The sequence below is a fragment of the Castor canadensis genome, chromosome 7, assembly GCF_047511655.1.
Source record: "Castor canadensis chromosome 7, mCasCan1.hap1v2, whole genome shotgun sequence".
NCBI lineage: Eukaryota > Metazoa > Chordata > Mammalia > Rodentia > Castoridae > Castor > Castor canadensis.
The window spans coordinates 35,024,319-35,096,407 of NC_133392.1; the positions used below are offsets into that span (position 1 = coordinate 35,024,319).

The following is a 72,089-nucleotide window of genomic DNA, read 5'->3' on the forward strand; positions in this document are numbered from 1 at the left end:
ACAGAAACCTTAAAACAACAGAGGTTAAAATGAGAAAGGGGATCAGGAACCAGTGTAAAGATCAGTAAGAGATGAATCAACATGAATTGTAACACATGTGTGCACAAAAGCAATGCTTGGAATATTTCTGTATAGCTATCCTTAACTCAACTATCTAAAACACTTTGTCTTCCTTATTATGCTTATGTCTTTTCTTCAACAAAATTAGAGGTAAGGGCAGAACAAGTTCTGCCTGGAAGTGAGACGGGGAGGTGGGAGGAGTAAGGGGGGGAGAAATGACCCAAACAATGTATGCACATGTGAATAAATGAATAATTAAGAAAAAATGCAGACAGGAAACCGGTGTGCATTTTACCACATTAGTAAAATGTAAAAAGAGTCTACTGTGATAGGACTCTTAGAAGCTAGTCTCCTCTGTTTCTTCTGGTTAGTGCATCCATCACTTCATTCTTTGTCTCCATTTTCACAGGACATGGTATTAATGATAGTACTGGACACTAAAGGTGGTCCCAGAAAAAAGATTACTGACAAGATAAAGGGAGAAATGACAGGAAAGGAAACGATTTCCTGTAGAGTGCGGCTGTGGACAGCTGCATCAATAAAACTCCCTATCACTTAATCCTATGATCACCCATTCTCTAAATCAACTGCTGTGTTTGAGGGTCCAAAAGTACCTTCTGCATTCACTTATCGTGGTGCTGCTTAAAGCACTGCAACAGGCAAGTATTCTGATATTCAATTTCTTTCTGGTGTCTTAACTGACCTGCCACAAGGAAGTGTAGATAGGTTTACTAAATTAAATTTGTTACATTTACAAGCTGGATAGTACAGTTGAAAGAAAATAACTTAAATTATATTCACTTAATACAACTTGACAGAAAAATTATAATATAATCAGGATGAAAAGGCAGTAAAACTTAAGCAATTCACATTAAAATTAATTTTAGCTGAAAATAAAAAATATACCAAAACATTAGCATGAAAAGGAAATCCAGAATATAATATTTGGTACTTTACCAAATATTAATTGGTATCTCAAAGTTACAACTAGCTGACCACACAAAGAAGATGAGAGAGTGTGAGAAGACAATACAAACAGATACTCATCAGACAATATTTCACAGATAATTTTATGTGGCCAGTATCTTTTGATATCTAGAATATAACATGACAATTATGAAGGAGAAAAATATATTGACTAAGTCTTTTATGAATTTAAATGAGAAGACAAGACCTATGTGTAGGACAAATCCAAATGTGTTTATATTCTTTTGACAAGTATACTAAATGAAGAACACTCAGCAATATATCTAAATCATACTCACAGATACAGAGATTAAATTTGATAAAATTGTATGCACACCCGTATCCATAATACAAATAAAAATAAGAAAGCAGAGCAAACTTCCCTAAGTTGATATAGAATAACTGCCAAAATCTAATTAAATAATCATTTTCAACAGTGAAATATTAAACCATCATTCCTTCCTGCAGATCAGAAATGAAACAAGGATGCCTCTATCACCATTTCTGTTCAATATTACTGTGGAAATCCTAGGGAGTACAATTATACAAGAATGAGAAATTAAGAACATAAGAACTACAAATTGAGAAATAAAATATTAATCCAGAAAGCAGAATAATACACCTTGCAATTCCAAGTGAATCCACCAATGATTTATTATCAATGACTTGTAATTCACTAAAGTCACTAGGCAGAAGTTCATCAGCATGATAAATGAAATTTTTCCATATTTCAAGAATAAATAATAGCGAAGGCATTATAAAGTTATATATTATTAACATTTCATAAATTTCATGAATTATAGAATATTCATTATTCAGTCTTGTGGTTTGAATATGAAATGATCCCACAAGGTTATGTGATGATGGTTTGTTCTCAATTCAATGTTCAAAGGTGGGGCATTGGAGGAATAATTGAGTCATGAGGGTTCTGACTTTATCAGTATACTAAACCATTGACTGAATCATAATTTAATGGAATTATGGGAAGTGGTGGAAACCAGGAGGAAGGGCCTAGTGAGAGGAAGCAGATCAATGAGCGCAAGGGTTTGAAGGTTATATGTTCTGTAAGACCTGTCATCTGCCTCTCTTCCATGTTTTGTCCACCAAACTATGAGGTAAAGTACTTTGCTCCACCACAGTCTCCCTGTCATGATGTACTACCTCATGCTGTGAAGGTCCAGAAGCAACAGAGCCAAGTAACCAAGGATTGGAACCTCATGAAATGAGCTATAAGAAATCTTTCCAACATTAATTAAATTGTCTCAGGTATTTTGTTATACTGATGAAAGTGACTAACACAACTAGGAAAAAAACTAAAAACATATAAGCCATTACAATGAAAACAAAATATTTTTGACAAAATAAAAGACAGTCCAAGTCATACAGATCAAAAACACATCCATAAACTCAAGAATCAACGTGTCAAAATATCAGTTATTTTCCAATATTATCTAGAGATTTACTCTGACTTCAAAAGATACTCTGGAATTGTCTTTTGGGAAATTGGCTAGCTAAAATTTTAGTATTTGTTTAGAAATGTAAGCATCTATAATTAGTCAGAATAATATTAAAGAGGATGTACAAATTTGGAAGAACTAAATTGTCAGATACCAAGCCTGTTATAAAGTTTATAGCTCTAAACTGAAAATAGCACAATGCCCATTACACAGACATATGTAAGATTCTTGTGCTTGGATTGGTAGATAGATGAAACCATAGTGTGAATTGGGAGACTAGGAAGCCACTAAGGTATAGCATAGAAGGAAGAAAGTTAACTCGTGAATGATGTAATTTCTTAATTTCATGTCACAGGTCACAGAATGGGGAAGACTACCACGGACAAGATCAATGTGTCTTTGGATGTCATGCAACACAACATCTATACAGGGCATGTGGCTCCTGACCTGCATGCAAGGATCCAGTTGAATCTACCAATCACAAGTCGAATCTCTGGACTTTAGATGCTAAGACAAGAAAAAGAAATGATGGAAAAGGAGAAAAGTGGCACATTTGTCACAGCAATTCAGTGCTACATGAAATATGATGGAGTTATACCAACAATAAAATATATTTATAAATTACATGACTAGAAGTATATTTGGATATCTGAGGAGAATCAACATAAAATATGTACATATCACTCTTATAAACTAGGCATTATGATATATTAGCACATAATTATAAATTAGAATACATCATACCTATAAATAAAACTAAATATTCACAATAAACAAAATAATTAAGTCAATAAAATAGAGTAATTGAAGGCTAAATATTGGAACAAAATCTTAAATGAATGTCAAAACAATGCATGAGATTTAAAAATAAATTATAGAATGTTTATAAATATAAATATATGTATGTATATGTGTATGTTTTTGTGAGCAATTTGCAACGTTGTTCCCATCATATTCTCACATCCCAAAGATGTCCCTGAATAGTTCATTCACAACCTTTGAAATTTGTATTTATGTATCTAGATAACTCTGTTCCTATTTTTGGACAAATTAGAGTGAGTTTTTGATATGAGAGAAGAAAATTTTTATCTATCTTCTAGTACATAGTACATAAATGCACACATAGAAAGATGTACACATGAACAGAAACACATACATGCTTCACTTCACTACATTTATAGACAATATTGTGGTAAAATTTTATTATAGCAATATTGATTGATCCATTATTTATATCAGTCTATCTTCTTAATATTATTGTCTGGTAAAAATCTTGTGTTTATGTTTCATTGTTGTTACATTTCTGGACTTACCCTATTTCTCGAAATCAATTCATAATTCTTCATTCCTAATATTAGAACTTTTTCCAAATGCTCAGGCAGATATTTGAAACTCCCAGTAATAAATGCCCAAGTATTTGGAAACGTCACATTCTTGATTGCTTCCCTTGTGTTCTTGGTTCACCATTCTGAAGTGTTCCAAGCCTGGTGTCCAGCAGCCTCCCTGACACTCTTACACTCCCCAAAGGAGATATCTCCTGGAGCCCATGACTTCTGCTAACTTGATTTCAGAGATTTGCATATAAAATGGGGAAAGGGGGCATAAAATTTTTGAAAACTGTTCAAGATTGGAAATGCACCTTTGCAAGATATTCACTACTCTTGCCAACTTTGGTGTTATTCTGAATCATGGTCCTTCTTACATAGCATGGCATATTTCTCTGAAAATTACTATGATTATTTGTTTAATCTTGATCATCTGAAATTCTGTGACCCTCTGTTGCTGGTGGATGATTGTACTATAGTCATTCTTTAAGACAATTGGAGGGACTTTTCTATTAAATTAAATATAGAGGGCTTTAGCCCATAGTTCATTACTCTATGGAGGATATATATGTCTCCTGAATTTCAAGAAGAAAGATGGAGTACAGAGCTTGGAATCTCTGCATTAAAGGATTGGACCTTTGCCAAACCTTCTGTTTCATCCCTACACCTTACTTCAATTTTTTTTTCACTGCTGAGTTTCTTGAGAAGAGAGAATCTCAAGCTCACTTTCAAAGTGAGCTTCTCTTTACTGCAGGTGAAAAATTGGTCACATGATGAATACAGGTACGCAGGTAATCCATGCAGGGAAAGTCTCTCTTTTCAACCTCATGTGGTTTCCACACTTACAGGGAAATAATTCAGTTTTCTTCTTTCACAAAATTCCATCCTGTTATGTTTACATTATAATATAATCCTTGCTGCTTAGTTAAGTTTCACCCTTTTATTTCTTTTCCACTGCCTCCAGACTACAGTTTCTGGCACAGAATGTCAAAGAGTGACACCTCTGCAAGCAAATCATAGGTAGGAAAATAGTGGCATTTTCCCAATATGTTCCTGAAGTTCACTTTGCTCATCATTAGTGGTCATACCTGTGACATCTGGATGCTTCCTCAGGAACAGGAGAGCATATCTCAGTGTTGTGCTTGTTGTCTCTGTCCCAGCAGCAAATAAATCACAGGCATTGACTAACATGTTTTCATAGTAAACACCAACTGGACCTCACTTGTGAACAACCTTATAAACCTCAGATGTTCCAACATATACATGCAGGGCTAAGTGCCTAGAATATGTCAGTAGTTAAACCACAGAAATAAAAGACAGTCATCCACCACTCACATACACACTCAATCACACCACAGAGATGAACACACAAACCATTCAGGTAAGCTAGTTGCTTTCAGTCCTGAGTGTTATTTCTCTGGCCATCTCAGATTGTGGGAAGCTGACTGTGCTACACATACCAGCCAATCAAAAAGATGCCTGACGACATGCCTGGCAGGTGAAGGACAAAGCCCTGCTGTCTAGCCTAGCAAGTCCCTTTCCTTAGACAGGCAGGAAGTAAACCATTCAGTTTGTGGAAAAGAACACATTCAAACTCATTGGAGAAACCTTATAACCAAATGAGCTGAATCTAAAGCCTTCAACCAGACAAAAACCAGTATGTTAAAAGATCTAAGAGAATGTACCCACACCAGCTCAGAGGGAAAACTTGCAGACATTTCCACTGGGTACTGGGCACATCATTGCTGTGGAGGCCAACCTCTCCACTTATCAATCACAAGAGCTGGGAGTTAGCAGGCTAACCTAAAGCACAGTGTCTGAGCCTCCAACCCAAAACAAACAGTCATTGAACTCTCAGATTGGAGAAAAGTATAGGCACTGTTAACAAGTTAGTACAACAGAGTGCTTTCTAACATGCTAGCTACGTTGGGAGAACACACAACTGACCCACAGCAGTTACCTCAAACACCTGGAGATCCCACACCTCAATCAAGAGCCTACTTCCTGTCAACAGGGAGTGTGTAATAAAGATAATACAAGATATGAAAGGGGAATTAGGTAAGGATATGGAAAATCTAAAAATAAAAAGTCCAGATGGAAGCTCCGGAAATAAAAACTCCTTAAGTCAAAGAAAAAAATGCAGTTGAAAACCACTCCACCAGAGTAGTACAAGTGGAAGACAGAATTTCAGGACTTCAGGACAAGTTAATAAAATAGAAAAAACATGTGAATTCATACAGAAAAGAATGCAGAAATTTGAAAATGATATGCAAGAACTCTGTGACTTCATTAAAAGACCATATGTACATGGCAATGTCACAATAAACCTTCCTGTTTAACTATCTTTAAAAATGTCATTTTGTTCACACAAATGGAGAATAGGAAGGCAAAATGCATCCTGTCTAGGTTGTTGGTAAGAGTAGGAGTTGGGAGAACAGAAGGAAAGTGTGTATTATGTTGAGTATAGTGGAAATATGTACACATATATGTCAATTGAAAATGTGACCTTTTGAAACTATTTCAACAATTGGGGGAGAGGATATAAAGGAGAATTATGGAGGGGGTGAATTCAACTATGATATACCATAAGAACTTTTACAAATGTCACATTGTAACCAAGTAAAACAATAACAAAAAGATTAAAAAAAAATTTGATAGGAATATAGAAAAATAAATAAAAAATGACAAAAACAAAGAAAAGTGTAACACACTGAAGAAGGAGAAGAGGTGGAATCCAAAGGAAAAGAAATATATTCTGTAAAATAGCAGCAGAAAAATTCCCAAATTTCAAGAAAGTGATGACTATCCAGATAGAGAAGTCATCTTGGACAGCAAAAGACATGACAAAAATAGAAGTGCTCCACAACATATTATAGTCAAGACATTAATGACAGAGGAAAATGCAAGAATATTGAAAATGGCAAGCAAGAAATATCAGTACACTAGTAATGCTAAACCCATCAGAATAATGGCAGACTTCACAACAAACATCTTAAAAAGAAAGAAGGGCATGGAATGAGGAATTTCAAACATTGAAAGAAAATGATTTCAAACATAGTTTACTCTACCCAGCAAAACTATCATTCCTAATGGAAGGAGAAGTAAAAATTTGAAATAAACAGAAAATCAAACTGTATATTACTATACAGCCAGCACTCAAGAAGACACTCAAAGGAATCTTGCAAACAGAGGATAAAGTTAAACATAGCCATGAAAGCATGGGAATAATGAAATCTCAGAAGATGAACAGATAAACTACTGTATAGTAGCCAAAAAATTCACACACACACTCAAAGGAAAAAAATGGCATGAATTTTCACATACCTGTCAATATTAACAATAAATTTTAATGACTTCAACTTCCCTGTCAAAACACAGATTGGCAAGCTGAACTGAATAGTAGCCCAAAAAATTTCTTGTTTACAAAAATGTATCTCACCAACAAAATCAAACATTGGCTTATGGTGAAAGAGTACAAAAAGATTTTCCAAACAAATAGTCCTTATATACTTATATGGGGTGGTACAGTAGACTTCAAATCTAAATTAGTCAGGAGAAACAAAGAAGGGCAATTCCTACAAATAAAAGGAAGAATACCTCAAGAGGAAATAACAATTGTTAACCTATATTGCCCAATGTTGGCTCACCCAACTTAAATAAAAAAACACTACTGTATTTAAACGCATAGATAGAGTACAAAACAGCGATAGTGGGAGACTTCAATATTCCACTGTCACCAATAGTTTCATCATCCAGACAAAATAACTGCACCACCAAAAATAAACTTCAGAATTAAATGACACCATCAACCAGATGGACTTAACAGAAATCTACAGAGTATTTCATCCGGGAGCAGCACAATATACCTACTTTGCAGCAGCTCATGTAGTTCAAAATATATCATACTTTAAGACACCAAGCACCCCCTGCATAATGCCTGAACCAACAGAATAAAGATCGAATTCAACAATAAAAGAAACAGAAAAAATGTTCAATCACATGGACACTGAATAATATGACACAAGACCAGTGAGTCATTGAAGAAATAAAGGAGGATGTCAAAATGTTCTTGGAAACTCATGAAAATGAATATGCAACCTATGAGAACCTATAGAATACATAACTATGAGTACTTACATTAAAATTACTGAGAGATCTCAAATGCATGTCCTAATGTTGCATCTCAAACTCCTAGAAAAATAAGAACAAGCTAAAAGGAAAAGCAGCAGGAGAGAGATATTAATAATAATGATCCAAAAAATGAAATTTAGACAAAACTTATACTGTCTACAAGAATACAAAAAGTTGACTCTTTGAAAAAAATACATGAGATTGATAAACTTTTACTGAATCTAAATAAAAGGAAGAGGAAAAAGACACAAATTCATAAAACTAGAGGAGAAAAAGAGGCTATCACAATGAATTGCAATAAAATCCAGAAGATCATTAAGAAATGTTTCAAAACCTATACTTAAATGAATTGGAAAATCTTAACAAATGGAAAAATTTCTAGATACATATAACTAGCAAAATTGAAGCAAGTGAAAATAATCCACCTAAACAGATCTATAGCAGGTAACATAACTGAAGAAACAATAGTCTCCTAAAAAAAGAGAAGTCCAGGACCTGATGGATTCATTGCTGAATTATTCCAGACCTTTAAAGGAGACCTAATACCACACTCTTCAAACTTTTCCAAGAAAAGTAAAAGGAACACTACCAAACTCATTTTCTGAAGCCAGTGTTAAACTCATCACCAAACCAAACAAGGACACAAAAACAACAAAAATATTTAGATTAATATCTTTAGGCCAATATATGTTCACAGACTCAAATATTCCCAATTAAAAACTAGCACATTGATTTTAACAACCTATCAAAAAGATCATGCACCATGATCTAGTAGGTGTCATTCCACGGTTGCAGGGATGCTTCAAAATATGCAATTCAATAATGTAATACAGCACTTAAACAGAAGCAAGACAAAAATCACATGATCATCTCAATTCATACAGTAAAAGCGTTTGACAAAATTCTACATCCTTTCTTGATTAAAGCTCTGATGAAACTAGGAATAGAAGTAACTTACTGCAACATTATTAAAGTGTATATGTGACAAACCTATAGTCAACTTTATAGTAAATGGGGAAAAACTGAAACCATTTCCTGTCAAGTCAAGAATTAGAAAAGGGTCCCCACTCTCTCTAGTCATATTCAAAATAATTTTGGAATTCTGAGACAGAACAATAAGACAGGTGGAAGGAATTCAAAAGAGGGAAGAAGTAAAATTAGCCCTATATGCAGATGATATAATCATATACCTAAAATACCCTATAAAATCTACCAATAAACTCATAGATATCATAAACATTTTCAGCAAGGAACAGATACAAAACCATTATAAAACATCACTAGCTTTCCATTATATAAGCAGTGGATAGATGGATAAAGATTCAGGAAAATTATCTCCTTTATTGCAATCTCAAGAAAATCTGTAAAAATAAATTTAACAAAGGAAGTGCTAAACTTTTAACAAAAACTAAAAATTACTAAAGAAAAATTCAAGAAGGCATCAGAGTATGGAAATTCTCCCATGCTCATGGATCAGGAGGATTAATATCATGAAAATGGCCATATTACCAAAGCAAACTGTATGTTCAATGCAATTCCCATAAAAATTCCAATGACATTCCTTACTGTGATTGAAGGAGCAACCCTAAAGTTCATATGGAAGTACAGAACACTTCAAATAAATGAGGTAATACTGAAGAAAAAGATCAAGCTGGAGGTATCACAGTACCTGCCTTCAAACCATTTTAAAGAGCTATAGCAATAAAAACAGCATGGTACTGGCACAAAAATATGTACCAAGACCAATGGAACAGAATAGAGGACCTAGACAGAAATCCATGCATGTACAGCTCCCTGATTTTTGAAAAAGAAGTCCAAAACATACAAAGGAGAAAAGATAGCCTCTTCAACAAATAATGCTGGCATATCTGGATATTTCCATGAAGATGTGTGAAACTACACAGCAAAGGAAATGGTCTCCACACAGAAGAGGCACCCCAGAAAAGAGAAGTAAAACCTTGTGTTTTCAAATAATTTTTAACTGCGTGATAGTAGTTTTTAAATCTGGACACTTCATGTCCGGATTCCACAGACAAAACTAGATACACATTAGATAAGAATATAAATATAAAAAAATCAAAATGCCACTCTTTATACCACTTTACTAAAAGAACCTAATCTATGTTTCTAGTTTTTGATTGACAGATAAAATGTGCACATATTTATAAGCTACAATGTGAAGTTTGGTTTACTTAAACATTGGGTAGTAATCATCTCAGAGTAATTATCCAATTTATCACTATAAAGTTTTATTATTTGCCCATGACAAACACATTCAAAACCCTCTCTCCTAACGGCTTTCATCATCTAAGGCCATACTACCATGAATGCACCCAATCTCGTCCATGTAACTGTTTTCATGTATATAATGCATTACTGTTAATTATGTTCAAACTGCTGAATCATATAGAATACCAGAACTTAGTTCTGTCTAATCATAATATTGTATTCATGAACCAGATTTTCCCTGTCCCCTTTTCCCACTTTTATATTTCACTTATGAAAGAAAGCACAGGTCATCCTGTGCTTGCCTTTCTTTGACTGACCTATACCACTTAATGTCTTCTAGGCCCATACATGTTATTAAAATGACAGAATTTGTTACTTTTATAGCTAAAGAGTTTTGCATTGTGAATATATGACATAATTTCTGTACACATTTGTCCTTTGATGAAGAGTCAGGTTGACTCCACATTCTTACTATCATGGACAATATTGCAATGGACATGGTCTACTGCTGTATTTCAACATAGGGATTTCATTTCCATATGAGATATAGCCAGCTGTAAGATGAGTAGAACATAAGTTGCATTTTTAATTTTTTGAGGAACTTCCATACTGTTTTTTATAATGCCTATACTAATTTATACTCCTACCAACAATTATAAGATTACTCTTTCTCAGAGATCGAGGACGACTACAGAAGATGGAAAGCTCTCCCATGCTCATGGATTGGAAGAATCAACATGGTAAAAATGGGTATATTACCAAAAGCAATCTATATGTTTAATACAATTCCCATCAAAACCCAATGACTTTCATCACAGAGATTGAAACATCTATCCTGAAGTTCATTTGGAAACACAAGAGAGCACGAATAGCCAAGGCAATACTCAGCAAAAAAAAGCAATGCTGGAGGTATCACAATACCCGAATTCTAACTATATTACAAAGCAATAGCAATAAAAACAGCATGGTACTGGCACAAAAACAGACAAGAAGACCAGTGGAACAGAATAGAGGAACCAGATATAAATCCACACAACTATACCCACCTTATTTTTGACAAAGGGGCCAAAAATATATGATGGAGAAAAGACAGCCTCTTCAACAAATGCTGCTGAGAAAAGTGGTTATCCAACTACAAGAAACAAAAACTAGATCTGTGTCTATCACCCTACACTAGTATCAACTCAAAATGGATCAAGGACATTAATATTAGACCAGAAACTCTCAAGTTAGTACAGGAAGGAGCAGGAAACTCTCTAGAAGTAATAGGTATAGGCAAGGACTTCATCAATAGACCCCAACAGCCCAGCAACTAAGGGAAAGGATGGACAAATGGGACTTCATAAAATTAAACAGCTTCTGCACAACAAAAGAAATGGTCTCTAAACTAAAGAGACCACCCACAGAGTGGTAGAAAATAGTTGCTAGCTATACATCAGACAAAGGACTGATAACCAGAATATACAGAGAACTTAAGAAACTAAATTCTCCCAAAACCAATGAACCAATTAAGAAATGGGCAATTGAACTACAAAGAACTTTCTCAAAAGAAGAAATTCAAATGGCAGAAAAACAAATGAAAAATTACTCACCATTTCTAGCTATGAAGAATATGCAAATCAAAACCACACTGTGATTCCACTTCAACCCTGTTAGAATAGCCATCATCAAAAACACCACCAACAACATGTGTTAGCAAGGATATGGGGGAAAAGGAACCCCAGTACATTGCTGGTGCAAATGCAAGCTGGTGCAACCACTCTGGAAAAAAATTTGGAGACTTTAAAATATCTAAACATAAATCTGCCATATGATCCAGCAATCCTACCCCTGGGGATATACCCAAAGGAATGTGACACAGGTTACTCTAAAGGTACCTGCACACCTATGTTTATTGCAGCACTATTCACAAGAGCCAAGTTATGGAAACAATCACGATGCCCCACTACTGATGAATGGATCAAGAAAATATGGTATTTATACACAATGGAATTTTACTCAGCCATGAAGAAAATGAAGTCTTATCATTTGCAAGTAAATGGATAGAACTAGAGAACATCTTTCTGAGCAAGGTTAGCCAGACTCAGAAGACCAAAAATCATATGTTCTCCCTCATATATGGTCTTTAGATCTAGGGCAAATACAGTAATGTTGTAGGACTTGGGTTACAAGACAAGGGGAGAACATGTACGGGAGGTACAGGGTTAGATTGAAAACCCAAAACATGAAAGTGTTTGATGCCCCCACTCCAGAGGAATCAATACAGAAACCTTAAAGTGACAGAGGTCAACATGAGAAGGGGATCAGGAACCAGTGTAAAGATCAGTTAGAGATGAATCAACCTGGGTTGTAACACATTTCTAAATGAAAGCAATGCTAGGAATCTCTCTGTATAGCTGTCCTTATCTCAACTAACAAAAGTGCCATGTCTTTCTTATTATTGCTTATTTCTACTCTATGGAACTGGAGGAAAGTGCAGAATAGATTCTGCTTGGAAGGGAGGGGGCACAGGGGTGAGGGTGGGGGCAGTAGTAGGAGGGAGAAATGAGCCATGAATGTATACACATGTGAATAAATGAACAATACAAAACAAAGTAAAATAAAAAGAAATTGCCAGCACCTTTTAGCACCATGGCTGATGATTCAAATGGACGTCAGTTTGCAAAAAAAAAAAAAAAAAGATTACTCTTTCTCAATAATTTCATCAGCATTTGTTATTTTTTAGCATTTTGATAATAACAATTCCAGCTAGGGTGACATGATACATCATGGTGTTTTCATCGGCATTTCCTGATCATTAATTATATTGAGCAATTTTATATATGTGGTAGCCATTAGTCTTGTTTTGATGAATGTCTGGTCAGATACTTAACTCGTTATTCAATACAGTCCTTTTGCTTATTGCTATCAAGTTTTTAGTTAGTTATATAATCTAGATATAAACCCCTAGTCGTGTATGCCTTGCAAATACTTTCTTTCGTTAGTACATTGTCTACTCATTTTGTAAAGTGTTTCCTTTGCTGTGCAGGTTTTAAGTTTCATGTGTTCCCATTTGTCAATTTTAGTTTGGGTTTCTTTGCATTTGAGGTCATCCAACAAAAAAATCTGATGCATTTTCCACTTATTTAGCTTTTTCCTTTGTTTTTCTTTCTGAGATGAGGGCTCTGTATGAAGCCTCAGTTGGCCTTTAGCTCATGATCCTTCAGTCCCTGCCTCACAGATGCTGGGATTTCAAGCATGCAACGCAATCACCAATTCTTCTGTTTTTTCTGTCAGTAGTTTCATAGGCTTTGGTCCTACATTTATGTTGACAATCCATTCTGTGTTGGCATTTCTAACTGGTAAGAGATACATGTCTAGTTTCATTCATTTGTATGTAGATACTCAATTTTTCTCACAGTGAATGTATTCATAATCCTCTCTTCCAACTATATTCACATATACAATGTTTTACTATTTATTATGATTATGCTGGTGTGGTATAGAGATTCAGAACTTATTCCTTCTATCAAACAATAAAAGGTTATCGTATCTACTGACCGATCTCTCCCTACCCTGACCTCTTTCCAGTCTCTGAAAATCACTCTCAACTTTTGTAAGAACAAAATTTTTATATTCTACTTATGAATAAGTTCATGCTGTGCTTTCCTTTCTGTTTGTGACTTATTCCACTCCATATAATATCCTCTAGATCCACCCACGTTGTTGAAAATGACAGAATTTCATGCTTAATGGCTAGACAATATGTTAATGTCTAGATAACATTCCACTGTGTATGTTCTCATTAAAGTTCTCTTTTTGTGTGCATTTATTCATATGTGCATACATTATTTGGATCATTTCTCCACCCTGGCTCCCTCCCTCACCTTACCCCACTCCTCCCCTCAGTTTCAGGCAGGTCCCATTCTGCCCTTGTCACTGATTTGTTGAAGAAAAGACATAAGCATAATAAGGAAGACAAAGTGTTTTTGCTAGTTGAGTTAAGGATTAAGCTCCTCTCTACCTTGCTCTTTGAGTTCCCTTTTGAAATCCTCTTTTGGTGCCTACTTAAGGTCCTCATTATGTTCACTGGACATACTTATGATCATTCCACTGTGGTTTTCAACTAGGTATTTATTTCTCTCATTTTCCACCAAGTCATCTATTGAATTACTGTTCTTCTTTTGAGGGATGGTATTCCCCTCTTCCCATGTTTCTATTTTTTGCCATGCTCCTGTGTTACTGGTTGGCTACTTGGTGGTTTTATTCACCTGTTATTTTTCATGTGACTTAATTACTATGCTTTGACTGTCTTATTCCTTAGCTAGGTTATGGTGCTATTTCTGTTCCTGACCTGGAGGTATAATTTAGCAGTAATAAATTCACAGATTCAAAACCAGACCAGTTTTTTACATAATATACAGTGAACCCCTTGGTGATAATATCTATAAACAGTGAGTATTGGGGGTATAATGGTTGTTTGGAAAGACAGAGATACTTTGGCAATTGAAAAGTTGGTGGTACGGGAGGGGGCAGAAAGAGGGAAATACATTAGGGGGGATTGGGAAGGTGAAGGCTATGGGGTAATGGGGCCCTACTGTGTGTTAAAGTGTAATTTGGTTGCTGTGAGGGAGGGTGATTGTTGTGGGGGAGGGTGTTTTTGTTAGGGATTGTAGAGAGCTAGGATGAATGTGTATAATGTGTAATGTTGGTATATTAGACCATTCAGAGAGTGGTGAGAGTGGATGAAGTAGGGTAGTGGAGTGAAAGGTAAGGGGAAGCAAACAGGGTGGAGAAAAGAGGAGAGAATGGCAGAAAATGCTGAAAAAATAGTTGGGGAAGAGAAAGAAATGTGGGGCAAGTAGGGTTAAGCAGATTGATATTTGGACAGAAAGGAAGAAGGAGAGGTAACACTGGATTGGAGTACAAGCAAAGGAGAGAAAATGGAGAGTAAGAATAAAGATAAGAAAAATTTTAGTGATAAAATTAAAAATACTAAATAAAAACTGGGGAGAATCAGTTTGCTGAAAGCTCTGGACTTACTCCTTTGACTTCGAATTCAGTTGCTGGTGCTTTTGACAGGGGCTTTCTCAGTTTCTCTGTCTCTTCTCAAGTTTGGTATGTTGGAGTGTTTGGTGATGAATGTTACCACTCCTTGTTGGACAACTTTCAGGGAGTTGGCTTAGAGTGTTTGAGCTCAGATTTTCCTTGTTTTGGTGGGCCATCTGGTGCAGTAGGGATCTCTCATGTGGTCCCACCAGGAGACTAGTTTGTGAGCAGTCGTGATTGCTGGCTTTTCAACTCACTGCTAGATTCTCCAAGGTGGTCAAATATGTTTCTGATTTCCCCAGGTGTTAGCTATGTCTCTCCACTGATGTTTTTGGCTCTGGCAGGTCAGCCCTTCCACCAAGAAGGTAGGGCAACTTAGCACTACCTCACACCCAATTCCAGGAGTAAAACTCAATGCTCCTCCTCATCCCTGCTGTGGAGGTTTGGCTCTGCATTTCATCCCACCCCCATTCTGGAAGGCCAGGTTCGAGTTTCACCCTGCCCCTGCTCTAAGAGGTCAGCTCAGAGGTTCACCCCACCCCTGTCAGGCAGAGTTGAGTTATGTTCTCTGTCTATGGTGTTCAGATTTGTGCCCACCAACTCTTTTGGACTTTGTAGTCCCCTCGAGGGTGGTTGATCTCTGACTCACTTGTGTGGACTGCAGATTCATTCCGGCAGAGTTAGATGCTGGTAGGCTGTGTCAAGGTGAAAGGTGTCCAGTACATCACAAAATCGTTCATTTTGTTTCACAGTCCTCTACTTTTTTCCAAGAAAAAAAAAAGGGAAAAACCACTGGTGGCTTTCTTCAAGGCAGACTGGCAGCTGGGGTGGTCCCTGTATGTGCTAGGACTTCCCAGGCTGTTATGTGCAATAAAAAGCAGTTTTAAGGGTCAACTGTGGAACTTTATGTGGACCCTATGTTTTGACAATGATTTAGTTGGCTAAAAAAAGTAAATCAGAATTAGCCATGTCTAGCTATCTGGAATGTGAAGTATTTTTCTGAAATCATGCAACTCAGGGTTTCTGCTTCCCTTGGCTATTTGCCGTCTTGGATTTCCCTATCCATTATATGTATGACGTGTTTTCTTTATATATTCAACCATTGATTGGCTTTTCAACACAGTAATTTCATTTCCTTTGAGGATAAATCCAAAAGTAACATGAGTGGATCATATGCTGAAGCCAAGGTTCAGAACCATTTGCCTATTTTATTTATTTACTTATTCATTCATTTTATTCATTCATTTGAAACTGGGAATATCACTCTAAAGCCCATGTTAGCTTTGAGCTCATGAGTCTCATGTCTCTGCCTCCCAAGTGGTGGGATTTTAGACCTGCAACACCACCCTTAACTCAGCTTTGTTTTCTTTAAGTATTTTCACAGTTTCATTCCTCCATTTAATAGCTAATCCATTATGAGTTGACATTTGTAACTAGTAAGTTATAAATGGTCTGGTGTCATTCTTTGTGTGGATATCAGGTTTTCCCAACATTAAAACTGTCTTCTCTTGAGTCCTGGTTAGATTTCTAAATGAAATGCATAAGATTTTCCTATTGACAAAATAGATGGCACTGGTGGTCCATGGCTATAATCCTAGCTAACTGGGAGGTTGAAATTGGGACTATCACAATTCAAGGACAGTTCAGGCACCTAGCTTATGAAAACCCCATCTTCAAAATAACCAAAGAAAAGTGGACAAGAGGCTTAATTCAAGTGGTGGAATGTCTTCTGTGCAAGCATGAAATTTTGAGTCTAAACCCCCTAAAAAATAATTGTTTTTCTTGATTCAAAATAGCTCCTTTTTATTAGAGTCTATGAAATTTTTATAGTACTTTTCTGAATATTTTATTATTTGTATCTCACATTCGTCTCATCGGATAGGAAGGTATGTTCTCATCCATAATGTATAAGAAAAATGACACTTGTGACTGAAGGGATTTGCCCAGTTTCCTGAGGCAAGGTAAAGACTCCAACACTGATTTTATGACTAGAGAAATCTATATTGGATGTAATTTAAATTCAAAGATATTACACGAATACTAATTATTATGTATCCGAGACAATCTACATAAAGTAAAACTTATTGGGACTCAGATACAATATGACCTTTCCTACTGGCATAAAATTTGATCACACACTGTGCATATAATACAATACCTAAGACCTAGCTTAAGAGCATGCACAGAGTAAGTCAAATCTATCCATAACCCTAGCCCAATGCACACAAATGGCCCAGATATTTTCCAGCAGCAACTTCTCTTGCTCCCTCCTGCTTGACCTCTTCCCTCTCACTGCTGTGCTTGCAGTTCTTTAACCTCACCCATAAAAAAATTCCTTTTCTCCCTCACCCCATCTAAATATGCATGAATTGTTTCCAGATGGGATGCAAGAATCTAAGTGTCTTCTGACCAGAGTCTGCAGAGATTGCCAGACACTACAACATATCCACACACCATCATTTAAATCATAAACAAGTCCTTAAAACTTAACAGTTACTGATACAATAATTTTCCAAAGGATAAATAAAAATGAGAGTCCAGAAAATTTAGAACCTTTGTAGTCTTTACAACATTGGGAAACCAAAATTCAAAGACTACTTCTTCCCCCCAAAATGCAATTACCAGTAGCATACACCACCTCAGAGATTTTCAGATCATGTAAGAAGAATAAATTTTAAAATAGTTACATAATTTATATAATGGTAATTATTTATAAGCACATGTGAGCACACATACACAAACACAAACACACACACAGAGTGAACAATCCCACTTTCCAAGAATCTTGTGTCCTCTCTCTACCTTAGTGACCTTTTTAGAGTACATCTCAGATAGCCCTTTTACTCTTCAATTTAGGAAAAAAAAAAAACAATTGATTTGGGATAGATCTTAGAAATCACCTTATGAAATCCTTAAGGATATTTTTTGAGTAATGACAAAAAATTACTCAGAAGCAAAAACAACTTTGCATTTAGCCATATACTGGGTTAAGCTCATAATTTAAGTTTTTGTATCAAATGAAAGAACTTTTATCACCTGAATCTAAAGAAATCATCAGTACAGTATTTAAGGTAACAAACATTTGCTTTTTAATTTTACTATCTTAGCATAAACATGGACTTTGATGAAAGTTTTGTGAAACTTCTTGATTATATGTCATATTCCAGATGGGAATGAGCAAATTTTTGTGCAGCACAAGGGAGATCAAAGGAATAGGAAGCAGTTGTTAGTTACCTGAAAACCTGAGTACACAAAAAAAATACTAGACTCTTAACTCAAAATACACCCTCTATTTTTAGTGACTATGAAATTTTGGAATATCAGAGGACAGAACCTACATTCTAGGTACTCTGTCCTACTTTCTAAGGAGATGTATTACTAAACATTGTACAGAGAAGCAGAACCAATCAACTTCCAAAAGTAAATTTGCCATGGAAATGTGCTTACGTAGTTATCGAGGCTGAGAAGTATGACAGTAAGCCATTTGCAAGCTGGAGAATCAAGAAACTCGATGTTCTAACTCCATATACTAGGACCAAGGCCTGAGACGAAGGAAACAATGGACTGCTAGTATAAATTCTGCTTATTTTGCGCATGAGCATGTGTGTGAGTCTGTATGTGTGTGTGTGCATTTTCTAACACCAGGGATTCACACATGCTAGGTCAGTCACAACTACTGAGATACTCTTATAATCTCACAGCAAGTTCTAAAATCAAAAGGCAGAGAAACAGTAACTTCAGTATCCAAGTGAAAGAGAACAGAGGTGTCTTAGCCTGAGCCCACAATGTATTGCATGCTATCCACTCACTTTGCAGGGTGATAGGGGATTTTCTTGACTAGCCTATTTATTGAAATGTTAATTTCTCCCAGACAAATTTAACCAGACATACTGACAGATAATGCTTCATCAACCATCTGGGTATTCTTTAGCAAGCTCACGGAGACACCTAAAATAAACTATCATGATTGGTATAAAACAGACATAACAGTGCTTATGCCAGTTATTGTCACTTTCTTGGACAACTACCTGAGAATATGGCTGCTTATGGGTGGACAAGTATGTCTCCATCTTTATGTAAACATTCAAGAAACAACCATGACCCTAAGTTCATGTTATACCTTCTCCTGTTGTCCAAATGATATAAGGTTCTCTTCTGTTTTGACAAAAGTTATTTCATAACTTCTAAGTAAATTTATGCAAAATTATAGAATTAATTGAGTATTAACAAGGTAAGTTAGTATCCATTCCTGTGTTTGGCATATATTTATTATTCTAAAGAAAACCATATTGGAAAATAAAATAAAAGTATGCAGTAAACGGATGTAACATTTACTATAATCTTAAAAGTACTACTTCTAATTATATGTCCAATCCATTAAGAAAAATCCATACTTTTTTACTTTCTCTTCTTAATTAAACATTTTATTTTGTGATAATTGTATATTCATGTTCAGCTATCAGAACTTATACATAGATAGTCTATTGCACACTTTACCCAGTTTATTCCAAAGCTGTACCTTTCAAACGTGTAGAAAAGTAACACACCAAGATATTGAAATTGATACCATGAAGATGCAACATGATTCATCAGAGGAAGGGTCCTCCATCATTCCCCTTTATGCCATAAAGACTTCACTTCGTTCAGCCCTACTCCCCACTATTTTTAACAATCACAAAATACTAACCTGTTTTCCATATCTATGATTCTTCCAATAAGAATGATATGTGAATGAAATCATATAGGGCCTAACTTACTGGGATATTATTATTTCCGTTTGTCACAATTCTTTGTGAATTAACAAAGTTGTTGCCTATATCAGTGTTCATTCATTTCATTATTGAGTAGTATTCTAAAGCTTCTCTGTACCACAGTGTGTTTAACTCCATACCCATTATAGAACATCTAGGTTGTTTCACAGTTTTTGGCTATGGCAAATAAACCTGCTGTGAACACTCATATGCAGGGTTTCTGGATATAAATTCTCATTTCTGGGAGATTAACTCCCTGCAATTTTCTTGCTACTGTGAAGGCATGGGAGCTGCTTGTTTAATTTTTCATGAAACTCTCAATCCACTTTAGCAGACTTACTGTTTTTGTCTGAATGTTTTCCAAAAATTCATATATTAAAATATAATCACCAATGTGAAAGCATTAATTGGTGGAAACTTTCAGATTTGATTAAATTTATTGGCAGAATTTGCATAAATGTAATTTATATGTTTCCAGAAAAGGTATAAAGAAGTTCTTTCACCCTCTTTTCCATGACAGGACAAAGAAACTTGGCAACATCTTCAAAACAGAGACCTGGCTCCTGACAGACACAGAATCTGTTACTGACTGAGGTCTGAGGTTGGACTCCCAGCATAAAGAACTGTAAATATTGAGATTTATCTCCTTATAAATTATAGTCTAAGGTATTTTTGCTACAAGGAAGGTACTAAGAAAGTCACTGTACCATTTTACATTGCCACTAGCAAAGTATAACTTTTGTCTTTGTAGTCATTGCTATTAACCAATCTCAGGTGTAATGTGGTATCTCATTATGAATTTAATTTGAAATTTCCTGAGGTGAATGATATTTTCACATGCCTACTTGCTAAATATGTATACCTTCTTTGATGAAATGCCTATTCATATCTTATGTCAAAATTTGAGTGATTTATAAATATACACTTTATAATAGTTCTGTTACACAAATGTGATTTACAAATATGGTCTCCCATTTTGTAGCTTCTAGTGTTTTATATTTTAGCTAAATGAAAACAGTTGCAGTCTTCACACATTTACAGAAATTGGAATGATACAGTGATTAGCATGGCACCTGAGCAAAGATGAGACATAAATTCCTAAGGCATCCCACATTTTTACATATAATAGAAACAGTAAAACAGAATACCATGTCAGAGGACAATGGGATAATATTCATAAGGATATTCTGGGAAAGAAGTTAGGTTCTGCCAGAGTACTCATCATAGGGAAGGTCTCAGCGAAGATGTACTTCAAGGCAAAAGGGCTGTACTTGGGAGGAAGAGAGGTCCAAAGACATTTTAACACTGAGCACTTACTATGTCAGGAACTATAGCTCTAATGTAAGACTTACCACATAGTTATCATCATCACCTTTATAAAAATGCAAACAGTGATACCTAGAGTGTTAAGTAACTTGTGTAAGGTCATACAATCAGAAAATGACCTACATTCATTGAATTATCACAAAATCACTCCAATTTCTGCTTCCACCTTTGCATTCTCTTCTCTTCCCTGCTTCTTCATTTCCTTAACTTCTCTTAGCACTCTGAGTGTACCGATTCCCTCTTCTAAAGACCTTTGTGATTTATGTTGGACCTACTTGTACAAAGCAGAAAACCGTTCCATCTCAAGATTGTTCATTATAGCTGCCAAGTCATTTTTGCCAAGCAAGATGACATAATTATAGGCACTTGGACCCAAAGTGTGAACATCCTTGAGGAGCCATTATTCAGTCTACCACAAGTTTGATTTCTGATTTCTGAAAAATCAGTTTGTCATATTTGTGTGGTCTACCTTTGAGTTGTCTATTCTTTTCTATTTTTGATCATTTGTTTTTTTTTCATTTATTCATATGTGCATACAATGTTTGGGCCATTTCTCCCTCCTACCCCCACCCCCTTCCTTCCCCTCCTCCCTCTCTCTCCCCCCACCCCCTCCCTTCCAGGCAGAAACTGTTCTGTAATACCACTTTCTTGATTATGTGAGACCTGACATCAGATAGATATCTAATTCCTACATTTCCAAAATATCTTTTTGTTTGTTTGTTTGTTTGTTTTTCACATTAAAAAGTTTTATTACAAAATTTAAAATGACAGTATGTTAACTTGAACAGCTAGGTTATGTAAGGTCTGAAAATTCTCCTTTTGATATTATCCAGTCTTCAAAACATGATTGATTGCATTTATATGCACCTTGCAGTTTCTTTAGACCTCTAACTGCTGGCTGGAGTTGAGCAAAGACCAAAATATCTTAAATATATTTGTTCCTTTGAATTTCCATATACATTTTTGAATTGACTTGTCTGTATGTATTTTAAGGATCATGATGGATTTTTTTGTCTTCAAAAGAATTGCATTAAGCCAGCATATCAATTTAGGAGGAAATAACATTTTTTGTTAAATATTCCAGTAAAAGAACACAGTACATGAGTACTGCAAATATTTTGTTCAGTTTACACTGAGAATTTCAGGGTTTTTATCAGTGATACAATGTCCTCATAATGCTACCAGCTTTATTGAAGTTTAGTTTTTAAACTACATGTATTTAATATAGTTAGACTGTGAAATGTAACTTCTCATTTCTAATACTCCAATACAGAAGGAATGGAGAATGATTGGAATTAGAAATGCATTAGATTTTCCTTGGTGTAGTTTGTCAAGATAAAATGTGGCTACTGACTTTATGGAAATAGAATCAAATTTTTACCAGAGTTTTATTGAGATTAAAACTTTGTGGTGCAAAGTAGGAAAATTAAAGATCTTGGTGAGGCTTTCCAGGGGCTCTTTTCATGTTTGGAGAGAATGACACTAGGACATGTGAATAGTGATATGAAAGCATAAATTTCTACTTGACTCAAAAATGGAAACATGAAGCAAAAATTATATTTTCCATATTTATTTTATTTTCACGGTAATACCAAGCAGAAATATGTGTTCTAACACTTAATGTTCACTACTGTCCATGGCTGAACTTGTAATACTTCAATCCAGATTGGACGTTCCCTTGTATAGTTTCTTTCTTTCAAATCCATAACTCTTGCAATTTTGTATGATATTCATCCAAGAAGTTTTCTTAACATCTTCTGCATTAGTTCTCTGTGCTTAACATAATGAAAAGAAAATACTCTCCTGGGTGTCTGTTTTCTTTTTCTTTATCTGTATTATGCTCAAAAGAAAGAATGTTTGAGAACTGTCCCAAATTAATAACTCTTTTTACTCAGGACATGATTTCAAAAATTCAAGACAATTCTTCTGCCATTTTACAGTGATCACATATTAACAATTCAGTATTAGAGAAGTACCAACAATCCGGATGGTCAAAATATGTAGATCAGAATTAGGAATAGCAGATATACTTATTCAGTAACTCAGGTAACTCTCCATAAAGGGCGTAAGGCACTCTCTGTACCTTGAGGGAATGGAAAAATGTAAGGGATATCAGAGAAGGGAATCCTGAAGGGAGAAGGAAGTGGACGATGCCCCCAGAAGAAGGGATTGCAGAATACAGCACAGCAGCAGACACTCTGCTCCTCTTCAGACAGGAATGAAGCACATCTGGTACTTGTGAGGCAATGAAGTGAATCCGTTAGCAACTGGGGAGGTATCAATATCCTTTGGGTCAACTGCAGATTTCAGGTCAAAGTGCTGTAAAATTGTGGTCAGGAATAAAAACAGTTCCATGCGGGCCAGTCCTTCTCCCACACAAATCCGTTTTCCTGAATATAAAACACAAAGAAGATTGTCACTGCTTGTGTGTGACTCTGACAAGCACTCTTTTTTGTTTGTGACTCTTGCAACTGTCACAAAGAAAATACCTAATAATATTTATAGATGATTCAGTGGATGGATGGATAAATAAATGGGTTGATGTTTGATTGGGTAGACAAAGGGAAAAAAGATGGACAGATTTGGTCTCCACATCTGATCTTAATAAATATTTTATTTAAAACATATATTACCACTTCCGTGTCATATGCTTCACTAAGTATTCCTGAATTATAATTGTTCTCTTGACATTTTCGAGTTCCCTCTATATTCTTCTTATAAACTACTAACATTACTGCTTTGTATTCCTGTCTGATGTCCATGATCTTTGCTTCTACTGTTCACATCCTGTATTCTCAATTCTAGCTCTACAATCTTTTGATCGATATCCAATATACTATGACTGTTCGTGTTTTTATACCATGTTACGTTTTTTAGCTAAGAAGCCCTCCATCACTACTATTAGGTTGTAGACCAAATTTCTTTGTTATCCCCACAAGAAATACAAACTTGTCCAGTATTGATTCCCTCAAAATTACATATGTGCTTATACTAAAGCATGAATCATCTGGAATCTAGTTTTACTACTTATTTATTTATATTCTGTTGTGGTAAAAATATGAGCAGACCTCTGGCTTTGTCATACAGCTATTTAAATTGAAGAGAACAAACTGGACCTTAATTTCACAGCAATGAAGAAAAAGATTCTAGGGCCAGAGTCAGCACACACACATTGAATTATGAAATTATGGAGATCCAATATTCCAGAACCTTGATCATGACTGGAAGAAGAGCAGAGTACTCTGTTGTCATTACAATATATCTTTCCCCATTCCCAATATTTTTATGACCCCCTGATTATATGGCAGAGAATCTAAACCCATGACTTCGATGTATGTCCTTTTACAATGAATTAATAATCTGTTTAAAAATATTCTGCATTTTTTCTTCCATTTTCTGTCCTCTTCTAATCATCAAAGTCAATTATATTATGCCATGTAACATTAATTACTACCTCTGATAGTAAGTTATGAGTGAGCCCAAAACCTGCACCTTCTACCCTAAACCTCTCCTACCACAATATAAGCTTCCTTCTCTCTCAGTGCCAGTCCTATACCATGACAATAGAGTGTCTATTCATCACTTTCTGTTGTGGCTATGAGGGGTTTGGGGATCCATTTACTGCCTGTGGAATTTTGTATCATCATAGCTGAGCCTGAGGATTTAGCAACACCACATAGAAGAAACTTGATTATGCTGTGGAGTTAAATGTCTTACTCATAGTGGGTGTGGAGAGTCTAAATGAATTTTAACTTCTACATGGAGTGCTCTAGTATTTCACTGATGAATGCAAATGAAGAATTCAGTCAATCTATACTCTAATCCTTTCAATTTGGAAAAACTGGGTCAAGATCCTAAAGCCCCTTTAACCAGAACTCAAAATAAGGATGTATCATGGACAGAGAAAGTGTTGGAATTTGAGAGTGGTAGCGCTTCTGATCATGTACAAACAGCTACGCTACCAGCACCTGTGTGGCGCCGTATATATTAGAACTGATACCCCAAAAGGTGTTCTGTTCCCTGAAGAACACATGTGTAATTCTTATTACCTGATGAGAAAGCCATGAAGTAGTCACTTTTCTTAAAGTTTCCGCTGTCATCTAGAAAGTGTCCAGGGTCAAACTTCTCTGGGTTGGGGAATTCTTTGTTATCATTTAGCACAGATGAGAGTGATGGAAATATTGTTGTTCCCTGAAAACAAAAAACAGAGATTAATCAAGTTTTAAAGAATAAATGGTACTGAATGTTAAAATGGCAATAACTTACTTTTATCTTCTTGTGTATATGAGGAAAATCAAGCCCAGAGAGCAGTGACATTTACTGTAGATCGTGTATCAAAAGATGATTTTGAGGCCAGCATCAATGATCGTGTTAATGTGCACTCCAACAGCATCTTAAGCGCTGATAATGTGAGGTTTTGAAAAATCTTCTGAATTTTTTCTCCTTATTATCAGCTTGGAAACTGATGTCTGTTCCCATCTACCTATCTAATCCATCACTTCAGTGTAAACATAGCACATATATTATTTATATTTTCAAGTGGAATTCTTTGCATAGAAAATATGGAGAGTATATGTTCATAGGTTTTCTGTACTTTGATTTTTGATGTGGTAACATTATATTTTGATGGTATGATAACAAATGTAATAACCAGTATACCATTATTAATTGTTTACCATTGCCATGTAGTTTGTTTTAATTTTAGATCATTGAGATCTTTATTATAGATTAACTAATTTTAAAAAACAAAAGAGATGATAAAATTATAAATTTTATTTTGTAATATTTCAGGTCAGGAACAGCTGTTCAGTCCACAATCATCAGTTTAGGGAATGAATACTTGAATGAGTGGTTGAGGGATCAGATTTTTTGTGTGGTCTTATAATACGCAGTGTCTGCCTGACCAGCACCACAAAAGAAAGAGGAGAATGAATAACGCTCAGGCTTGGCTCTCTTTAAGGTACTACACTGGAACTTATACAAATGATAAAATGAAGTATGCTTCAATTTTCAGTTACAAAGAAATAGAAAATATATTATAAAATTATAGCAATAAAAATGGTTGTTATCCATTGTTGTTGCTTGACTATAAATTATCCTCAGAAGGCTCATGGGTTGAAAGTTTGGTCTCCGATTCAATGTTCACAGGGGAGGCATGTGGGGAATTATTAGATCATGAGGTCTCTGACCAAATCAGTGTTTTGATCCATTGGCTGAGTCGCAATTTAATGGAATATGCGAACTTGGGAAACTAGGACATGAGGCCTGTAGGGGGAAGTGTATCACCGTAGCCATGCCTTTGAAGTGTGTATTTCTTCTAGACCTATCCTCAGCCTCTCACGTCTTCCTCTCTGCCATAAGGTGAGTCACTTTTATTTACCACATCCTCCCTGCCATGATGTCTTGCCTCACTATGCAAAGGTTCAGAAGCAACAGAACCAAACAACCAATGACTGAAATCTCTGAAATTGTGGGTTAAAAGATATCCTTCCTCCTTTAAGATGATTATCTCAAAAAATTTGTTAAAGTGATGAAAGTGAGGAACACGGCTAGAAAAAAAATTCAGAAAAGTTTATCATTCACTGAACTACAACCAAAATAGTATTGAAAAAATAAAAGAAAGCCTAAGTGATATGGAACAAAAACATTTCCAGGAACAAAAGCATTTCCAGGAACTAAATGAATCAATGGGTCAAAATACCAATTCTTTCCAAATTTACCTAGAGATTTACTGTCACTCTGATAAATATCCTAGAATTACCGTTTGAGAAATTGACAATCTGAAATTTTAATATTCATTAGTAAATGCATCTAATAGTAGCCAGAATACTATTAAAAAGAAAGAAGAAAATTTAAGTTAAACTACCAGATACCAAACTTGTCATAAATATTCATAGCCCCAAACCAAAAAGAGCACAAAACCATCAAACAGCCATATGTAAGATTTTTGTACTTGTGTTGGTAGGAAATTGGAGCCATATTGTGGATTGGGGAAATAGGACATCACTGTGGTGTATCACAAAAGAAAGTTTACCTTGGGAATGAGATAATTTCTGAATTTAATGTCACGGGTTACAGAACGTCGCACACCAGCAGGGACAAGGTCAATATATCTCTGGGTTTCATGTAACACAGCATCCATGTAGGGCATGTTGCTTCTGTCCTGCATGCAGGGCATCCGGTGTCTGCCAATCACACGGTCAATCTCTTCCTGCAGTTTAGCTGGTAAGACACAAGCATGAAATGATGGAGTAAAAATCCACTATGCATTTGTCACAGCAATTCAGTGCCACCTGTAACATGAAGGATATACACCCACAGCATTACACATTCATAAATCATATGGCTAGAAATATATGTGGACACATAAACAGAATCAATACAATATATGTACATAATACTCTCCTACAAACTAGGAATTATGATACATCACCACATAATTATAAATAGGCATACATGATACCTATATATAGAGGTAATTATTTCAAATAAACTAAACATAATTAAGCCAGTAAAATACAGAATTACAAGATTTGAATTATAATCAAATCTTAAATGCATATTAAAATGATTAATGTAATCAATGTAGCCTATAATTTTATATATATAAAATTATATAAAATAATGAAATTAAAATTTAAAATTTTATATATATACATGTGTACTCTGTGTGTATTATGTGTGAGTGATGTGCAATGATAAGCACATAATATCCACATTCCAAACATACCCACTGAATAGTTTATCAGCATACTGTGAAATTTATATTTATGATTCTAAATAACAACTATTTCCTGTTTATCCACATTTGTACAAATTTTAATGATGTCTTGGTATAATGAAAAGAGAATTTTCATCTCTATTCCAATGCACAATAGATGAATACACATACATAGACAGATGTACACATGAAATAGAGAAACACACATATGTTTTCCTCTCTACATTTATAGAATGTATTATGGAATAATTTTTGATTATATCAACATCCATTGTTTACATGGCTATGAATAAATATGATGAGGTGTAAATGTTGTTATTTTTTGGACTTCACACTGTTTATCTCTGTCAGATCATAATGCTTATTTGCAAAATATCAGGCAGATTTTTGAAACTCCTGGGAATAAATTTCCCATGTATTTGTAAGCATCAGACTCTGGATTGCTTCTCTTGTGTTCCTGATTCTACTCTCACACCTGCATCATCTACCTGGTCCATTCTTAAGAGGATGTTTTTTAGGCCTGGTGCCCAACAGCCTCCCTGATACACTTGTCCTCCTCCATGAACTCTGCTGACTCCTGGAGCCCATGATTTCTGCTGACTGGATTTAGACACGTAGACACAGCACATTCTACACTATGTTTCTGAGAAAGGGAAAAAAGGACATAATGTTTTTGGAAAATGTTCAAGACTATATATACCCTTTTCTAGTGATAGCAAGATACTGGTTTCTTGAGAGTTTGGGTGCTATTCTAAATCATAATCCTTCTTATATCATATGGCATAGTTCTCTGAAAAATTTTATGATATTCTCTTCATCCTTTTGATGTGAAATTCCAGGCCCTGTTCTTTTGGTGGATATTTTTACTACATTTGCTCTTCTGGAAACTTGGAGAGAATTTTCTATTAAGAAGGCAAAAGATGGTGGCCTTTCCTCTACAGTTCTTCAATCTATGGAGGACATAGCTGGCTCCTGAATTTCATGAAGACTTATGGAGTACAGAGCTCAGAATGTTTGCATTAACACCATTGACTCTTTGTCAAATTTTCCCTTTAAGCCCTAAACATCACTTTTTTTCTTTGTTTTCTGTCACTGTTCACATTCCTGAACACTGGGCTTCTCAGGCTTTTTCTCTGGAGATTGTGTTTCTCTTTCCTACGTGTACAAAATCATTCACATAGTGAATGGTGATGTTGAGGGAATCCATGCATGGCAAGTCTTCTTTTGCAAGCATATTTGATACTATTTTTGACACAAATTATTTCCAAACACATAGGGAGGAAACTTGCTTTTCTTTTTTCATGAGTTCATTCGTCTTATATTTATTTTACAGTATCATCTTTGCTGCTCAATTAATTTTCACCCTTCAGACTACCCTGTTTTTCAGAAATCTTCTGAAACAGCTTTTAGGTGTTTACTCTTCTCTCTTCCTAAACTGAATCACTAATTGCAGTTTGTAATTATGCAATCCTCATTTCAGTGGAATCCTAGCACAAAAAAAAATGTGTTTTACATGTGCTGATCAAATGCACCTCTTTAATAGTCAATTTATATTGTGATGTTTGAAAAAGATAAAACTATTGTTGCCCCAGATAAAAATGTCTGCATTGTTGAACAGTTGTTTTATGGATAAAGACTTCTGAAGTAATACATAAATTTCTTCAGAAACTTATTCTCCCTATAATGGAAATGTTTTCTAATGAATTTAAGTTTTTAGAATATTTCCCACAGTGGAAATTTTATCTGACAACCTCACTTAGTACTAGATTTCTTACTAATGCTACAGTAAGGAGAGTTTCCATGGAATATCATTACTTGCATACGGAAATGTAACTGCAGAAATTTAAGTGCTGAATAAAATGGGTTTTTTGCAATACAGTCAGTATGCAATCTTTTGCCAAGTCATGTTAATTGTGCCTGCCAAAAAACTATACCCTATGAAATCAAGACATTACACCAGAGAGTTATTGCTCTTCAGTGCCATGCTGCCTTCCCTTCTTTCAGTCACCCTTGTGACTTTATTTTTTGGCACAGAAAGCTAAATAGTGAGAATTTTCTAAGAAAATCATGATGATGCCACTAAAATGTCTTCCTGAAATTCACTTTGCTCATTATCTGTGGTCATACCTGTGACATCTGGATGCTTCATTAGGAGCAATAGAGCATATCTCAGTGTTGTGCCTGTGGTCTCTGTTCCAGCCGCAAACAAATCAGAGACAGTGACTAACAAACTTTCCAAAGTAAATACAGACTCTTGATTGTGCTTTTCCTAGGAATGATTTGATAATATTATCTGTCAAATTATTTACCAACATTTTTAGTTACAGTAAATCAAAAATTACAATAAAAAATTACTCAGACCTCATCGAGCTGTGCTCAAATTTACTTTCCCAAAAGATACAACCAAGGAAATTCTACCCTTTCTTTTCTATTTTCTTCCACTTATAAGGAGGTAAGGTAAACATCATCTTGGTATATGACTAAAATGAATGGTATATATGAAAATGAAGGTTTCAACTGTAAACATGATGAAGAAAGAAGATACCTGACACTCGTACGTGTCCAGACTCTCATATTATCCCTATACTATTTCAACTTGATTTTCTTCATATTTGAAACAAATGCACTCTTTGTTTACATCTTTGATAACTAGATAATCTCTCTTATGTCAATAAAAATAATTTTATTAAGAAAAAAGTAGAAAAATGAAGGCGATAAAATGCTACATTTTAAAAGCCATTCTCAGGAGTTTGCAACAGTCTTCTTTCACAAATTTACATGGAACTAATAGTTCATACAGACTCAGTAAATGTTGAAAAGGCATAAAAATGTTATGACATTAACCTAGAAGGAATCCCAAGTAAAGAGAGTGGATTCATCAAAACAAACTTTCTCTGAACTTCTGTATCTCAGGTGGAAGCCTATAGACATAGTCACATATGAATGCATGGAGGAGTGAATAAATATGCTCAAAGTAAGGAGAGACTAAGGGTGTCAATGTATCAGTTACCTACATGGGATAAAGGAGAGTATGAATAGTGCAGATACCCAGGTTAAGGTCTATGACTGAGAAAATCACAAGGTAACAGTTTAAATACTGAGTACAAGGGATTATTAATATAGAAAAGATATTATTTTCTATAAGTCCATGAGTTAGAATTCAATTAAAAGTTACTTTACAATTTCCAATTTACCATTAGTATATACAATATATGCAATCACACCATTAAACTACATGGTTTCAATATGTGTACTTGAAAGACAAAGCCAGTCCTTTCAACTAGTAATATCAGTTTCAAGTAATTTCCTATGGTTATCAAGTTAAAGTTGTTCTTAAGTCAAGTTATTATAAAGCAAATAATATTCCTAAAGCAACATTAATTCTTCCAAATTTTGATGTGAATTTATAGAATTAGTCATTTTAGGCACACAGACTATTTTAATTAAACTAGGCTACATAAAACATCATTGAAAGAAATTAAACATATGAATGAAAATGCATTTCATGCCTCAAATTAAAACACTCATAGTGGTGGTAATCCTAGATATGAAAAAAATGGTAGATCTGGAAATGCAGGCATGATTCCACCAACTAAATTAACCATTGACTTGAAAAATCTGAGGAAATAATTTTTGGTGTGCTGGAATCTACAGACGCTTAGAGCATTCTAGAGAGTACCTGATGAAGAAAGTTTCAGCAAAATTTTAACATCTCATGTAGAATCTAGCATTCTCCATAACCCAGTTCTGGCACAGGTAGTTTTGGGGTTAGTGAAATGTGTTGTTGTGTAGCTTTCTGGTCATAGACTGAAAACAGAGACCTCTCCTTTAAGAATCAAGTTATGTGTCTTGATTACTGATGAGCTAGCACAAGACCAAGATGATCATTGTCTCAGTTCTTATGGAATGAAGTGATTTTACCAGTAGCATTAGGTGAGGATCTTACAGCAACATAAAGACATCACTTTTGTCTTTACTTATTGGACTCAGGGAATTAGGGAAAGTTCTTTCAGTCTCATTAGCCTCCTTTTGATATAACAGAGGAGAGATTCAAGTGAGCACAAATGATAAGTTTAGTATTTGCAAAAATTATTTGAAAAAGTCACTAAGTGAATGGATCAATGCAACCTTCAAGCAACAGCAGTAATTTCTGGAAAAGTAACAAAAATCTGATTTCAGAGTTAATACTACAGAATGTTAAAAGCCCAGTTCTCTACAAAAAATTGCACAGTGAACAAAGAAAAAATGTATATAGTGCATTAACAGCTAAAAAGTGGATTTGACAGTGATCAACTATAAACAAACACACATATTGGTTTAACTAAATAAAATTATTATTTAATTTCTCACATAGACTAAAAGAGCTGAAAGAAGTCACATAAAAACAACTAAAAATCAAGAGAACAATATATCCAAAATCTTCAATGTCAACAATGAAAAAGAAATTTGAAAAGGGGAAAAAATAGAATTTCTGAAGGTAAAAGTAGAATAGGTAAAAGAAGGTAATTCACCAGAGGTGGCAGTGGTGGACTTCAGCAAGCTGAAGAAATAGACAGCAGGCATGAAGAACAACCAAAAGGAAAGGGAACGAGGAAAAATGAATACAACCTTAGAGACCTATGAAGTTCCACAAAGTGCAAAAAACTGCACATTAAGGTAATACCAGAAAAGAAGGGAGAAATAAGATGCTTAAAATATTTGAAGAAATAATAACAGAAAACTTTCAATATTTTGGAAAGTTATTAATCTACACACATAGTAATCTCAACACAGTGAGAAACGAAAAAAATAGACCTGACTCATATCAAAGTATGTCTTAATGAAATTGTTAAAAACTAAAGACAAAAAGGATGGATCAAAGCAGCAAGAGGCATGTGACATTTCACATACAGTGGATTCTCATTAAGAGCAAGAGCTAGTTTTTCTTCAGAACTCAGGGACTCCAGAAATCATATAGATATGAAATACTGATTAGTTACATGGTCAACTAAATATCACCTATGTACTCCCAAATCATTCCATAATAAATAATAAATTAATGCATTCAAAGGTAATTCTTTAAAAAATACCTAGGTACTGACTCTGAAATTGTTCTTTCCTGAAACAAACTCTAAAGAACTGAACTCCCAGGCTGAAACCAAGATACTAAACAATAAATGAAAGTCATAAGTTCATAGTCATCAATACCTATAAAGTAAATATGAAAGGTAATATTACTTTACTTTTTGTATGTCACATCTTTTAAATTTCTAACATGGTTTTTTAATGCATAAAACAGTTAAAATATACATTTTTTTAAGACACAGCATGGTATGGCATTGCTTGGGAAAAATGAGAATGGTATATGTCGGCAATTTGAAGCTAACTCAGTATAAATTCAAAGTAGGATGCTATAAACTTAGGGTATTGACAGTAATACCCATGATGACAATAAGAAAATAACTTAAAACACACAGAGGAAAAAAAGATTTAACTAAAAAGTAGAAAATAACTAATCAAACAAAAAATGAGTCAATATTAGCAGAAAGGAAGAAGACAAATGATATATGCCATGTAGAAGAAATGAATTAGACAGAGCAAAGTTGATCACTATGGCTAATAGTCAACAACTATTAGAAAGGATTAAAATTATAAGTTTAAATACCAATACAGAAGGAACTATGACTGCAAAAAAACCCAAATGATTTGCTGTCTATTAGAAACTCACTTTATGTCCAAAACACCAACGTATCAAATGTGAAAGAAGATAAAATGAAATCTTGCAAATGGTAGCCTAAGAGAGCTAGGATGCCTTTAGTATCAAAGAAAATAAATTTTTAAGTAAAATTTGTTAAAAGCAGAAAATGAGAATGTTTCATATTGGATAAAAGATTGGTCCTTCCGAGGGTAAAACTTAGTTCATGTATATGCTTTAAGTACTGAGGCCCAAAATATATGAAGCAAACAATGACACCACAGAGACAAATACTCAGTTCTATAGTAGTAGGAGATTTCAGTATGTAAGTTTCAACAATTCATAGCAAATACAATCAAAAGTTTTATCAGGTAATGAAGATTTCAACAACTAGATATCTAACAGACATACTGAACTTTTAATCCAACAATAGAACATACCTTCTTTTCAAGAGCACATCAGACATTCCCCATATATCATCATATATTACCATACATCAAAGACATACAAAATCCTCAGTAAAATTTAAAATTTAAAATCATAAAATATATCTTTTTTATCACAATGGAATGTAACTAGAAATCAAAAAATAAAATTGGACTTCAAGTAAAATGCTCTTGAATACCCAATGGATTAAAGACAAACTCAATAGGAAAACTAGGAAGTATTGAGAGAATGAAAAGCAAAACATGCTATACCAAACGACTATCAATAGCAAAACAAAGTACTTAGAGGCAAAGTCCAACTCTGAGCATCTATTCTACAGTTGAAAACAGTGTTTACACTGATGACACAAATTTACATCCTAGGAATTCATCTAAAAAAAAAACACCAAACAAGAGCAAAAATACATAAAAAGGAAAATAGGAAAACAACAAAATAATCACTGAATCCAAATACTGGTTTGAGGAAACAATTGACTAAACTGAAAAATCATAAGCTGGATGAACTCTAAAGAAAAAGCAGATACAAATGACTACATTAATAACTGAAGCAGAGGCATAACTACTGAATTTACATAGAGTTATGAGAAAGTGATATAAACAATTCTACTCCTACAAATTAGAAAATAAAAATAAATGGAAAAGTACATACTCAAGTGATTCAAGATCAAATGAAAAATGTGAATATTTGTGACAAATAACAAGTAATTTGATTGCAATCAATTTATAAGTACAAAATCCAAAGAAAGAAAGGTACATCACTATATGACTACAATGATAAATTTTACCAAAAGTTTTGATTCTGTTACATGTGAGTGGAAAATGAAAAATTATTCTGTCACAAAAAGAAGGGAGTATATATTGTACAATATAGATGAGCCACTAAAAAATTATGCTAAATGAAGAATCCAAAACCAAAATCTCACATATGCCATTATAAATCATTTCATATGATAAATCCACAATAAGCAAGACCACAGAGAAAGAAATCAGATTAGAGGATACTATAAGTTTAGATGGGAAAATAGTGACCATTTATAGATATAGGAAGTTTTGAGGATGTTTAGTTTTTAAACTATAGAGAGATGCTGCTTGCAGAAAAATGTAAATGCATTAATTACAACTTAATACTATCACATTTTAATTGCATGGCATGTGGATTACACTTTAAATTTTTAAATGACTTTACTCCTTGAACTGATATTCAAATTTAACACAAGCATGGTCAAAATCCCCACTGACTTCTTTATAGAAATTTGCAAACTCATTCTAATTTCATTTGAAAATGCTACGGTTATAGAGTAGCTTAAAAAACCTTGAAAACTGAGAATTGCAAGACTGACATATCTTGATTTGAAAACTTGATTTAAAGAAATACTAAGGAATTGTGAAGATGGTGTACTACTGGCAAAAGAACAGAACTATAGGATAAAATAGCAGAATTGAAAGACTACAAACAAACCCTCATGTTTACAATTGATTTTTGGAAAGAACGTGAAAGAAAGTCAATGGGAAAAAAAGAGCCTTTCAATAAATGGTACAATGACAACGTAGTTCATACTTCCAGGTTACCTGAGCACATATGTACAACTCCATGTCTCTGAAAATTCATTTGAATTAAAGCCTTCACACTTTCATGGTCTTATTTTTCTTAAAGCACAGTATTGTGTACTCAATTGAGTATTCAACTGAGTCCTTCTTAAATTCCCTCTCCTCTTCATGTTTACAAATATTGTATTTCAATCAGTACACATACAGTAGTCTTCCTAGAATAAGCCATTCTTTTCCTTTCTCCTATACAATGTGTGCAATGATAAAGTAATCTCCATATTAGGGCATATTTTTCCCTCAGCTGATGATTTTTTCCCTCATTGATGATTATAATAATGTTGATGATAATGATTTTCTGTGTTTTGTGTTTTGTCTGTTTAATTTTTGAGACAATATTTCACTATGTAACCCAGACTGGCCTAAAACTGACAGTCCTCTTGCCTCAGTTTCAAAATGCTAAAAATGTAAATGTGTATTTCAAGTACTGCCTTTTTGTCTGAAGGAAATTTTTGTCTGAAGGAAAGGTTCAAGATATTCTAATTATCGAAAAATTTAATTTTATTTCATCTACGATGCTTAGTAAATATTCATATACACAAAAGGTACTCAATGTGTTTGTCAAATAAAACTGTCCTGACCTTTTAAACCACCCTAGAAAGTACAGAACTATTCAATAAACAATGAGGTACTCAAATATTAAAATAACTGAGCTGATGTTAACGTCTCACCTCCTCCATTTTTATCAGGAAACAATCAATAAAGTCCCGAGGATTGTTAATGTCCAATGATGCTTGGTGTTCTTTTACTTTCTCCAAAACATAAGTTCTCATTTCAGAAATATTTTTAAGTACTCTATTATGACTTCCTGGGAAGTAATCAATGATAGCAGGGAAAATATTGCATATCTACAACAGAAAAGAATACCTTACTCAAAAAAATGAATGAAGATGGATGACCCCATATAGCAATCACTGGCCAGAAAGAATAGTTCATAATAAATTATGGTGTCTCTATTGAGGTACAATTTTACTGCAAGTCTAAAGTTATTCTCTATGCATATGTAAAGGTTTGTGGGAGACAATTCTGGTAAGAACTTCAAAGATGAAAACATTCTCTGTACTCATGCAGGACCATTATTCTTCAAAATATTTTCATTAATTCACTCATTTTCTATACTTCCCTTCAATGTTGAATGGTAAAATGGTGTGAATTAATGTAAATCACATTTGGTAGATGACAACACAGATTAAGGAACCTGAAGTAACCTTATCTACAGTACAAAGTTGCCCCTACTGTTTGTTTGTTTGTATGTATGTATGCATGGTTTTTTGGGGGGGGAAGGGTTGAGACATGGTCTTGTTATGAAGCGCAAGCTGTCCTGAAAATCACTATGTAACACACACTGTTCTAGAAATTGTGATCTTTCTGTCTCTACATTCAGAATTCTAATATGTGTGCTACTATACCCGGCTGTAGTCTTTGCTGTTTTTATTTCTGAGTCAGTTTCAGATATAACACAGAATGAATATGAGGAAGTAGGAAGTGCTCAATGATGTCTTGAAACACATTTGTGTCCCAGAGTAGTTAAATGGCTTCTTTCTTATCATACAAGTATTATTTAGTAAGTGTTGAGAATATGCCAATTCAGAACAAGAAAAATTATGCCTTTTTATGATTCATACGCTATAAATCTTTCCTACCTGAGCAATATTCTCTGCTAGAATGCTAACTGAAGATCAAACATCTCACCCTACTCAGTGATCCCTAGAACATTTCATTGTCCTTCCTGGAAGAAGATATCCTCTTCCCAAATTAAAATATCTCTGAAAATTCCTGGGATGAAGAAGTCTCTATGTGTTGATTGAGAGATAAGCTCTCTGGGTAATGAAAGCTTTGGGGAAAAAGTTCCTGAATACTCCTTGAGAGGAATGAACACCTTTAGACAGGAACCAAAAACACTTAGATATTTAAGAGGAAAACCATGAAGAAATATCTGCACCTTTCTTTTCCTGAATTTAAAGTAAATAACTAAAGAATGCTCTAGCCAGCAACGTGGTATCCAAAGATTCACTTTTCCACTCAGTCCATATAGAATTTTGAGCACATCATCAAAAAGACCTAAGATTTGTCAGGAAGACAGGATTTTAGCCACACCTGCATCCATGGGGAGCCCAATATCCTGAAGTTTTCATTGAATCTTTTCATAAGGACATGAAAATTCTGATCTTTATAATCAAAGCGATTATGGAAGATAATGGAACAGATCACATTGCTGGGAGCACAGCTCAGGATAAAGGTGGGATCACAGGGTGAGCCTGAAGAATAAGAAAATAAAACAATTTAAATACCATTAATATTCACATAAAAACACACTTTCATGATTAACAGTAAGGTTCTTTAGGAATTTTAGGCACTATATTACATACAAATTCTCCTGACAGCAAAATATTCAGCATGCATTCAAACAACACATCACATTTACCTTAAATATGAGTTGGCCATTATAATCTAGCTAAGTAAAAGAGTAAAAGAGTTGACATCCACTGCACTTACTTCCAAACTTTATTTATTTATTTATTTATTCATATGTGCATACAATGTTTGGTTCATTTCTCCTCCCTTTCCCCACTCCCTCCCTTACCCCCCCCACCCACCCTCTCTCCCCCACCCCCTCACTACCCAGCAGAAACTGTTTTACCTTTATCTCTAATTTTGTTGAAGAGAGAATATAAGCAATAATAGGAAGGACCAAGAGTTTTTACTAGTTGAGATAAGGATAGCGATACAGGGAGTTGACTCACATTGATTTCCTGTGCATGTGTGTTACCTTCTAGGTTAATTCTTCTTGATCTAACCTTTTCTGTAGTTCCTGGTCCCCTTTTCCTATTGGCCTCAGTTGCTTTAAAGTATCTGCATTAGTTTCTCTGTGTTGAGGGCAACAAATGCTATCTAGTTTTTTAGGTGTCTTACCTATCCTCATACCTCCCTTGTGTGCTCTCGCTTCCAAACTTTAAATCCCAGCTGTTTGCTATTATGGATGAAAAGGAAAGATATTTTAACCTAATAATAAGTCTTAATAGCAGAATCACATTTGTCTGCGTGTTGGGAGAAAATTTTTCTAAACTGAAAGGAAGAACCAGAAACTTGTTACATGAAAGGAGTAGGTGAATGAATAGTGTGTTCTCCAATAGAGGAAAGAAATTGTAACGTTGGTGAGTTTATGTGTCTCAAGGGAAAAATGCAGAATGTATCCTTGGGAAGATAAAAGTTATGTATAGAACAATAAGTACAATACATTTGTCACTAATATAAATGGAGAATTTTTAATTTCAAATATTTCATGTATAAGGCAAACATACATAGTTAACTAATGAGTATAGTCTGACTATTTTCCATTTTGATACATAAAATATAGAAACAAAAGCAAAAATGAATTTCCTTTCTTTGGAATTGAATGTCCACAATCTCATACATATATGAATGTCCATTGTCTCCATTTAAACTTTACATTTAACTCTTTGAGACAAAGTTATTTTGTGGCTACTGCGATTTTGTTGTATTAAACCATCAAGGGCTAGAGGCATTGCTCAAGTGGTAAATCGCCTACCTAGCTTGTGTGAAGCCCTGAGTTCAAACCACAGTACTAATATATATATAGTTAATCAGGGAGAGAATGGTATGACTTAATAATTTACATTATTGGTTCATCAGTTGGGAAAATCTATTACTTTACAGGTGACAGAATTGAAGAATTTTTTTTCATTTTTGTTGGTAATTTATACCACAAAATTGCTATAATAAAATTGTCCATGAACTTTTTATCCAAAGTACTCCAAATTCACATCAGCCAACCCTAAAGTTATCTTAAATTGAGAGTGTTTGGGATACATATGAAGGTGTTTTGAACAATAAAAAATTTGTTGAGACAGCTGCTTGTGTATCAGTTTCTTTTAACCATTATGGGAGCTAAACTTTTAGAACTGGAGGAGGAAGAGATAAAGGAGACCAGTAGAGGAAGTGAATTCAAGTATGATATATTTGATACACTATAAAATCCTGTGTAAATGTTACAAATGTAGCCCCACTAAGCAAAACAATAAAGAGTGAAAAAATAGAAAAGTTTTATTTTATTCATGGAATTAAAAGCTTTGGTGGTTATGTATGCTTGTGTGTGTGTGTGTGTGTGTGTAAGATTCACAGGAAATAATGGTTCTAATCCTTTTCAATTGATTTGCAAGGAAGAATTTAAAAAGTAGGTCATTTAGAATTCAAGCTGTTAGGGCTGGGGACGTGGCTAAAGAGGTAGAGCATTTGCCTCCCAAGTGTAAGGCCCTGAGTTCAAACTCCAGGTAACAACAAAAAGTAATAATAATAACAATAATCCAAGCTGACAATCAGGTTCATTTTGTCAAACACTTCTTAGGGAATTTGAGCTCCCAGTGGGAGGGAAATAATTGTCATAAATTTCTAAACAGGTCAAATGGGCAATTCTGAATCTAAAGACAGAACACATTTAGGAAAGACTAGATTAGAGTTACCATTAATTGTTGAAATCTTGGTAAATGAATTAATTTATAAGTTATAGTTTCTCTATTTTACAGAATTTATTAAGCCAAGACATATAGATCAACCTTGGAAGTGTCAGGGAATAAGGAATAAATAAAGATAAGTGTGATGAGTTTACAGAGAACACTAACTGATGAGAAATGTATTAAGATAGAGCTAAACGTGGCTGGCAGAGTGGCACAAGTGGTAATACCCTGAGATAGAGTGCTGCCAAAAAAAGCAAAAAAGAGAGAAAAATACAGTTAAACAAATACAGCAGTGCAGACCACCATTTCTATTGTATTTATGGAAACTAAATATATTAAGGCAAACTATGAGATGTATTTCTGAAGATAATCATGTAAGTATTGTCGATTTATGTGAGAGTATATATCACTTGGAAACATCCATGTAAGTGTGTGTTGGAGTCACTGCCACGATAACCACATATTTTCTGGTGAGATGATCAGTAATAGGTGAATCACATTAATGATAAGGAAAACGGATCATTAATTTTCAGAAAGTAAGGTCAAGACCTAAATAAAAGTTTTTTTATTTGAGAAAAAGAAAGAAATTGAGCAACAATATGAAGTTATGAGAATGCTATACCCACACTGGAGGCAGTCATGCCTGTACAAGCACAGCATGGATATTAAAACACTCTATTGGCTCTCTCTTTCAAATCATCCGTCCTTCCCATGAGTTCACTGCCAAGACCCAAATTGAAACATGAAATCACTTCTGAAATAAACCCAAGGACCACATTAGAGAATAGAGAAGTCTATTGAGATCATGATATGAAATATGGCCCACCATTGGTTTTTCTCAACTCCTCCACAAGACAGGATGCTTCCTCTTGAACACGGTCCTCAATGCTCCTCTTCCCCATCCCAAAATTCCTCAGAGTCATGAGAGAGAAGCGCCTCATCTCTTTCCAGTATTTTCCATTGCTGAAAACAATTCCTAAAAGAAGAAGATCACAAAGAAGGAGATGATAGGCAAGGAAGGAGATGCTTTTGGCTTTCTACCACAGAGATGACCAAGCTCTGCCTGAGCACATTTTCAAGTCTTTCTTTTCCATCCTCCTCATGTCCATGACCATTGCCCAGCACACACTGGCACATACTTGCACACTTACCAAGGCCTATGTTAATTTTTTCAGACATTGCTGATTTGCCTCTTCCAGAAAACTCCTCCCCGTAATCAACTAAGGCTTCCTTTATAGCCTCATATCCATGCAGCACCACAATGGGCTTCATTCCCAAATACAAAGTGAATATGGGACCATAAACTTTTGAGAACTGAAAGAAGGTGAAAATTGTGAAGATTACTAAAAGAATTCATATTTGGTGCATATATTGTGCCTTATTCAGACAGATATTTTAGATGTATTTTTTATGTTTACCAACATACCTTCAAATATTTGTGAAGTTTACATTTAAATATGATGATAGTGACAGCCATCACAAATGCATGCCCTATCATATGCTATGCACTGATCAATGAAATTGATACACTGAGTACAAGTAAACCTAACATCAACACAGTCCGAATCTATTTTTTGTCCTGTCTCTCAAAGAAAAAAACTGAGGTCAGAGAATTTTCAATTCATTTTCAGGGTGCCATGACTAATGAATAAAACACTTTAATTTGGATCTTTCTGTATAAACTACTGGATGGTGCACAAAGAGTTACATCATCTCAAAACTACCTTTAAATAAATACACAAATAGGTGTTTCAGTGTAATCTGTAAATAATTTCCCTGACTCAGGGGCACAGAGATGAACAAAAGAACCCTGTATCTTTAAGTCATCACCAGTGATGTCTTACTCCAGTCAGGTTTGCATTCTACTGGTGTTACAAACTCAGAGATTTGGCATGGAAGAGTCAACACCAGAACATGAAGCATTTCCTGAAAAAATAGTTTCTTCTACCCTGCAGCATTCTGGGCACCAGACACATGATATTTTCACCATTTAAATAGATTCAGATCACAATCAGGTATTAACTTTTTATGTGCTTTTTATTTCTTAAGCTGTTTCAGATATATAACTGTTTACTTGACATCAGATTTACTTTTATTCTTCAAGAAAATTTAGCTTTCATGGAAATGCAAAAATGTATAGATAATATGTTATACAACTTACTGAATGTATATGTACATAAGACAAAGAAGAGAAGAATTCACAATTTGTGTCACCTTGTAGTTTTGATTCCTGTACAAGGAGCTAAATATTTCACTCGGCAGAAAATGCATTACTTCATTGTGTAATTTTTTGCTACGACAAATTGAAAAAGGTAATAGGTACATCAAACTTACAGGGAGCATTTAGTTTCACAATCATTTATTATAATAGTGTGCCTAAGGCAATATATTTTATTTAAAATCAGAAGTCAATTTACTTCCCTTTGCAAGCCTATGGAGAATAATAAGGCATACTTACATTGGCTAAGGATTTGCTCATCTGCTTAAAATTTATCTGCAGGATATTTCCAATAATTGGAAGAGGAGTGGGGCCAGGAGGAAGTTTCTCTCTTCCAGAGCTCCATCTCCATAGTGAAAGGAAAAGCAGACAGAACACACTGAACCCCAGGACTAAGATTGGATCCATGGAAGTCTTCTCTTGTTGCTATAATGCAGTCAAGCTCAAAACCCAATTCCTTATAAACCCAATGCCAGTTCACCTGTGACTTGTTGATACCTGACTGACCAATCAGCTATATGCATTTTATTCTCTTTCATGTCTCTTCAGAGTGAACTTTGATCCAATGATAGTGACAAAAATAATGTTCTCTTATATTTTTCATATATTAGGACTGAGAAGTTGGAACTTAGAGACTCAGTACTTGGCCAAGAACAATGCATATACTGTGTACATATGTATGCAAATGGCAAAATGATATCTGTTGAAACTATTCCAAGAGTAAGGGGAGGCAGGTATGAAAGAGAATAGTTGAGGGGATATATTCAAGTATGATATATTTGATATGTCTTAAGAACTTTTTATATGCCACAATGTACCCCCACCTAGCATAATAATAAAAAATAAAATTAATTAAATTAAATATGAGAGATTGTCAGTTTTGTAATTCAGCAATGCCTTTGTATATGTATATTTATATATTCACATGGACACATTATATATTTAGTAGAGTGAAAAACAAACAGAAATGATGTTATGTACAGTTTGGCTTGTATGTGATGCATGAATTAATGTTTGCCAGCATTGATGCCATCTGCAAAATTAAGTCCTTACATAGTCAAAATCATATTTCAAGTTTTTAATAATTTTTGTAAATACTGACAATATTGTCTTCAACAATTATATTAAAAACAACAAAAATATGTATGACTAAATAAACTTTTTTAGAAACATATAAAAAAGAACACAAAGACTGCTGTTGGTAGAGTTGAGGCTGGAACCTACATTCCTTGTGTTTTGACCCTTTTCTCAAAGGAAGACATTTAGTTTTACAAGGTTCAGTAACTTTTTTGGCAGTGTAATATGCTTTGATACTCAGTGATTATTCTTAATCAGTTACACTTAAAATAAACATGAATTTGGTTAATAATTACAGCACCAATTGACTAAAATAGGGGTTAGAAAAGTTTGTTTTCACAAACTTTAGAACTAGAGTGATCCCAATTCATCGTGAGTCCATTATCCAGATCAAAACAAGCAATAATTTATATTTGATTCATGTAGCTATAAACTTCAAAAGTACCACATCAGCTTATTTTTGCTAGTACAATTTCAGTGGCTTTCTCTACTAAGAAGCATCTTTTTAATTCCTTGAGAGAGATGTTTTCCTGTTTTGCTTTTCCTTCCTTGTACTGAAGTGAGGCTCCTGCTTGGATCTTTTATATATTGAAGAAGGAAAGGTAATTTAAATCTAAAAGGGATATTTGAGATCAGGGACTCTATAGTTTGTTTTTAAGAGATGAGCACTTAGTGGCGCACTGAAATAAAGTGTCACCAATTCATCATTTCGAAGCCTTGTCTCAGAATCCTGGTTCACCAACTTGTAGTTTGCTGACCTCTCACTTACACTGCACCAAATTCTAACCTCAGTCCAAATACTTAGGAGAATTTCAACATTAATCCTTTGAAGCTTACAATGTAATGAAAACCTCAGCTTGGCTGTAGTTGGGGACTTGATTTCATTTCTTAATAATTAATAGAAATTATATATTTGAGAACATTGAGGATCACAACAAGATGTGAAGTACACAGGTCCAGTATGAATGTTCCCACATCCACAGTCTCTCCTATAATCAGCAACCCTCACCAGTGTGGCTCATTTGATACAGTTGATACATGAACATTGACATATCAGCATTCAAAGTTCAGATCACATGTCATTCAACTGATAAGAACAACACCAAAACAATACAACAATATACTTGATGCAGATAGATGGTAAAATACATCCAAATAGATTTCAACAGCACACTAAGAAGATCATACACCCAGATGAGGTTGCTTTCATCCCAGGGATTTGAAGGGAGTTCAACATACGCAAATCAATAAATTTAATACAACATGTAAATAGTATCAAGAGAAAATTCACATTATCATCATGATACATGCAGAAAAATCTTTCATAAATTTCAATATACTGTCATGATAAAATATTAAACAAACTATTTTCAACATAATAACTCAATATAATAATGGTTAATGCAACAAAGCCACAGCTGGCATCATACCAGATGGGGAAAAATCAATGCATTTCCTCTAAATTCAGGCAGGTGACCACTGTTACTCAACATATTACTTGAAATTTTAGCCAGAAGAAATAGGTGTGAGGAAAAAGAATAAAAGGGATTCAATTAGGAAAGGAAGAACTAACATTATTCTTGTTTTCAGATGATTTGATTTTATACTTAGAAGACCTGAAAAAGACCACAAAAGGATTATTAGAACTAACAAATTTGGCAAAGTAGAAGGGCAGAAAATCAATTTTATCAAAATCAATAGTTTTTTTGTACATCTATAGCAACCTTGCTACAAAATGACATTAGGAAAATAACCCCACACAGAATAGCAGCAAAAATAAACCAAGCACGGCGATATACAGCTATAATCTTGACTTTTAAAGAGGTACAAGGAGGACAATCAAGAGTTTGAGACTAGCCCAGGAAACATTAGCAAGATCCTATCTCAAAAATATAATGCAAGCAAAAGTTCTTAAGGTGTGCTTCAATTGGTAGAGTGTTTGCATGAGTTAAGCCCTAGGTTTAAACCCCAGTACTGCAAAAATCAAATAAAATGAACAGACCATATGAAAACAAGGAGGTGAAAGACTTCTACAGTGAAAATTATAAAACACTGAGCAAAGAAATTGAAGAAGACATGAAAAGATAAAAATCCCTCCTAAGTTCACGGATTGGAAAAATTAATGTTGTTAAATGGATATATCAAAAGGAATCTACACATTCAATGTAATACCCATCAAAATGTCAATGTCATTGCTTATAAAACTAGAAAGTGCGATACTATACCGTGTATGGTATCAGAAAAGACCCAGAATAGCCAAAGCAAATCTGAGCAAATAGAAATTCTAGAGACATCCCAATAAGTAATTTCAAAATGTACTATAGAACTATAGAATAAAATAACATGGTATTCACACAAAACAACACACAGACAAATGGAATACAATAAAGGATGCATGAATAAACACAAATACTTACAGCTATCTGATTCTCAACAAAACTCCAAAAACATACCTTGGGATAAAAGGCAGCCTGTTCAGAAAAGTATGCTAGGGAAACTAGATAGCCACATATAGAAGATTCAAGCTAAACCTCTATATCTCACCATATACAAAAACAAAATGATTCAAAGACATTAAGACAAAATTCTGAAACTACTAGGAAAAAGAAAAATAAACAGTTCAAGATGACCCAGAAAATAATTTCTTTACCAGCTTCTCTTCTGATTATTAATATCCAGAATATGTAAAGATTGAAAAAAGTTTAACAACAAAGGAAAATGCAACAAAGTCAGTAAACAGGCAAATGATTTAAACAGACTCCACTAAAAAGAAGAAGTGTATATTGCCAACAAATATATGGAAGAAATGTTCAATATGTTTAGACAGGAAAGAAAATTATGTCCCATGCCACCCAATGAAAATGACAATTATCCAAAAGCAAAAATAAAATAAAACAAAAAAATAAACCAACCAAACAAAAAACAAATAACAACTTCTCATGAGAATATGGAGTAAAAGGAGCCCAGAATGACTGCTAGCAGGAATGAAAACTAATACAACCACTCTGGAAAACAGTATGAATTTTCCTCAAAAATCTGAAAGGAGAACTGACATGTGATCAAGTTCACCACTCCCAGATATATTCTAGAAAGATGAAGTCACTATGGAAGAGAGACTCCCTGAACACCCATGTTCATTTCATTGATATTGACAAATGCCATCATAAGTAATCAGTCTAGGTGCCGGTCAAGAGGTGATTGAATAAATAAAATATGGTAGAAAAGCCAAAAAGATTATTACTAAGGTAAATTGAAGAACAAAACGGTCAAATTCAAGAAAATGGTTGTAACTTAAGGTCATTATGTTAAGTAAAATAAGCCAGACTAGAAAGACAGTATTGCTTGTTTTCTCTCATATGTGTGAAAAAAAAAAATCATTGAAAAATAATGACTTGAAAGACAAGGAGCAAGTATAATGGAAGATAAAAGGAACTGAGGCAGAAGATGGAGGAGGGAGGAGAAGTTATCAGAGAGGGCAGATTCAAAGAAAAAATGATATATTCATGCTTAGAAACATCCCAGAGAAATCCATCCATCTGCACTTTTAAAACTTTAAAAATTTGATAGAATCAAAAGTGAAGTCATCATTTTCTATACTTTGTCAGGATATATATTTTTTTTGCTCCTTATATCTCACTATTTATTATTGGAGTGTTTAGGTAATTTATGTCTTCATTGGTCGATTTTGATAAGTTATAAGTATACACAAAACTATTTTCCCTAGGTGTTCTAATTTATCAGTTATAGTTATTCATATTAGTTTCTACTGGGCTTTTGTATTTTAGTTCCAATACCTTTAACTTGATATCCTTGTGCTCTATTCTGTCCAACTCATCCTGGTTTCTTCGTCACTCCTATTCAGAAAATGACAGATTCAACTTTATGTCAGTATGCCATGAACCTTGGTGTAATATTCTTAACAAGGTGACCACCAAAAATCACTGGGTATTTCCTCTTTACAATAATAATTTTGTATTAAATATATTTAGTTTCATTTAAAATTCATTTTCATATGAATTGTTTTACTTTTGGTAAAACAATTGACTAATTGTGATTTGTAAATTAGTTATATTACATGTACATAATAAAAACTGTTCTCATTTAATTGTATTCTTAGAGTGTCAATACAATTTTTTTACTTTAGGAGTGAAAAGAACCCTATTTTGTGAGACATACATTCTGAAATATTGTCATGTAGATATATTGATATATAGATACTAACATAGATATATACTATTTTCAAATACATAAACATATCATTTTAAATTGCTTAAATGTAAGCAATTTATCTTAATTGATTCAAATAAAAAGTAAGGAAACTTTCCTTCACCATACCTTATCATATAACAAACCTGTAATTTTGTTCTACTATACTTGATCTTGGCCAAAAGATCAAGAAGAGACTATAATTTTGTTTTCAAAATCATTCTTTTGAAAACTTTTAAGAATACATGAAAATCTACATGTATCTAATTTTTTAAAGGAAAATTTTACATTTTCCTTTAAAATGTAAAAGTAAAGTCTACACAAAAACATCTTGCAATTCAAAAAATTTTCATCAAATAATGGGAAAATTATAAAGAAAAACATTAACCATTACCAATACTTTACACTGTAAAATAAAATTAACTTGAAAATGACTGATGATCTAAATGTAGTAGCTAAAACAATAAAATTTCTATTATAAGATTATGGTGGGGGATTCTAAGATGGCGGAAAGCTAAGGGATGCAAAAACCCTGAACTCAATGACTTCAAAAAAATACTTCAGAATAATTATAAGAAGAATTGGGTAACTTTTAATTTTAGTTAACTAAATTATCGCCAACACCTAGGTTCACATGAGGTTCAATGACTGACCATTAAAATAGCTTTTTGTTGCACATAATAGCTGGGGAAGTTCCAGCACAAGCCAGGACTGGTTTTCCCTATTGCAAAGCTGTTTTTGCCTCTTTTTACTCTTTTTTTTCTTGCTTCCTCTTTCCTATGTGAAATAAGAAAAGATTCAACAAAGAAGACTACAGAACAAATTTAGCAAGAATCTGTGGCTTCCTGGACCCACCATACCACAAGTCCAACTCAGACTCCAGTCAACCTGTGCCCCACCCAAGATAACCCAGTTCCACCAGAGTGAATGTGCAACTCCACCAATGAGCACAACACATCAACTGCCCTGGAGGGAACTACATATTCCTGCTCAGCTTGTGGTCAGATTGCACCAGCCTTGAGAAAACTGGTGACCATAAATGGAGGATACAATTCACCTCTGCCTGGTGGGGAGGGTAGAATGCTGAGCTGACCACACTGGAGTGACAGCAGGGTGGAACACAGAGCACTGAGGTTAACTTGTCTGAATGGGTACAGGGTGGAAAGCTGAGCTGTCTTAGACTGTTGGATTCTGGGTAAAATATTGAGCAGTCTTTGCCTGAGTGGCTGAAGAGCAACACAGCTGCCTTCTGGGGAAATCAGCAACATACTAAACAACTTTAGAGAAACTGGTTTTGAGCTGAAAGTGAGTGATCAAAAAGCTCTATTTCAGCATGCCATGTGAGCAGAAGGGACTTGCAACTGCTTATAAACCAGCTCCTGGCTGGACCACTTCAGAGAACCTGCCTGCACCAGACAGCCCATCTACCCAATGAAAGCCTGAGGGCAACATCCATTGAAACACATCCAAGAAAACCAATCTTAAGAAAAGACAAAGACACTGAGAAAATGTACTGTTAAAAGTGTTAATACCTAGATTTCAATCAGAGGAAAAGTCCAGAACTTTCAGTGAATTAATTTTTTACTTTTAATTAGTACTTTATTTTTATTATTATTTTTTACTTTTATTTTTACATTCTTCATTTTCTAACCTTTTTTCTACAATCTATTGTAACCCACCTCCCTGCTCCATTCTGTCCAAATATCAAATTACTTAGCCTTCTCCACTTTCCTTTCTCTCCCCCAACGTTTTTTTGCTTCTATTCTCTCCTATGGTGTTCTTTCCCTCCTTACCTGCCCCTACATCCTCTGCACCCACCATCCACTGAATAGTCTAGTATAATAACTTTATGCATTACCCCCCCATCCTTTCTACTCCCCTGCAATCCCTGACATAAGCACCTTCCTCCAGTTACTGAACTACACCTTTGCACACATTAAGGCTCAACTATCCTACAGCCCCCCACACCTCACACCTATTTTGCTTATCATTCAACACTGCCCACTTTTCTAGCACCATCTTTCCAAGTACCCAAGTTTCTATCTCTATCCTAACAAAAGTTATCTCCCTAATACCCACTGCTGATAAACAATATCACCAAGTGATTTATTATATGTTATATAAATAACACTTGAGATGGAATTTGTGAATTCTTGCTGCCTAGTTGTAACTCCAGATTAGAGAACAAAAATATTACAACAACCTAGCCAAAACCTAACTTAGTCAGAGCATAGAAATTAAGTTGGGGGGAAAGAAAACAAGTGATCAACAATTAAATGAATATCAAGAGAACATGGATAAAAGACTCAAGAAGACACAGAAACAACTAATTAAACTCAGAGAGGATTTAATGAAACTCCAAAATCAAACTAAGGAGACTATAAAAACAAAGTATATGAAATAAAGAAGGTAATACAAAATATGAAAGAGAAGTATAACAAAGATATGGAAGGCCTGAGGTAAAAAATATTAGTCAGAAATCCTGTAAATAAAAAGTCCCTTAAGGCAACTTAAAAACAGAATTGAAAGCCACTCCAACAGACTGGAACAAGCACCAGATAGAATTTCTGGCATTGAAGACAATATTTATGTAACAGGACACAAAACAGACATGACCAAAATGGAACCCTTCTCTGGGATATTATAGTTCAAACAAGTAGCACAGAGAACAAGGAATGAATATTGAAAGCTGTAAGAGAAAAAAGTCAAATATGATATAAAGGTAATATCATCAAAATAACAACAGATTTCTCAACAGAACCTTAAAGGAGAAGGGCATGGAGTGAGGTATTTCAAGCACTAAAAGAAAAGAACTTCAGCCCTGGGATACTCTACTTGGCAAACTTAGCATCCAAAATTGAAGGAGAAATAAAAATCTTCCATGATAAAGAAAAACTAAAATAATACATGAACATGAATCCACCACTACAGAAAATCCTAGCAGGAATCTTAAATGGAAAGGATGAAAACAAACATAGCTATGAAAAGATGGGAATTTTAAACCTCAAGAGAAGAGCAGACAAGTAACAGAAAGTAGCACAGATTTAGTTACTTATGCAAAAACCCTTACACAATAAAACCAAATAAATGGCAGAAATTGTAAAGTACCTCACATTATTAACTATGAATGTTAATGGTCTCATTCCCCCATCAAAGGCACCTGTTGGCAAACTGGATTAAAAAGGAGACGTGAAAATCTGTTTATAAGAAATCCACCTTACGTACAGAAACAAATATTGCCTTTCAAGTGAAAGGATAGAAGAAGATTTAACCAGCAAATGTCCCCCCAAAACAGGCAGGAGTAGAAATACTTATATCAGATAGACTTCAAATCTAAATCAGTCATCAGAGATAAAGAAGGTCAGTTCATTATAATTAAAGGAGCAATACAACAAGAGGAAATAACAATGAGTAACTTATATGCACCCAATGTTGGTGTACCCAACTTCGTTAAACATACACTAGTAGACTTAAAAACACAGACAGACCACAACACAGTAGTAATGGGAGACTTCAATACTACCAATACCACCAATAAATAGGTCATCCAGACAAAAAAAATCAACAAAGAAACTCTAGCATTGAATGAGACCATGTGGAACTGACAGACATCTACACAGTATTTCATCCTGCAACAGCACATGACACATTTTTCTCAGCAACCCATGGAACTTTCTCCAAAATAACTATTGTTTAGGTCACCAATGCAGTCTTAACAACTATAAGAAATTTTAAATAACCCCTGCATACTGTCTGACCACAATGTAGTAAAGCTAGAATTCAACAACAAAAGAAGCAGCAGAAAATATTCAAACAGATTGAAAGCCGAACAACACATTGCTCCATTGAAAAATTAGAGAAGAAATCAAAAACATCCTTGGATATAATGAGAATGAAAGTATAGCCTATCAGAACCTATGGGACACAGCAAAGGTAATCCTAAGGGAAAAGTTCATACACATGAGTGCATATACTAAAAGCACAGAAAGTTCTCAAATAAATGACTTACTGCTACATCTCAAAGTACTTGCAAAATGACACCAAGCTAAACTCAAAACTACCAGAAGGAGGGAAATAAAAATAACAAAGACCAAAATCAACAAAATATAGACCCAAAAATCCATATAAAGAATCAAGGAAACAAAAAAACTGGTTCTTTGAAAAAAACAAGAATGACAAACTTGAAAATCTGATTAAATGAGGAGAGAAAAGAAAAAACATTAATAGAATTAGAAATGAACAATGGAAAATAACAAACAATATCAAGGAAATCATGAAGAACTACTTTGAAAAACATTATTCAATCAAGTTGGAAAATCTACAAAAAATGGCCAATTGTGTGTGTATATATATATATATATATATATATATATATATATATATAAAACCATCCAAAAATGAGCAAAGATGTTAATAACCAGAACAGATATATGGCATGCAATGAAATAAAAAAAAAAGTCTTCCAAAAAAAACCCAAAAAACCAAGACCTGACAAATTCACTGCTGAATTCTAGGTCAGACCTTTAAAGAACTAACACTAGTACTCCTCAAATTTTACATGAAATAGAAAGGGAAAGAACACTGCCAAATTCTTATTACAAAGCCAGAATTATACACACCCTAAACCAGTCAATAATGCAACAAGAACAACAAAAAAAAGAATTACAGACCAATCTCTTTGCTGAACACATATCCAAATATCCTCAGTAAAATATTGGCAAATCAAATTTGACAGCAAATCAAAAAGATCATACACTATGATCAAGTTGGTTTCATTCCAGGGATGGAGGGATGGTTCAACATATAAAATTCATTAAATGTAATATAGCATATTAAAAAAACAAAGATAAAAACTAAATGATCATCTCAATAGATTCATAAAAGCCTCCAGTAAACTTCAACATCCTTTCATGATAAAAAGTCTGATGAAACCAAGAGTAGAAGGAATGTAACTCAACATGATAAAGGCCATATACAGAAAGCCTATAGATAACATCATAGTAAAGGGAAAACCATTTCCTGTACCATCAGGAACAAGACAATGGTGTCCACTCTCTTCACTCTTATTCAATGAAGACTTGAAATTTTTGAACCAGAGCAATAAGAGAGGAATAAGAAAAAAAAAGGATCACAAATTAGAAAGGAAGTATTTGAACCATCCAATACACAGTTATACCAAAAACAGCTTAAAAACTCCACCAAAAAACTCCTAGACACCATATACATTCAGCAAAATTGTAGGATACAAAAATCGATCTACAAAAATCAGTAGACTTTCAAAACACCAACGAGGAACATATTGAGAAGGAATATAGGAAAATAATTCCATTTGCACTACCCCCATAACAAATAAAATACCTAGGAATAAACTTAACAAGGATGTGAAAGATCTAAACAAGGAAAACAATAAACAATTGAAGAAAGAAATCAAAGAAGACTACAGAAGATGAAAAAAACTCCCATCCTCACGGATTGGTAGAATCAACATAGTGAAAATGGCTATACTATTAAAGCAATCTATATGTTCAATATAACTCCCACCAAAATTCCAATGGAAGTAATCAAAGAGATTGAAAAAATAAGCCCTAAAGTTCATTTGGAAGCACAAAAGACCATGAATAGCCAAGGCAATACTGAGCAAAAAGAACAATGCTGGAGGTATCACAACATCCAATTTGAAACTATACCACAGATATACCACCAGAGCAAGAAATACAGCATGAAACTAGCACAAAACCAGTCATACAGACAAGTGGAACATAGTTGAAGACCCAGATATGAATCCACACATCTACACCCACCTGATTTCTGACAAACACACCAAAAACACATGGTGAAGAAAAGTCAGCCTCTTTAACAAATGCAGCTGGAAAACTGCATATCTGCATGCAGAAAATTAAAACTGGATCCATGTTTGTCACCCTATGAAAGTATCAACTCAAATTAGATTAAGGGTCTTAATGTAACATCTGAAACTTTGAAGTTAGTGTAGGAAAAAGCTGGGAATACACTGGAATTAATAGGCATTGGCAATGACTACCTCAATAGGACTCAAAGAGCTCAGCAACAGAGAAATAATTGAAAAATGGGACTACATGAAATTAATAAGATCCTGAACAACAAAAGAAGTGGTTTTTAAATTGAAGAGGCTGTCCACAGAGTGGGAGAAAATCTTTGCCAGCTATACATCTGACAAGGTATTAATAACTCTAAAATACAATGAGCTCAAAAACTGAACTCCCAAAACTTCAATGTCCTTTGAAGAACTGGGCAAAAGAATTTAGCAGAATTGTGACAAACTAAGAAATCCAAATGACTAAAAAGCACATGAAAAATCCTCAACATTCTGGGCCATAAAGGAAATGCAAATCAAAACCATTTTAAGATTCCACCTCACATCTATTGGAATGGCTATCTTCAACAACACAAACAACAAATGTTGGTGAGGATGTCAAGAAAAAGAAACCTCATACACTGCTGGTAGGAATGTAAATGGAAACACTATGGAAAATACTAAAAATAGAACTTCCATACAATCAAGCAATTCCAATATTAGGGATATACCCAAAGGAATATAATTCAGGGGATGAAAAGAAGTATGATGTAAATACACTAAATATTAGTACATGCAGTCTCACAAAGTAAATATTACTAGACTAGCTATTTAATGGTAGAGTGTTTGCCTAATATAGTTAAAGACCTGAGTTCAATCCCCAGTGCTGTAATATAAATAAATAAGTGAAAAAACAAATTACTTAATTTAATGCCTACTGCACTTATGGGGAAAAGGTTCCAAATAAAACAAGAGTAGTAACTTCAATGCCTGCTTCCATGAATAGATAAATCAAATAGACAGAAACCAAATAAAAATTTAAGACTTCATACTTGTTGCTTCAGTGGTAGAGCTCTTCCCTACCAAGAATAAGTTCATGAGTTCAAACCTCAGTACTACATAAAAAAGTAAAGAAAACAAATTTCACAGTTGAACCTCATCATAGATTTGGAAAATTTGCTGGCTATATATAGAATATATCATGTGTAGAGAACACTTTCTTATCATCACTGCACTCAACGTCCTCAAAATAGACCACATTTTAACCCAGAAAACAAGTTTTGGTACATATAAAAGCAAAATTAAAATAATTTCATGTATCAAATCACAATAGAGAAAATAGAAATCAACAGCAAGAGAATATATAAAATATGCATGCATATGGAGACTGGACAATATGGTTTTGAATGGTGAGTGGTCATTGAATAAATCAGGGGAAAATTTTTGAAAATTCTTAGAATAAAATGCGAAGAAAAATATAACTTACCAGAACTTTCAGAGCACAGCAAAGTTCTAAAAGGGAAGTTTATAGCAGTAAATACTTACATTAAGAAATCAAATAGATCTCAAATAAATAATCTAATGGTGCTTCTCAAAGTCTTAGAAAAAGAAAAACAAGAAAACCTCAAATTGGTAAATGCAAAGAAACAGTTAATATCATAGCAGAACTTACAAAAATGGCTACTGAAAGAACAATGTAAATGGGACTGGGCATGGTGGCACCAGACTTTAACCACAGCTTCTCAGGAGGATTGAGATTCAATGCCAGCTCTGGCAAAAACATAGTGAGACTCCATCTCAACAAGCAAACGGGGCATATTGGTTTATGTCTACATTCCCTACTACACAGAATGCTCTAGGGAGGAGAATTGTGGTATGAGACTGGCACTGGGAACAAAGTGCAAGACCTTATCTGCAAAAGCCTAAGCAAAAACATGGTATAGAAATGGCTCAAAATGAGCCATTGGGTCTTGGTCTCAAGAATAATGCCCTATGTTCAAAACAGTACCATCAAAAATTATAAAGAATTAGTGAAACAGAGTTAATTCTTTAAAAATATAAAAAAGATTGATAAAACTTTAGCCAAAATAACCAAAAGAGAGAAAAGACATGAATTCACAAATAAGAAATGAATAAGAGGATGTTACATCTGATAGCAACTAAATCCAGAGGATTATTACAGAATCTTTTAAAACTTAAAGTCCATTAAATTGGAAAATCTAGAAGAAATAGCCCAATTTCTGGGTGCATATGACCTATCAAAATTGAAACAAAATGATACAAATAACTTTAACATAACTATAACAAGCAAAGAGATTAAAGAAGTAATAGAAAGACTCACCTAACAAAGAAAAGCACTGGACCAGAAATCAAGTGAACACTAACTTTAAGAAGGATTTGCTAAAAAAGTTACTAAAACTATTCCTCAAAATAGAAAGGGAAAGAAAACTACCAAGCAACCAAACCCATTCTATGAGGCCATTATTGCCCTAATATCAAAACAGGATAAGAGCAAAAAACAAAATTATATTCCAATATCTTTTTCTTGAAGTGTATTATTACATATTAAGTTTATAAAAGGGTTTCATTAGGAAATTTTTATACATTCATATAATGTTCTTTGATCAAATTCCCTGATGAGCATAGAAGCAAAATTTTCAATGATATACTTACAAAGTAAACACTGCAATACATTAGGAAATTCTTCATGGTGCACTGTACACGTGTATGGATTTATCACAAGGAAATTCCCTCATGTTATTAATGTATGCTAATTCAAAAATAAAATTTATAACAAAAGGTCAAATACCATAATTAAGTTGATTTCATTCCAGAAATGCAAGGATTGTTCAACATATGCAAATCAATGAACATATTACAACACATAAACAGAATGAATGATAAAAATTGCATTTGCATTTCAATAGAGAACAAAAAAGTCTTTGATAAAATTCAATATTCCTTCATAATAAAAGCTCTGAAGAAATTAGGAATAGATGGAACATAACACTACTCAATGAAGTCAATATAAGTTAAAACTATTAACACTTGATTAAATGAGGAAAACTTGAAAGGTTTTAATGTAAAATCAGGAATCAGTGTGCCCGATATATCCATTCTCATTCAATATGGTATTTGAACTGTTAGACAGAATAATAAGGCTAGAAGAAATAAAAGGAATAAAAACAGGAAAATAAAAATCAAAATCTCCTTATTTATAGATGATTTGGTCCTATAGTTAAAAGACCCTAAAAGACTCTTAAAGCTGATAAACACTTTCAGAATGGTAACAGGTTATAAAATTACCAAAACTCAGTAACAGAAACAAATATTCTAAGAAATAAATCATGAAAATAATCTCATTCACAATAATTTTCACCTATGTTCATGGATCAGCAGAATTAATGTTGTGAAATCAGCCATAATACCAAAACAATCTGTAGATTCAAAATAATGCCCATCAATAACATTCTTTACAGACACAGAAAAATCAATACTGGAATTCATAAGGAAGCAAGAAATACCCTGACTACACAAAACAATCCTGAGCAAAATGAACAATGTTGAGTGCTGGAGGCATGGCTCCAGAGGTAGAATTCCTGTGTAGCAAGCAAAAGGCCAAAAGGTCAAACTCCAGTACTGGAAAAAAAAAGAGTAATGCTGGAGGTTTCATAATACCTGAATTCAGATTATACTCCAGAACCATAAAAGAAAGACTACATGGTACTGGCATAAAGGCAGACAAATAAACCAATGGAAAAGGACAGAGGACCCATGAATAAGCTTATGCATCTACAACTATGGATTATAGATTAGAAGCTAGCCACTTTCAGTCCTGAGGGCTACTGAACAGACAAGAACAGTTCTTGGAAATCTGACTGCTCCTCCCTTCCCTCCAGTAGAATACTTTTAGTCAAAGAGACTGAGTGCAATCTCCCATACTTGCAGGGCAAGACAGTTGTACTGCTACCTAATGCTCAGCCCATTGTACCTCTATAAAATGGAGGAGCAAGAAGCAAGCAGGCTAGCAGGATAGGTTCTCAGCTCAAGAGAAATAACTCATTTGACCCTCCTGGAGAAGTCTTATAGCTAAGGGAGCTGAATCTGACTGGCCCTCACCCCATGTAAGAAGAGCCGTTGGCTAAACACCTGTACACAGGCTCCCATATCTTCCCAACAGGGAAGGTATGCCATGGCTTGCTGCTAAGCCCTGAATCTTTATCCAAAGGATGGCAGGAAATGAGACAACAGTCTGACTAAAGGGACTCACCTCCGCACAGAGTCAGAGGGTCTGCTTGCCATTCAACACTGCCTGTCTCCAGCCTCCAGTCTCTAGTTTCTATCCTCAAATAATTGGGTGTGAAGGATAAATATGAGCAACCTAGCACATACCTTGAGGTGACACATGAGGAAACACAGCTGAAGACAAAAAACAAAACCCTGAAGAGCAGAAATTGGTGGGGTGCATTTAGGGTGTTGAGTGAGCACAGAAGATACTCATTCCTCTAATCAACAAAGGAGAAATTCAGATTTCATTATTTTTCTTTTATTAAAAGATTTCATTCATCTATCCCTCTTTTATTTCAAAATTTTCTCCTTAGTTTTAAATGCTTTCCTTGTCTTTTTTCTTCTTTTCTTTCTTCATCATTTTTTCCCTCAACTTCCATATCGCTTCATTACAAACCACTTAACTGGTGGTTTATTCTACCACTTTCCTATAGTACTTCCATCCATTTTTTTCTACAAACCCTGGCAACAGCTCCCTTCTCTACAACAACTAACCACATCTCTACACGCTAGGGTCTTAATTACCTGATGCACTCACATTTCACACCTGTTCTCCCCTATCTTCATCTTCCTTGTGTCTTAACTCCTCTACCAACCCATTATTTTTGCTACATGATCTAATGTTGAGTTTGTGAATTTATTTGTGCTAAGTAATCTCCCAGGTCAGTGGATAGACATGAAATAAAAGCATAGCAGATAACCAATGCTGTTAACATAGAAACTAAGTCACATGACTAAACATACCAACAAACTAATTAAAAACAGATAAACAAAGCTCAAAATAGAGGCATGAGACCCCTCAAAATGTTCACAATCACATAACAAAGACCTGGTGTATAACAAAGGGGATAAAACCTCAATTTATGAGGTCAAAGAATGAAAATAAGAATGATTAAGGAGTTTAAAAAAGACAAAAAATAAGTCAATGAAATTCAAAAGTATGCAAACAAACAGCTAACAAATTAAGTGAGAAGGCACAGAAACATATAAATGAACTAGAACAAGATAAAAACACATCTCAATGAAATCAAGGAAGACACAAAAAATAGTAAAAAGAAATAAGGAAGATAATACAAGACATGAAAGGGTAATTTAATAAAGAAATAGAAAGTCTTAAAAAATAAAAATTCTAGAAATAAAAAACTGTTTAAGTCAAACAAAAATACAGTTGAAACTTTACTACTGGAGAATATATCAAATGGAAAACAGAACTTCAGGGATTGAAAACAAATTAGTGCAATTATAAAACAGATAATACTTGGGAAAAAGAATTAAGAAATGTGAATGGAATATGCAAGACCTCTGTGACTCCATTGAAAGACCAAACAAATAATCATAGGCATTGAAGAAAGTGAAGGTATGCAAGTTAACTACATAAGAAACATGTTCAACAAAGTTATAGTAGAATAGTTCCCAAATCTTGAGGAGGAAAATCTCATCCAGGTACAGGAAGCCTCTAGGCCAGCAAACAGACACAGCCAAAATACAAACAATACACAGCATAGTATTATTAAAACATTAAGCAAATGAGACCAAGATGGCAGAGAGCCAACAGACCTAAAACCCTGACCTCTCAGGAGTCTGAAAGAATATATCAGATTCCTGTGTGCAAGGATCCAGTAGCCTAACTTTTTCACCAAATGAGATACCACTAATATATAGACGGAATATAATTTACAATGACTAATCTATAAATATGCTTTATATAGTGCATAAGAACTCCAGAAGCCTGGGTGCTGTGGACCAGTGGCTACAACCCACTGACTGGAGAGCTGTTTCTCTTCTTTTTGGGATTGTTGGGGTTTGTTTCTGTTTTTTATCCCTCTCTCCAAAGACAAAACTTGAATGCAAAGAATGACAGAATGAGTTTGGCAAGAATCTGGCATGTCCTGAAACTACCAGAATTCATGGACACTGAAGCCCTGACTGCTGCCTGCCTGAGCCAACCCAGGCTGACCCTCATACCACTGAGGGAAATAATGACTCCTCCATGTGAGTGTGCACACCATCTGCTCTTGAGGAAACCACATAGTCCAGCACAGCTTGTAGGAAGATTGCAACTCTTTCTAGACAAAATTGGTGACCTAATAAATAGATGGAAAATTTCAACTTCACCTGGTAGGTGTGGGGTGAGTGATGAACTAATCTAGCCTGGTGGTGGTGGCGTGGTCCATCCACACTCTGGTGAAAACAAGAGCACATTTTACCACCTTGTAAAACTGGTAGTGAGCTGAAACTAACAGCTTTCCCAGAGAAAAGCAATTGTCAAAGTGCTCAGTTGTAGTCCTTAGGCTTGCCCTGTGGGTGATAGGGGCTGGTGACTGCTCAAATACCAATATTTCATAGGACCACTTCAGAGAATCAGCCTACAAAAAAGCAAGTTGATGCAGAGGGCCCATTCTCCCAAGAGCAGCCTGGGCTTAAAAACTCTGAGAGGAGCATCCCCAAAAGCTGTCTGATACAGAGGACACCATCTATTGCTATACATACAATCCAGCATATCAATTCTAAGAAAGGATAGCACCTGGATTAGAAGTCTAAGGGAAGCACCCAGAGCACTCATTGAACTGAGAGGATACCCACTCCTCTCCATGACAAGGAAAAAATTTGGATAATAAATATGTCATTAATTTTACAAAGTTCTTTTTTTTCTCCTTTTTTTCTAAATCATTTTTTGTTGTTACATATCTTCTTTTACTATGCTGTCGAAATTTTAATTTGCTTAGCCCTCTTTTGTTCCACATTCCTTACTCTCTCCCAGTTTTTTCTCTTTTCTTCTTTTCTCTCTTCTTCCTTCTCCTTACCTTCCTCTACTGTCCTCCTTTCCCTCTACCATTCCTATCTCCTCAACACTAACCACACAATGAGTAGTCTATTGTACCAACTTAACCCCATCATTCAGATACCTCTGTAATCCCTGAAAATAGCACCCTCTCCCACAATAACTGAACTACATCTTTAGAAATGTTAGCACTTTATTACTCTGTAGCTGCTATACCTCAGCCTCTTCTCCCCCTTCTGCATTTCCCCATCCATGTCTTTTCTTTTAGTGTAGACAATTTAATGATCTAAGTATCAATCTATATGCAAACTACTGTGATCTCCCCATATCCACTGTTTATAGATAACATTGCCAAGGGTTTCATATATTTTGTAAACAACTGGTTCAGCACTGAATTAGTGAATATGTTATTGTTAATTCATACTTCCAGATCAGTGAAAAGAAATGTTACAACAACCTAGCTTAGCTAACAACTCAGGAAACCAGAACATAGATATTAAGTCTAGAGTAAGATAACAAGTGACTAAAACCCCCAATTAACTTATCAACAACACATTAGCAAAGAAACAAAACAGAAACATGGGGAAAAAACAAGGCCAAGGAATATGACTCCTCAAAAGGCTAATTATCAAGAATAGATGATTTGTTGGAAAAAGAAGGGGGTGAATACTTAATTACTGAAATCAGAAGACTAATGATAGAAAATTTAATGAGTGTAAAGAGAAGCTTAAATGTGACATACATAGTTTATCTATTGTGAATAAGGCTGCAATAAACATTGGTGTGCAGTGCATTTGTTATATCCTGACTCACATTCTTCTGGAAATATCCCTAGGAGGGGTATTAGTGGCTCATATGGCAGTTCTACTTTTAGTTTTTTGAGGCACCTCCATACTGTTTTCCATAGTAGTTATATTAATTTACATTCCCACAAAAAGTGCATGACAGTTCCTTTTTCTATAGATCTTATCCAACTTTGGTGTTGTGTTCTTGATGGTAGCCATTCTAACAGAAGTGAGGTGGAATCATAACATAGTTTTGATTGGCATTTTCTTTTTGCCAATTCATATAAAGGTAAACCCATTACAATAACAGCAGAATTCTCAACATGAAACTAAAAAGCAAGACAGACATGGAGCAAAGTATTTGAGCACTGAAAAAAAAAAATTTCAACCTTAAGATACTATACCCAGAAAAACCATCACTCAAAATTAAAGGAGGAATACAAATCTCCTGCAATAAACAGTAACTAAAATAACATAGGTCCCCTAAAACATGACTATAGAAGATTCTGAAAGGAATCCTAAACGCAGAAGGTGAAAATAAACATAACCAAGGAAAGAAGAATTATTGAACCTCAAGAGAGAGCAGACAAGTAATTAGAGAGTAGCATAGAATTGGTTACACATACACAAACCATTACACAACAAAATCAACTAAATGGAAACAATCACCACGTATCTCTCAATATTAACATTGGATGTTAATGGACTTAATTCCTCCATCAAAAGACACCTTTCACAAACTACATCAAAAAGGAAGACCAAACAATCTGTTGTTTACAAGAAACCCACCTTACAAACAAAAACGAACATTGCCTTAGGGTAACATGGAGGAAGATTTAACAAGCTAATGGCCCCCCAAAACTGTCAGGGCTAGCATTACTTGTGTCAGATTAAGGAGAATTCAAACCTAAATTATTCAGAAGAGACAAAGAATGTCACTTCATTCTAGTAAAAGAACAATATATCAAGAGGAAATAACAATCATTAATTTACATATGCCAGATTGATGCACCCAAGTTCAAAACATGTATAGACCTTAAAACTGTGGCAGTGGGAGACTTCAGTACTCCACTATCACCGATAGATAAGTTATTCAGACAAAAAATCAACAGAGAAATTCTAGAATTGAATGACACGGTAGATCAAATGGACCTGACTGGCAGCTACAATGTTTTCTATCCTGCAACAGCCCAATATGCATTCTTTTCAGCAATTCCTGGAACTTTCTCCAAAATAGACCATATTTTAGGTCAGAAAGTAAGTCTTAACAAATATAAGACAATTGAAATAACACCCAGCATACTGTCTGATCACAAAGAAATAAAATTAGAAGTGAACAGAAAAAGAAGAAACAGAAAATACCCAAACAACTGGAGGTTGACTACAGATTTCTCCATGATCAGTGGGTCACAAAAGAAATAATGGAGGAAATCATAAAGTTCCTTGAATTTAATGAGAATGAAAGTACAACCTTTCATAACCTATGAGACACAGCAAAGGCAGTCATAAAGAGAAAGTTTATAGTTATAAGTGTACACATTAAAATCACAGAAAAATCTCAAAGAAATGACATAATGCTATAGTTCAAACTCCTACAAAACAAGAAAAAGCTAGCATAGGGAGAGAAATTATAAAAAGTAGGGATGAAATCAATGAAATACAGACCAAAAAAACCATACAAAGAATCAATGAAAAAAAAGCTGGTTCTTTGAAAATATATACAATATTCATAAATCCCTGGCAAATCCGACTAAAATAAACAAGGAAAAGAAAAAAATTAATAAAACTTAGAGTTGAAAAAAGAGAGATAACAACAAACACAAAGGAAATCCAAGGAATCCTCAGGAACTACTTTGGAAATCTATATTCAAATAAATCAGAAAAATCTAGAAGAAAGGACAAACTTCTAGAAACTTATGATAATCCAGAATTTAATCAAGAAGACAGCAGTCATATAAACAGATCTATAACATGCAATGAAATCAAGGCAGAAATAAAGATTCTTTGAAAAACAAAGTCTAGGAACTGGACTATATTCACCATAGAAATCTACTAGACCAATACCAACACTCCTCAAACTTTTCCAGAAATAAAAAGGGAAGGAACACTGCCAAACTCATACTGTAAAACCAGTATTATACTCATCTCAAAGTCAGAGAAGGCTACAACAAAAAAAGAGAACTACATGTGACTCTTTTCAATGAACAAAAATGCAAAAATCCTCAATAAAATACTAAAACAATAGAGTATAAGTTTTAATGGAATGTAAGCTTTAAAGTGTTCTATAATAATCTTCTGGATTTCATTGCTAACAGTGGTAGCATCCCACTATTCATCTTTAATTTATGAATTCATGTCTTTTCTCTCTTTCTTTCAGTTACTTTGCCTAAGGTTTTATCAATCTTGTTTATCTTTTTTAAGAACCAACTCAATTTCACTGATTCTTTATACTCTTTGATTCTATCGTTTTGACAGGGCAACCTTGGTGGGCAGATGGTCTACCACCTTAGTCTCTTCAAAAATTTTTTTCTGTAGATAAGGTCTTTCAGTTTGTTCTCATAGCCAACCTCACGCCATAATCCTCTACTTAGAGCATTCTATGCAATAGGGAATATAGGCATACACCAACATGGCCAGTTTGTTTGTTGAGATGGAGTCTCATTACATTTTTGCCAGAGCTGGCCTTGAATCTCAATTGTCCTGAGAAGCTGTGATTGCAGTCAGGTGCCACCATGCCCAGTCCTCTTTACATTGTTCTTTTAGTATCATTTTCTGTAAGTTCTGCCAAGATATAACTACCTCTTTACATTTACTAATTTGGAGTTTTCTTTTTTTTCTTTTTCTAAGACTTTGAGGTGCACCATTAGGTTGCTTCTTTGAGATCTATTTTTTAATGCAAGCATTCACAGTAATAAAATTCCCACATAGAACTTTGCTGTATTCTGAAGGTTGTATAAGTTATGTTTTTGTTTTCATTTTATTTTAGGAATTTTCAAAATTTATCCTGATTTTCTCAATAATGACTGATCATACAAAACCCTATTTTTTAATATCCATGTGTATGAATATTTTATATATTTTCTGTTGCTATTGATTTCTAATTTTCTTTTTATTGTGATTTGATAAGGTTCATGAAATTATTTCAGTTTTGCTTTTATATGTACTAAACTTTTTTCTGGTCTGAAACGTGATCTATTTGGGGAATGTTTAGTTCAGTGATAAGAAGAACGTGTTTTCTGCACATGGAATATTTTGTACGTATCTGGAAAATTTGCCAAATCTGTGGTGAAATTCAATTCTGAAACTTCTATTTTTTTCTTTTTTTATGCCTTACTGATGCTTGAGGTCAAGGACGTGTTTTTGATAGGCAGGGCTCTACCACTTGAACCACAAGCACAAAGTCTTAAATTTTTATTTGGTTTTCTGTCTGGATGATCTATCTATTCATGGTAGCAGACATTGAAGTTACTGACTATTATTTTATCTGAATCTTTTCTCCCTTAAATCCCATAGGGATTAACTTAATGAATTTGTTTTTTCATTTATTTACTTCTATTGCAGCACTGGAGAATGAGCCCAGGTCCTTAGCTATACTAGGTAAGCACTCTACACTGAACTTACTAGTCTAGTAATATTTATTTCATGAGATTGTGTATACCATTGTTCAATGTATGTATATTTAGAAAAAGTATATATTCTTGATGGATTATTTCTTTCATTAATAAATAACAATCTTTTTTATATTTTCAGGGTAAATTTAACTTGACATTGAATTTGTCAGATATGAGCTATTTCAGTTTGTTTTTTGCTTCTACTTATTTGGTATATTGTTTTCTCTTTTATTCTGTATGTTTGTCACTGAGGCATGCTTCTAACAGACAACAAAGACTCTAGAGTACCTATGTACTCTGGCTTAACTGATTACTAATTGTTTTTAGTAGACTTTTATAATTTACTTGTGGATTTATTTGGAATGTCAAGGTGCCTTATGCTGCTACCTTTGGGGTTTTTTGGTATATTATTTTTCAATTTATATGTCCATAGATTCTCTTTATTAATGTATTGTACTTGCTAGGATTTTTGGAATTATGTTCAAGCAAATTCATGCTAGAGGTCATCTTTGTTGCAGTTATATTCTCTACAAAGTAGTGGAAATTTACTATCTCAGTGTTGAAAGGATGTTTTTAGTAGACTTTTATATTTTTTATCAAGTTAAGGAAGTTTTTCCTCTTCCCTTATTTTTGCTTGAAGTTTGGCCATGAAATTATATATAATTTTATCAAATTTATATTTTGCATTTCTGAGAATTATTTGTATATATGTATATGTAAACAAGCATACATATGTCTATTTATGTATCTATTGCATATAAACAGTTGAATTCCATCTGCTATATATTATTCATGGATTCTCTATTCTTCATCACAGATTTTGGTCTTAAAGTCTTTTTCTTCCTGTAAGTTTTTTTATTTTGAGACAGTCATGATCTCCTAAATTTATAAGAATTGTTCCCTTATGCACATCTGATTTCCTCTAATTCATAATTGGATGTCAAGAGAAAACTTGAAAACTGGTTTTAAACTGTAGGTCTTAAATGATTTTTTTGGGTGTTCTTCCACCTGTGGCTCAAGAGACCAATTCTTGTCTTAGCTTCCTTTAAATACTTTCTAAAGAAAGATTTCATACAAAATGGTTTCTGCATTCACCCACACATTGTAGTTGCTATGTTATGTGCTATTTTATTTCAGTGGATGCCAGGATATATCACAATTAAATTTAAAATAATACAACTGAAAAGTGTATTTTCCTGACAAAAAGTAACAATATTGTTAACATTGCAACAACTAAAGTCATCCCATGAAGAATTCTAAGTTGATGAATTTAGGAAGAGGTAAGTAATGGGGCTTGCTGTGTTATTGCCAAATTTGGTATGTGTTAGGATGTCAGTCTATTCTGCTTACATCAAACAACAGAAGTAGTAAACACATTTTTTGTAATTTTGGAATGTGAAGGTAATACTAATGAAAGTTACTTATCTGCTTTCAAATAACCAAGTAGAAAATAGCCTAAGAATGAGATTGAGTTGCTTGCTTCTGCAATCTACCACAATAGTTTTAGGGAGATACTTGAGGGGATCACTGTATCTTCTAAGTTCATATCCATTCAGAACTCCATGTGGCAGCTCATGCCATGACTAGTGTCTTTTGAGTGTGAAGAACTACAGTAACAAGGACATGATCTTTTCACACCTTTCTGAATAGAACTGCTTGGTATACAAGTAAACAGCACTGAGTGATTCTACATCTTGAAAATCCTATAGCTGATTTCATCTCAGACTGCAGCCATGGATTCTGGTGGAGATAATGTTTTAGGACAATAGCCAGCAAACATCTTCTGTAATTCATCAGATAAATATTATAGATTGTGCAGGTCAGAGTTCTCTGTATACACAAGTGAGGATAGTTGTGCCCAACATTAATGGAAACTAAAATTTAAATTTCATATTTTAAAATTTTTTATTTTTTTAAATTCTTCTCATTTTAAGCATTCTTAGCTAACTAGTGATAACAAAGTGGAGGCTGGCTGAACGTGCATGTGGACCATTTGTCAATGCCTATTACATAACATTCCTATCCAGTATAAATTCTGCAATGTTGTGAGTTTTCTTTGTTCATTCAGGTCATTTTGGAAGAAAATGTAAGCATATGTCCCAGAGAGTCACCAAAATCATTTAATAGAAGTTTTTATTGTTTTAGCTTAAATTCTGATCATCATTTTCCAGCTAATTTTAAATTATAGTGCAAAGTATTGATATGGTTCATGATTTTTCTTACAAAATTCATATTGTATAATGAACACTTACTGAATTGCAAGGTATTTTGTGTAAATTTCACTTTTATATCTTAAAGATTTTCATATATTAGATGTTTAAAAAATTTCATGCAAATCTATAAATGTAATACAGCACATTAACAGAAATAAAGACAAAAACCACTTTATCATCTCAATACATGCAGAAAAAACCTTCAATAATATCCAGCACCACTTCATGATAAAAGCTCTAAGAAAACTAAGAATAGAAAGAATGTACCTCAACATTGTAAAGGATAAATATGACAAACCAACAGTCAAAATCATACTTAATGGTTAAAAACTGAAACCGTTTCCCATAAAATCAGCAATGAGACAAGGATGCCTACTATCCCCACTCCTATTCAATATAGTACTGGAATTCCTAGCCAGAGCAATTAAGCCATCAAAATATCCCTATTTGCAGATGATATGATCCTAGACATTAAAGATCCAAAAAACTCTACCCCATAACTCCTAGACACCATAAACAGCTATAGCAAGGTGGGAGAATACAAAATCAACTTACAAAAATCATTAGCTTTTCTATATACCAACAACAAACAAACTGAGAAGGAATACATGGAAATAATTCCATTTACAATAGCTTCAAAAAAAATCAAATACCTAGGAGTAAACTTAACAAAGGATGTGAACAACCTCTACATGGAGAACTACAAACCCCTGAAGAAAGAGATCAAAGAAGACTACAGAACATGGAAACATCTCCTGTGCTCATGGATTGGTAGACTCAACATAGTAAAAATGGCTATACTACCAAAAGCAATCTACATGTTTCATGCAATTCCCATCAAAATCCCAATGACATTCATCACAGAGATTGAAAAATCTACCCTAAAGTTCATTTGGAAATACAAGAGAATGCGAATAGCCAAGGCAATACTCAGCAAAAAGAGCAATGCTGGAGGTATCACAATACCAAACTTCAAACTATATTACAAAGCAATAGCAATAAAAACAACATGGTACTGGCACAAAATCAGACATGAAGACAACTGGAACAGAATAGAGGTCCCAGATATGAATCCACACAACTATACCCACCCTATTTTTGACAAAGGGCCAAAAATATATGATGGAGAAAAGACAGCCACTTCAACAAATGTTGCTATGAAAAGTGGTTATCTGTCTGCAAGAAACTGAAACTAGATCAATGTTTATCACCCTGTACTAGTATCAACTCAAAATGGATTAAGGACCTTAATATCAGACCAGAAACTCTGAAGTTTGTACAGGAACGGTCAGGAAACACCCTGGAAGTAATAGGTATAGGCAAGGATTTCCTCAATAGACCCCAACAGCCCAGCAACAAATGGGACTACATAAAATTAAAAAGCTTCTGCACAACAAAAGAAATGATCTCTAAACTGAAGATATCACTCACACAGTGGGAGAAAATATTTGCCAGCAATACATCAGACAAAGGACTGATAACAAGAATATACAGGGAACTTAAGAAACTAAACTCTCCCAAAATCAATGAACCAATAAAGAAATGGGCAACTGAACTAAACAGAACTTTCTCAAAAGAAGAAATTCAAATAGCTAAAAAACACATGAAAAAAATGCTCACCATTTCCAGCCATAAAGGAAATGCAAATCAAAGCCACACTAACATTCTACTTCACCCCTGTTAGAATAGCCATCATCAAAACCCACCAACAACAGTTGTTGGCTCGGATATGGTGAAAAAGGAACCCTCATACACTGCTGGTGGGAATGCAAGCTAGTACAACCAGTCTGGAAAAATATTTGGAGGCTTCTTAAAAATCTAAACATACATCTGCCATATGATCCAGCAATCCCACTCCTAGGGAAATACCCAAAGGAATGCAACATAGGATATGCCAAAGGCACCTGCAGACCCCTGTTTATTGCAGCAGTATTCACAATAGCCAAGTTATGGAAACAACCAAGATGCCCCACTACTGACGAATGGATCAAGAAAATGCAATATTTATTCACAATGGAGTTTTACTTAGCCATGAAGAAGATTGAAATCTTATCATTCTCAAATCAATGGATGGAACTGGGGAGCATCATTCTAAGCAAGATTAGCCAGACTCAGAAGACCAAAAATCATCTGTTCTCCCTCATATGCGGACTTTAGATCTAGGGCAAATACAAAATGTTGTTGCACTTGGGTCATGTGACAAGGGGAGAGCACATATGCTAGGTAGGGGATAGGTAGTAAACCCAAAACATGAAAGCGTCTGATGTCCACACTACAGAGGAGCCAATACAGAAACTTTAAAGTGGCAGAGGTCAACATGAAAAGTGGATCAGGAACCAGTGTAAAGATCAGTTAGAGATGAATCAACTTGGGTTGTAACACATTTATACATGGAAGCAATGCTAGGAATCTCTCTGTATAGCTATCCTTAACTCAACTAGCAAAAATGCTTTGTTTTTCTTAGTATGCTATGTCTTCTTTTCAACAAAATGAGAGATAAGGGCAGAACAGGTTCTACCTAGAAGTGAGGGCAGGGAGGAGAGGGTGGGTGTGGAGGAGAGAGTGGGTATGGAGGGCAGGACAGAGAAATGACCCAATGTATGCACGTGTGAATAAATGAATAAAAAAAAGATGTTTAAAAAATTTCAAGAGTGTGATTTTTTAAACAAAATTATAATCTCTTCTTGGCCCTTTGGCCAAATTCTGGAAGATTGTTTCCTTTCTTTTGTATTTAAAGCAATTGAGATAAATCAATTGTATTTCAAGAACTTAAAATGTATAGGTTCATGTATTTGAAAATGGATGTAGATTTATACTTGTGTATCAATGTATCTACATAGCTACACTTTAATATTTCAGAATATATGTCCCAAGAAACAGGGTCTTTTTTCCTATAGTTTAATAATTGTATTTACACTCTGGAGTTATTATTGGTACAATAATGTTATCTAATTTAAAGAGTATACTCAAAATTTCCCAATACTTTTAGAATATTCTTTAGAGCTTATTTTTTTCTTTTGTAATTCTGTGTGCAGAGAAGAAATAAGCTTATAATATGGTTATATTTTCCCTACATTCCCCTGAAATCTAAAGCAATTCCCTTTCTCTGGTTTGTTATATGTTAGTACTTTAAAATTACCAAAGAAACCAGGATAGCAGTTGGTTGAAATATTCCTCAGACTGGGTTTTTTTTTGGCTCGTTTTCTATAGATTAGTTTTCATTCAAGAATTTGTGATGAAAAATGTATATGGACTAACAAATAATGCAATAAATCATTGTGGGGACAATATGACCACAGATACCACTATCATTTATGCCAATTTCCTAATGAAATAAGTGGATATCTTCCATACCTCCCCTCTTCAGTGGCTCTTTTGTAATGCATAATTTTAAATTTATGATTTGTTACTTTAAAACTGTACAAAAAATTCTTCTTACTAAGTCACTCATCAAACTGCTTTAGTATTAATTGGTGATACTTTCCTGAACTGATATCCTCAGGTTCACATTGCAGATCATGATTTTCCTGACTTTATCATTCCCTATTTCAAGTTGGCTTAATCTATAAGAAAGATTCCATCCATATTTTAAAATAAGAAAAATAAACTAGCAGGGATAAACTTACTCTCATTTTAGAGAAGGACTTTGTTAACTAGACCAAGTATTCATTTACCTAAATCCTATGAACAGATAATATGGCCAATTTTTCTGTAAATAAGCACTTCCATTTTAAACCCTGTGCTACATATGAGGCTATATCAGAACTGTAATGATAAACTAAGCAGCAGGTGTCCCAGTAACCTGTGGATAAGCTTGATGATAAGCAGAGATTCAGAAGTTTTTGCACCAAAACACAAGGACTCAGTACTTACTGAGATCCTTTACAATGATTACTGCCACTGACCATAATCTCATCCATGTTTGGTATATGATCTGTCTTACCGGAAATGGCACTGCTCTTCTTTGGACTTTATTTCCTTTCCATGTATCAGAAGATGGAGTTAAGTAACTTCTTTTGTATCTTTAAGGTCCTTTAATTGTTTACAACTTGTTTTATATCTATATGTTGTTTCTAAGGCACAGCCATATTAACATCATAGACATCTATGTGGCAGAGTGATGACAAATTCCCTAACTCGAGAAGTTTGACCCTGTTCACTGTCTATATTAGTGTAGCAATGCTAAAAATATGTGACTATATTATTCCTTCCTCATCAAATTTTAAAAATTCATTTCTATGAGTGTGAGGAGATAAGGCACTTTTAGGGAATCAGTTGGAACTACAGGTGACCTTCTAGGACTTGAAGAATAGGTCATTGCTCATAATCAAAAGAACAACTCCAAATGCCCATTGATCTTCCTGCTCAGAATATATCCTCATTATTAGGGGAGGCTAGTGGAAGTTTAGTATTGGCCTAGCTTTTTCCAAATGGAGAAAGCTGGAGTATAGATTGATGGAATTCATCCTCCAGATATTTCAGTGAGGAACTGAGGTTTTCCTACAGTCAGGTGAAACTCATTTGAACTTTCTGCAGTCACCATGAGAAAGACAACAAACTCCCTAATATGTTTGGTTTCTTTGTGTATGCTTACCCTCCAAGACCAAGCTATGGAGATACACTTTTTCACAAATAGGAGTGATATGAGAGGGCTTTATATTAAGTTAGGTAGCAGGTTAGTAAGCAGTTCATTGCAATCTCTTAGGAGTAGTGCTATGGCAGTATGAAGTCCACGTTGCCTTAAGTAGGGTGAGTTGTAGGTAGGAAAGCATCATATTTCTCTCATACCTCACTCCAAGCAACATTCTCATAGCATAAATGACATCTGAGCTGCCTCAGAGGTAGCAGAAATGGAAAGAAGAAAGGCAGGTCATTTCTAAGGA

The 72,089-nt window shown here is 34.4% G+C and overlaps 1 protein-coding gene and 1 pseudogene across 1 annotated transcript; one reads left to right on the top strand and one right to left on the bottom strand.

Moving 5' to 3' along the window:
• The first annotated feature begins 20,964 nt into the window (after positions 1 to 20,964).
• LOC141425238 (U6 spliceosomal RNA) lies at positions 20,965 to 21,065 on the top strand (annotated as a pseudogene).
• Positions 21,066 to 22,827: 1,762 nt separating this feature from the next.
• On the bottom strand, positions 22,828 to 42,861 carry LOC109674576 (cytochrome P450 2C18-like). The gene is made up of 9 exons (XM_020151513.2): positions 42,653 to 42,861; positions 41,346 to 41,508; positions 41,021 to 41,170; positions 37,817 to 37,977; positions 36,391 to 36,567; positions 30,122 to 30,263; positions 27,308 to 27,495; positions 25,323 to 25,464; positions 22,828 to 23,663 (listed from the first exon to the last, which is right to left on the bottom strand). Exons 1-9 carry the CDS (start codon positions 42,818 to 42,820, stop codon positions 23,482 to 23,484), a joined length of 1,473 nt encoding a protein of 490 aa, XP_020007102.1. The 5' UTR covers positions 42,821 to 42,861; the 3' UTR covers positions 22,828 to 23,481.
• Between the last annotated feature and the right edge of the window lie 29,228 nt (positions 42,862 to 72,089).

Coding starts and splice junctions, on each gene's coding strand:
- LOC109674576 (XM_020151513.2), bottom strand. CDS start 42,820: ATGGATCCAATCTTAGTCCTGGGGTTCAGTGTGTTCTGTCTGCTTTTC. Junction 41,509..42,652: donor TGAGCAAATCCTTAGCCAAT/GTAAGTATGCCT, acceptor ACCTTCTTTCAG/TTCTCAAAAGTTTATGGTCC. Junction 36,568..37,816: donor TGGGCTCCCCATGGATGCAG/GTGTGGCTAAAA, acceptor TTTCTGTTGTAG/ATATGCAATATTTTCCCTGC.